The sequence below is a fragment of the Cenococcum geophilum genome (genome assembly GCF_001692895.1).
Source record: "Cenococcum geophilum 1.58 unplaced genomic scaffold K441scaffold_25, whole genome shotgun sequence".
In the NCBI taxonomy this organism is placed as follows: Eukaryota; Fungi; Ascomycota; class Dothideomycetes; order Gloniales; family Gloniaceae; genus Cenococcum; species Cenococcum geophilum.
The window spans coordinates 1,692,287-1,762,789 of NW_027137583.1; the positions used below are offsets into that span (position 1 = coordinate 1,692,287).

The 70,503-nt window shown below is 37.8% G+C and overlaps 10 protein-coding genes across 10 annotated transcripts in view; 4 read left to right on the forward strand and 6 right to left on the reverse strand.

Moving 5' to 3' along the window:
* Positions 1–4,285: 4,285 nt before the first annotated feature.
* K441DRAFT_661227 (high affinity glucose transporter RGT2) lies at positions 4,286–6,899 on the reverse strand. The gene is made up of 5 exons (XM_067648847.1): positions 6,417–6,899; positions 6,191–6,363; positions 5,980–6,135; positions 5,077–5,929; positions 4,286–5,022 (listed from the first exon to the last, which is right to left on the reverse strand). The coding sequence occupies exons 1-5, from the start codon at positions 6,512–6,514 to the stop codon at positions 4,677–4,679; spliced, it is 1,626 nt and encodes a 541-aa protein (XP_067503308.1). The 5' UTR covers positions 6,515–6,899; the 3' UTR covers positions 4,286–4,676.
* A 1,284-nt stretch (positions 6,900–8,183) lies between these two features.
* Positions 8,184–9,105, forward strand: K441DRAFT_678078 (dUTP diphosphatase; the record flags this gene model as incomplete). Its single annotated transcript, XM_067651133.1, has 2 exons — positions 8,184–8,580; positions 8,819–9,105. 2 exons carry the CDS (start codon positions 8,184–8,186, stop codon positions 9,103–9,105), a joined length of 684 nt encoding a protein of 227 aa, XP_067503309.1.
* On the reverse strand, positions 8,899–11,267 carry K441DRAFT_661229 (Ribokinase-like protein). Its single transcript, XM_067648848.1, has 6 exons — positions 10,932–11,267; positions 10,870–10,880; positions 10,739–10,818; positions 10,461–10,673; positions 10,278–10,395; positions 8,899–10,199 (listed from the first exon to the last, which is right to left on the reverse strand). The coding sequence occupies exons 1-6, from the start codon at positions 10,983–10,985 to the stop codon at positions 9,323–9,325; spliced, it is 1,353 nt and encodes a 450-aa protein (XP_067503310.1). The 5' UTR covers positions 10,986–11,267; the 3' UTR covers positions 8,899–9,322.
* A 256-nt stretch (positions 11,268–11,523) lies between these two features.
* Positions 11,524–12,435, reverse strand: K441DRAFT_564689 (proliferating cell nuclear antigen; the record flags this gene model as incomplete). The annotated part of the gene is made up of 3 exons (XM_067643664.1): positions 11,524–11,858; positions 11,913–12,342; positions 12,394–12,435. Coding segments are annotated over 3 exons (807 nt in total), but the record flags the coding sequence as incomplete, so codon positions are not given.
* Positions 12,436–13,041: 606 nt separating this feature from the next.
* K441DRAFT_661232 (uncharacterized protein) lies at positions 13,042–14,097 on the reverse strand. Its single transcript, XM_067648849.1, has 2 exons — positions 13,817–14,097; positions 13,042–13,756 (listed from the first exon to the last, which is right to left on the reverse strand). The coding sequence occupies exons 1-2, from the start codon at positions 13,880–13,882 to the stop codon at positions 13,493–13,495; spliced, it is 330 nt and encodes a 109-aa protein (XP_067503312.1). The 5' UTR covers positions 13,883–14,097; the 3' UTR covers positions 13,042–13,492.
* Positions 14,098–14,315: 218 nt separating this feature from the next.
* On the reverse strand, positions 14,316–15,632 carry K441DRAFT_661233 (uncharacterized protein). The gene is made up of 4 exons (XM_067648850.1): positions 15,062–15,632; positions 14,719–15,014; positions 14,532–14,665; positions 14,316–14,478 (listed from the first exon to the last, which is right to left on the reverse strand). Exons 1-4 carry the CDS (start codon positions 15,354–15,356, stop codon positions 14,433–14,435), a joined length of 771 nt encoding a protein of 256 aa, XP_067503313.1. The 5' UTR covers positions 15,357–15,632; the 3' UTR covers positions 14,316–14,432.
* Positions 15,633–16,623: 991 nt separating this feature from the next.
* Positions 16,624–19,184, forward strand: K441DRAFT_661236 (uncharacterized protein). Its single transcript, XM_067648851.1, has 5 exons — positions 16,624–16,866; positions 16,943–17,124; positions 17,182–17,669; positions 17,730–18,181; positions 18,232–19,184. Exons 1-5 carry the CDS (start codon positions 16,818–16,820, stop codon positions 18,888–18,890), a joined length of 1,830 nt encoding a protein of 609 aa, XP_067503314.1. The 5' UTR covers positions 16,624–16,817; the 3' UTR covers positions 18,891–19,184.
* A 1,083-nt stretch (positions 19,185–20,267) lies between these two features.
* Positions 20,268–20,623, forward strand: K441DRAFT_661237 (uncharacterized protein). The gene is made up of 2 exons (XM_067648852.1): positions 20,268–20,384; positions 20,438–20,623. Exons 1-2 carry the CDS (start codon positions 20,330–20,332, stop codon positions 20,614–20,616), a joined length of 234 nt encoding a protein of 77 aa, XP_067503315.1. The 5' UTR covers positions 20,268–20,329; the 3' UTR covers positions 20,617–20,623.
* Positions 20,624–23,328: 2,705 nt separating this feature from the next.
* Positions 23,329–24,120, forward strand: K441DRAFT_564741 (uncharacterized protein; the record flags this gene model as incomplete). The annotated part of the gene is made up of 2 exons (XM_067643668.1): positions 23,329–23,438; positions 23,511–24,120. Coding segments are annotated over 2 exons (720 nt in total), but the record flags the coding sequence as incomplete, so codon positions are not given.
* A 44,137-nt stretch (positions 24,121–68,257) lies between these two features.
* K441DRAFT_678085 (TPR-like protein) overlaps positions 68,258–70,503 on the reverse strand; it is a gene marked incomplete at both ends in the record, with an annotated part of 4,474 nt that continues 2,228 nt past the window's right edge. The window contains 4 exons of the mRNA XM_067651134.1: positions 68,258–68,543; positions 69,097–69,340; positions 69,479–70,092; positions 70,388–70,503. The exon at positions 70,388–70,503 is cut by the window's right edge and continues 445 nt beyond it. Of these exons, the coding sequence (XP_067503317.1) occupies positions 68,258–68,543; positions 69,097–69,340; positions 69,479–70,092; positions 70,388–70,503 (1,260 nt within the window). The remainder of the gene's footprint in view (positions 68,544–69,096; positions 69,341–69,478; positions 70,093–70,387) is intronic.

A 70,503-nucleotide genomic window follows, 5' to 3' on the forward strand; every position in this document is an offset into this window, starting at 1 on the left:
AATACGGCCTAATAAAAGTCTGTAAAGAAACCTACGGACCTTCCCCTGGTTGATATCTGCTGTATTGGCGCCGTAGGATTCTACCAGAACTTGGTTTAACTTAATACTGTTGCCTTTACTACCAGCTTATATAAAATTAATTAAATAATTAAGGAAAAGGAAAGCGAGCTTAGTGGATAGGAAAGTGAGCTTATGGATGAGGAGCTGGTTAAATAGAAACTGCCTTATTAACACTAGAAATTTAAGGACGTATTCTTTAAGGTAGTATCCGATATGCTTCCGCCTTACTAACTATATGACTATAAGATTAAGATCGAGCTAGATAAGGAGGACACCTTTAGCTATAGCCCCCTTTGTTAGTAGTCTGCTGCCGAATTATAGGCTATAAAGTAGTACCTTATTAATAACCTAGATAAGGGCTTTATTGAGCCTAGCTAAGCCCCTTTTAACTTACCTATTCTCTTTACTAAGAAGCTAAATAGAGGACTTTGTTTCTGTATTAACTACCATAAACTTAATAATATAACCTGTAAGGACCGCTATCTACTGCCTTTACTTAATAAGACTCTAGCCCGAATGAGTAGAGCTAAGATCTTTATAAAGCTTGATATCTGTTAGGCTTTTTACCGGATTAGAATGGACCCTGGATTAGAGAATCTTACTATATTTTAGACCTGTTACGGAATATATAAATATAAAGTACTTCCTTTTAGGCTGACTAACGGACTGGCTATATATTAGCGGTATATAAATGATATACTATTTGACTACCTTAATGACTTCTATATAGCCTACCTAGATAATATTATGATCTACTCTAAGAATAAATTGGAGTATTAGGAGCATATCTATAAAGTCCTATAACGGCTCCGGGAAGCTAGCCTCTAGGCCGATATTAAGAAGTTAGAATTTAGTGTTAAGCGTATAAAGTACTTAGGTTTTATTATTAGTACGGACGGAATTAAGGCCGACCTAAAAAAAACGGCCGTAATTAATTAGTGGACACCCCCACGGACTATAAAAGGGGTATAATTATTTTTAGGTTTCTGTAACTTCTACCGACGCTTTATTAAGAATTATAGCAGGATTGCCTGGCCTCTTAACTACCTTACTAGGAAAGACTAGCCCTTCCACTTTAACGCTATATGTATGTAGGCCTTTACTAAGCTTAAAAAACGACTGGTATCGGCTCCCCTACTTGCCCATTTTAACCTAGAACGGCCCTTGATATTAGAAACTGATGCCTTAGACGGCGTAATAGCTGGTGTTTTTTCCTAGAAGTAACCGGACGGAGAATGGCACCCTATTGTATACTATTTGAAGACTATAATAAATGCCGAACTGAACTACTACATCTATGATAAAGAAATGCTGGCTATTATCTCTAGCTTCTAGCACTGGCGTGTATAGCTAAAAGGGACCCCTAAGTCTATTAAGGTAGTTTCGGATTATAAGGCCCTAGAATACTTTATAATAACTAAGGCCCTTACGGCCCAGTAGGCACGCTAGGCGGATATCCTATTTTAGTTTTACTTCTTGATTATGTATAGACTAGGCGCTATAAACCGTGCGGATGCTCTTATAAGGCGCAAATAAGACCTAGGTAACTAGACGGTTGTGAAGATCTTATTATAGACCTAGACACTACTATAACTAGAGCACTTTAACTCCCAGATATAGGCAGAACTAGGTATAGACTTCTTAGGCGCCGAGATGTATCCTATTAACCCTTTAGGACTTAACTTAATTAATAAATTGCTGTAGATAAACCGTACGGCCCCTTCTCTATAGGAGTACTGTGAAAAGGCAAAGAACGTTATTAGCCTATGGTCCCTTGAAAACGGATTACTTAAGTATTAGGAACGGCTAGTAGTAATAAAGGAATAGAACTTATAGACTTAGCTTATTACTAAAGTACATGCCTAGGTTTCTATAGCCTACCCTAAAAAGAATAAGACCCGTAAAATTATTGGTGACCGATATTACTGGCCTGGAATAGTTATGGATATTAACCGCTATATACGGAACTGTAATAACTGCTGTAGGTTTATAATTCCGCGAGATAAGACCTTAGGACTATTAAAGCCACTCCCGATACTAGAACGCCCCTAGCAGTATATCTCTATGGACTTTTATAAGCTGCCTATAGACCGCGACGGATATAATATAGTTATAATCCTAGTTAACTACTTTGGCAAGCGCCCGTTTTTAATCCCCTGTTATAAGAATATTGACGCTAAAGAGGCGGCCCGACTATATATCTATTACGTCTACCAAATTTATGGACTATTAGACACTATTATATTGGACCGCGGACTGCAGTTTATATTGGCTTTTTAGAACGAGTTTACCCGGATCTTAGGAATTAGGCTAAAGCTTTTTATAGCGTACTACCCCTAGACAGATAGTTAGATGGAGATTGTAAATTAATACTTAGACTAGAGACTTTAGCCCTTTATTAACTACTTTTAAGATAACTAGGGCAAACTGCTACCTCTAATAGACTACGCCTAGGTGACCTTACCCTATAACTCTATAGGATTTGCACCTATCTAACTAGAAATAGGGTATCTACCCCAAACAAGCTTTAACTAGGATAGGCTAGAAGGACTATAGACCGTACGTAAGAAACTGTCTTATGAGGAAGCCTAGTAGTACGCTAAGCGCTTAGAGGAAGCCTGGACGGTAGCCTATATAAACCTAGAAAAGGCCTAAAAATTAATGAAATAGTAGGCAAATAAGTATAGGCGCGAGCCCGACTTTACTATAGGTGATATAGTTTAGGTTATAACAAAGAACTAGAAGACGGAACGGCCTAGCTATAAGCTTAATTATTAGATAGTAGGACCGTATAAGGTCCTTGAGAAAATAGGCAATTTATATAAAGTAGAGCTCCTAGATTTAATTAAGGTTTATCCTATCTTCTTACTGGATAAGCTACGGAAGGCTGTGAACAACCTATTACCTAGATAAAAGAACGAACCCCCCCTGCCGATTTAAGTTAGTGGTGATAATAAATAGGAAATTAAAGAGATACTGGCCTATAAGCTAGTAAGGAAAATGCTAAAGTACCGCGTTAGTTGGAAAGGCTATAACCTAGATCCTACCTGGTACCCTATATGGAACTTTATTAGTAGCCCCTATAAGCTTTAAGAATTTTATAGCCGTTACCCTAATAAACCGGGACTGCTAAAGTACCTAGACGAATGGATGGAATACTGGCATAATGAAGATAATAAGCTACTGGAAGAGCATAAAGATAGGAACGCCCTATAGGTATAATACGGATATATAAAGCCTAAGGGTAGGCTTTTACGGAGGGGGGGGTAATATTACGGCACTGGCAGAACTTGGCAGAACTTAACTGGCAGAACTTGGCAGAACTTTAAGGTTACGTGACTAGAGGACCGTATAAAAGAACCCTACTTTGACTGGCGCTGCTCTTCTTCTCCTTTCCTTTCTCTAGCTTTAGATCCTTGTTTATAGACTACTAATTGTACAGGCTTGCGCGTCTCTCTTGTCGTGCTCGTGCCTCGATTGACTGAGTCGCTAACACTACTGCGACTTGGCGATTTTATTAATATTTCCAAAACAGCAGTATACCCCCTATAGCCCCACCAATATAGCTCTATATTTTATAGCTCTATCCTAGCGCTATAAAATAGGTCTTATTTATTAAATATAGAGCTGTATTAGTAGGGCTATAGGGGGTAGCTGTAAGACTTAAATTGAGGCTCTGCGCTGGCTAAGCCGACCCCTCTATTCCTAGAAATAAGCACCCCCTATAACTTTACCAAAACAGCCCTAAATTATATAAATAAGGGCTTATTTTATAGCCCTATTTTAGCGCTATAAAACAGGCCTTTATTTATAAAATATAGAGCTATATTAGTAGGACTATAAGGGGGTGTATTGTTTTGATGGAGGGGGCGATGCGCGTCGTGCGGCTTGGCGATTTTTACCGATATCTTGACAACGACAGTAGGCGACGCATAACACTACTCGACTCTTAATTAAAAGAGTATCTAGAAATAAGGTGGTAGATCTTAACGATTTAGTGGCTTCGGCTCCCCTATATAGCGTGCGCTCTAACCTAAATTATCACCACTAAGGGCCTATACTAACCCTACTGGTTTAGCTAGTTACCCGGTTAATTAGAGAGCTTTAAGACCAACCAGCTGGAAGCCAATCAAAGCTCCGAACCGGTTGCAATTTTAAAGCTTTCCCAACCAACCAACCAATAAGCGAACTAGACCAGTTACAGCATTGGGTCTACATGCACGCCGTACAATTCATTATATTAACGCTAGCACTTGGCAGGAGGTGACTTTCAGGAACATTTACGATTGGTCACACTCTCTCCTCCTCTTTTTATTTCTTCCCACAGGCCCTTCTTGTGCATAGCTATGCAGCTACCAGAGATACCATAGGTGGAATATTGTTAAACACCAAATTACGCTTTGGAATTTCATAAGATAATGATAGAATTTACATTGGAATGATTGGATTCTCATAGATCACTCTATCGTCAAGGCGAGAATATATACAAAAATATCGTGAACCTCATCTTCTCATCTCAAAAGAGCGTACAGATGCAAATGCTCGTTCCACAGAAAGCCTTGGAACGGCGCAGACGGTACAAATCGTAGCGAAGTGAAAGACTGGACTTTCGTCACTCAATACTTCTCTGCCGTACCTAATGGCTGCTGGCCTTCGTTGTGTGTAACGCTCCTCTTCCTAACGGCCTCGTTCTCGATGTCGGTCAAAGACATCTTTCTTGCATCTATATGCACATCTTGCACATCTTGGAATGAGATCGAGGGTACAAAGCCTGGAGAGCGCCACGCCCTGTTGACTTTGGCGTAAAGTTCGTCAACTTGTTCGAGAGACAAACCCTTCGTCTCGTAAATCATGCCCCAGACGAAAAGAATACAGATGAAGCAGCAGCCACCCCAGATAAAGAAGACTTTGGCGCCAAGGTTGGCGTCACCTGGGTCATTGTTTACAAGGTAAGGGGTAGCACTATTTGATGTTAGAGTGATAAATTGCTATTGAAAGTGATAGGGTTGTACTTACTATGCGATTGCCCAGTTGAGCAGCCAATTGGATGCCGTAGTCATTGATAGAGACTTGGCGCGGACCTTCAATGGGAATATTTCACCAGTAACTACCCAAGCGACTGGTCCCCAGGAACAAGCGAAAAAGAAGATGTAAATACAGACAAACGCAATTAGGGCCTTTTGAGCTGCGAGATTGTCGATTCCTGCAACAGTGCCTGTGATGGCGACAATGAATTGACACACAGCCATGCCAATGGCACCGAAGAGCAACAGATTGCGACGACCCCATTTCTCAACAAGGTAGAGTCCAGGGAAGGTCGAGCCAACATTGACGCATGACGTGATTAAGCTGACAACGAATGGGTTCTTGATTCCGGAATTCTGGAAGAAGGAAGTACCGTAGTAGAAGATGAAGTTCACGCCAGAGAGCTGCTGAAGAGCCTGGAGAAGACAGCCGGTAGCTAGACGTTTTCCCAGATTGCCTTTAAAGCAGTCGATATATGTCGCCTTACCCAATGATAGCTCATATTCATGATTAGCAGTAATTTCCGCAAGCTCTTCCAATAAAGCTGGATGCTCAACGTCTAGCCTCCGGAGCTTAGAAAGAGATTTAGCAGCTCTTTCTGGATTTCCCTTTTTGATGCAATAGCGAGGCGTTTCAGGCAAGAATAGACATCCCGTTACCATAATAATAGCCCATGCAAATTGTACAGCGATTGGAATGCGGTAGGAGCCAGTGTCGTTTCGATTCTTAGTTGCGTTGTCGACAATAGCGGCGAGCAGAAGACCAATGGTGATAGCAAGTTGGTAAGTTCCGACAATGGTACCGCGAATCCACTTCGGCGAAGTTTCGGATTGGTAAAGCGGGACTGTTTTCGTTAGTACGGTTATGATGAAAAATTAGCGAACAACATCATACTGGTAGCGGAAATCATTCCCACACCATAACCAGCAAAGAATCTGCCAGCGACGAACATGGGAATTTGGGTAGCAGCTGTCTGCAAGATGACACCAAGGGTGAAAACGGCGGAGGAAGTGATCAAGCCAAGACGTCTACCAATCGCGTCGGCAACGGCTAAAAACATGTTAAAACTGCTATCCTTTAGAACAGAGAAGAGGAAGGATCATACGGGCAGCAGTAAGAGCGCCAAAGAAGGTACCAGCGGAGAGTATAGACACGATTTCAGATGATTGACTGGACGTCACATCCTTATAGTGGTCCTTTGTATTGATATACCCGGTCGAGAATTCATTTCGCCAGTATTTCATACCTAAGATTCCGCCAATTGTGCCAGTATCATAACTGTAACGTGTCAGACAAAATATCACATTTGTTGTTATTGAAGGTGAATAGACCCAAAGAGGATACCACCAAAGGCTACGAAGAGGCCAACGCAAATGGCGGGCACAGCCGAGCCGGGTGTGCCCTCAGGCTTCTTGAGCATAATACCCATGGTGGGCGTAAAGAGTAACCGGCACTGCGGCGATAATCGTTAAAACTAATGGATGGAGGCACCGTGCAAGGGGCGGGTTGATGCTTGCTGGAATGTGAAGGGGGGGTCTGGTCTGACTTTATGTACGGAGCAGTAGGGCTGATGTTTTGCCTGAGACAAGGGCTATTGAACCCTTCCTAGGCACTGACGGGCTAGATGCAAAGAGTTTTCGCTGGACTGGGGGCGAACTGGTGTAACTCTGGATGGCTGGCCGGATGCGGAACAGATAGGGAAAGCACCATACGCTAGCTGGGGCTCGACCAGGGAGAGTGAGGGGGCTTCACACTCAACACCAACCCTATGCTCTGAATTTTGTTGGATTCCAACTAGCTTCTTGCCACCATGCTTTACTAGAATAGGAAAAGAGATGAGCGAGCAGACAGAAAGGAAAAAGGGAAGGAAGGACACTGGACACTAACTCTTGGCTACAATAATGTGGCCGTGATGTGCGCTGGGGTTTCCTGCGTCCAGATATCGTGCTGGGGATGACACCGGTGGCTAAAGCCCGGCCCATGCTTGGTTGGGCCTTGGCCCGCGGTTCTGCCTCAATCGTGGGGATTTAGTTTCGTTAGGGTGCCACTTACCTCACCTTACCAACCTGTGACATGTGGTCATGATGCTTTGTTCTATCATGGCCTTTCAAGATCGTCCAGAGTTATGTTATTAGCTATAACAGTTGAGAGTGTCTTGATAGCTAGCACCACTCATCACTGATTCTCATCTCATAAACCGACCTAGTAAGAGTGGAAGCCCAAGTGGAAGTTAGTGAGTCCCATAGCCGTGGGCCATACACGCAACCTGATGCCTCAACAGCCGCATGCACAATGATGTGGATCTGTTGAACTACGTGAATCGTTTTTAGGCATAGTCTGTGGAATTGTTCTAGAAGCTTGCCAGAACTTGACTTCGGGATCGGTCTGCGGGACTTCTAGTGCGCCTAGTGGGCGGCTACGTGCCTCGGCATATGAAAGGGCGTATGGCGGGGCCAGCTCCGTTGTGTCCTGACAGGTCCACGCCAGGTGCGGGAAGTTGTAAGCAAAATTCGGCCAGTCAGAATGAGAAAAGAAATGGCGAGAACAGCCCGGGCGGGAATCTAATGCAGCCGTCGAGCTGGAGGCAGTTCCATGGATAGTGATTCGCCAAACATGGGCCTGTTCTGAGATGCATTGATGCCACTCTCTTTTGCGGGAGGCAGCTTGTCGGCTTCCTTTCGGTTTGTCGGTTTTTGACCTGGTGACAGCTGTGCCCCCCGATGTCACAAGACAGTGGGTGGAGCCGATTCAGCATGCTGCTTTGAATGCTGCTTGAGGCCCCGGAGATTTTGGCGGCGTTCAGAGGCTTCACTCCAGATAAGCGTCCATAGCCGGCAATTGGTGAAGGTATAGAGGCATGGCGCAGAGGAGGCGTTGTGTCACAAGCTGCACACAAGACTTAACATTAAACCAGACTCTTCATGTGGTCTTCCCAAGGTTGTAATAGGGACGGAGAAAATGCGCTTTGCTGTCGTATGCCAAGCCGTATTCTCTACGGTAGACTGAAATGACCACTTTCTCCGGCCTGGTCGCGACGCGACTAACTCCCAAGACACGCGACTCCGAAATGGCAATCCTTCTTCGCATCAACTTCCATTATGGACAACACCACCATCGGCACATCAACTCCAGCCGCAGTCGCCCACGATCCTCCCTCACTACCCGCCTCTCCTCTTCCAAAACGGACAAAAGTAATTGATCCAACACTCACAACGGGAACGCTCCCTAGAGGCTCGGATAGCGGTACCGCAACACCCACACCTCTCGCAATGACAGGACCTGCAACGCGTCCTACACACCCTCTACCCTCCCAATCTGCATCCTTAGTTTCGACATTGCAGGTTCAATTCCTCTCCGACAAAGCTAGGGCACCGACGAAAGGCAGTGCTTTCGCAGCCGGCCATGATCTATACAGCGCCCGCGGTGTCGTCATCCCAGCTCGAGGTCGCGCACGCGTAGATACTGATATTGCTATTTCAGTGCCTGCAGGGACATGTATGTTTCCCGAGTCTCCTTCAATTGCTTAATGGGCCCATACCTCTCAATTCCCATCCTGACTCCTCTTGAGCCCAGGTGTATCTCACCAACCGATCATGCACTTAGCTTACCACCTAATCCATCTTCTGGCTTAAGCATTGATCTCCAATTCCCATGGTTTTACCCGAAACTTTACCTTAATTTCATCCCATCTAAACCCATGGAACTCTAACTAACCTTCCTTCCACCCTAACAGATGGCCGCGTCGCCCCCCGCTCGGGCCTCGCCGCCAAACACGGCATCGATACAATGGCCGGCGTCATCGACGCTGACTACCGCGGCCAAGTCGGCGTGATCCTTGCCAATCTCAGCGACACAGACTTCGAGATCAAAGAAGGCGACCGCATCGCGCAGCTGATCATCGAGAAGATCGTGATGCCTGAAGTAGTCGTCGTCGAGAAGCTGGCTGAGAGCGTGCGTGGCGCTGGCGGCTTCGGGAGCACAGGCGGTTTCGGAGCCGGGCCCACGGTGAATGGAGTGTAGGATAGTAGAGATGGTAGAGAGCTGTGTGCATACGGATGCACTGGCTTAGAAACGGGGGCATGGATAGGATATAATTAGGAATCTAGAAAAACTAAGTGAAGATTTCAACATATTTGACACATCCGCCGTGTATGCTACCGCCTTCAAATGCAACATGTCTAAGCCACCTTAAACCAAGCCGATTAAATGCCCATCATACACTCGCCTATTACTTCAATTAGCCCCTCTGCTTACCACCTATAACATTCACTGCGCCATGCCTTAGTCCACCGATCCCTAAATTCACCACGCCCAGCTCATTCAGCTTGGGCTCCCCGGCCGGCCTACTCACGCCTTCCACATCCACCGCTCTAGCCCGAAACCGCTCCACATGCTCCGGACTCACCAAATCCGTAATGTTCCTCGCAACCCTCACCTCGCTCGCCCGCGTCAGCCTCAAATGCCTCCGCATCGCCCTCTCCTCCCCGGCCTCCTCACCAGTCCCATAGCCCTCGCGCGCCTCCTTCGCATCAAACAGGCGCATCTCCTCGTCGCAGTACGCTACCGTCTTCGCCAGCACGGCCTGCATGCTCGCGAGGACCTTCTCCGTCGCCTTCGCCAGCGGCAGCTCCGGCGCCGGGACGTCGTCCGGCGACTTCCACGACGCCGTGTGCTGGAGCTCGGCGGCGAAGACGGCTTCGCGCAGGCGCGCGACCATCAGCGCGGCGAACATGTCGCCCGTGCCTGAGAAGAAGAGCGGGTAGGCGGGGATGTCGATGCGGAAAAGCCGCGGCGTGTGGTCGCTGGTCGCCGTGCTGCCGATGATCGTTATCGTGTCCACCTCCGCCTCCTCGCCCTCTGCCAACTTGTCTCCTAGCCTTGGGCCGGTTCTGGCGCCGCTGCGGTCGGGGGAGGTGGAGGAGGAGGCGGAGGGCGTGGCGCGGGAGGAGGGATTTTTGGAGGAGACGCGGGAGGCGGATTTGGATATCGTGCGGTTTTCGGGGCTGAGGCGGAGGGAGGTGATGATGACGTGCGGAACTAGGTAGGTGCGGTGGAGGACTTTTATTGCGGTTGCGAGGGAGGTGAGGTCGGTTATTTGGGTATCGGAGAGGAGTCTAACGGTGGCGTGTTAGAATGCGAGAAGAAATTGGCTAGGAAGAGTGAGGCGAGATGATAGGGAGAGATGGGCATACTCCGCTTCGAATTGGTTGGGCAGAATGAGGTCGGCTTCCCCTAGCAAATATTTGTACTGCGGCACCTCGTCTTCCGGAATATACAGCTTGCCTTCATCTCCCATTACTGGATCCAGCACTTTGCTCGCTGTCAGCACCATCTTCTCTCAGACCATTACCACGTGTGTAAGAGCAAGCGCTCACCCCAGAAGAACGAGCCTGGTTTCGTTGTAGCATTAAACTTCAAATCCCTCCCTATTCGCCCAACTTCCTGTACATCTTCCGCATTGGGCATATAGCCAGAGAGCAGGACATCGAAGTTGTTAAGGTTGGATTGCTTCAAGCCTTCGTATAGGTCGTGGATTTGCTCGGCAGAGGTCTTGGTACCTTTGACTTGCTTGTACGCAGTATGATTGCCTGTAGCGGAAAGGCTTCAGCTAATTGGATCTGGTACATGAATACAAGAACAATGCGCGGCTCACTGTAGTTCACGGTGTTGATGGCAGAGACATCACAGCCCAAACACTGCATGACGAAAGTCGCCATCTTGTTACCAACGTATCTCGCGTGCCAATCAGCTAATTGCTAGCTTCTGTATAACCACGATACTCACCCATAGACAACCTTCTATAGGTTAGCTAATATATGCAATCTGCAAGCCCGGAACTGTCTTACATGGCTGGCGATGGCGAGCACGCGAGTCTCTGGGACCGACGGCTCAGAGATCATTGCGACAACGATATCAGAACAGTAGGATATTCGCTGAGATGTTGATTTTAAGAGTATTTGAGGTTATTTAGAAGTTGATAGTTTGGTCAGAAGGGATTGGCAAAATTTCAATGGGTTGTCTTGGAAGCTCGTATAGCGGGAGTAATTCCGAAGGTTCGCCGACTGCTGTTTATAACAAAGCGGCACGAGAATAACTGGAAGTTCACGATCACAATGACGGAATGTGTAGGGGAAATGTTGTACCACAAAAGATTCCGCATTTTTTTTCGTTATCTGGGTCGGGAGACGCGCCGAGTGACGTTAGTGGGGCACATCCGAGCCTCGTCTCGACCTGACCGTGTGCAGATCAGAAGCGGCACAAAAAGAAAAACCCATGATTTCACGTCTCCCCTTCGCGTATCGCCGTCAGGCTGCTCCCCTTGCATATCAGAACGTTACGTGCTGCAAATGCCACTGCAGACTTTTCGCAGCTGCCTAAATCCAATCATCTCTGTCGTGTGCTCCACATCACTCCTCGTCCCCAATCTGCCATAATTTGTCAGTTTGTAATCCCGCCATGTGTCTCGGAAGTTGTTCCTCTTACCTTTGGCGCGAGATAGAACCTCAAATAGCTGTTATTAGATAAAGCATACTCAACGAGCAGCGGTACTTCATTGGAAAGGCACAATTTGACCTGGCTTGACAAGCCGCTTGCCTTGCAGAAGTTGACTAGGTATTTTAGCGAGAATGTGAGGGCCACAGGCTCCGTCAGGTCAATCTCTACGTTCATCTCTGGCTTATCCACATTGGTATGACTTCGAAGGGTGACAGACCCTGAGCCAATGTCGCCCTGACAAGCGAACTTCACGCCCTCCTTGGTGCATTCAATCGACACTGTCACAACATGTCAGTGTGTAGCCTTTGTTATTTGAAAAAAGGGTGACAGACCAGATTCTGAAAGTGCCATCAAGTCTCTGCAAATACGCTGAAACTCAGCTGACGGCATCGTAATAACCGCAGCATAGTCTGTCTCCGGAATACCCAGGTGCTCCTGATCAATGTCCATGAGCTTAATATCATACTCGCTCAGCCTATCGCTTTCAGCGCTCTCAAATACTAGGTTAACAACATCTGGTGCGTCTTCAGCCTTGAGCGTTAGGATATCCTCGTTCTGTGCGCATCGCAACACCTTGGTGAGAGAGGTCAGGTTGATGCCCAGTGCAATGTTGCGGTCGCATCGAAAGGGTGAGAAGCTCTCTGACTTGAGCATCATAGATACAAGGGCAACATGGGAATTGTCCATGGCCTGAAGGGCGATGCCCGAGTCATTGCAGTCGAAGTTGCAGTCCTGAACTAGGTCTTTGATTGCATCGACAACCTACAAGCAGGTCAGAACAAGGCTAAAATGAGCCTAGAGAGTATAATTGACCTTCTTCAAAAGATTTGCCTGCTCTAAGCGTGCCTCGAGCACTGGTAATCTAGCGTTAGTATTTGAAGGCTAGGATAATAACAGCCTAGCTTGGACATACTCGTAACGATTTGATAGCAAATTAAGAAGCCGCAAGCTCGGATTACCACTAGGCAGAGTCTTGTCTGTAGGCTATTACTGAGAAATGGGCGAAAGGCTGGTGAGGATCGGATGGTGGAGGTGTTGTATGGTGGAAATGGTGTTTTCAGTGACAGTAGGGTCAGGACGCGAGAGACGCGTTCGCGAGTCGCTGACTAACACAATCAATTAAACGTGCATCGCCCCTTTGAACCAAGTCACGTTTCTACGCCGGGATCATTTAGGTACAGTCGAAACTCTTCAGTACGATATCTGATTACAACGATATACTCTATATTACAATCCGCACCCCTTAATTAAAGCTTTTTTTGGCGTAACACTACGATGTACTGACTTTTGATAATATCGTTAAGTTTGCTCTACCAAAATCGTTATAACCAGAAGAGATTTTGTATATGGGAGGGGCCCTATTTGGCTCGTGAGGCAAATACCCTACGCCCTTTTAGGATTGGTCTCCTATTTCCTGATCATTAACCTGACACGTAACTTTTAGTATAACAGTTACCGTTGGCATTACGATACGCTCAGCCGTACGACCCTTATCGTACTAAAGAGTTATGACTGTAAATGGTTCTACCTGAGTAGGTGATTCCAAATACTATCTACGATTCTAGTCTTACTGTGAAAAGTGCGCCCTGCCTGCTGCCTTCTTAGCTTAGACCAATTCAACATTTCGCCGCCACGCCCCACGCCGGCTCCTTATTCTTCTCTTGGTAATTTCTGACGTTGAGGGCTTTGCCCCTTCAACATATATAACTGGAATCTCAACCTATATATGGTGATGGTCTTGAGTCACAAGTAATACAGCCGTCCAATGCGGACACTGAGATATCTCCTCACCATAGTCCCTCACAAGGACACCGCCTCGAATGACGCCGCAATCGCACATCACCATTTCTTGCGGATGAAACGCGTGCCTGCTTGGCATGTCCCACTTCAACCCCAAGTCTGCAATACATCTTCATGCCCTCACCAGCCCGTAAAATAAGGTCCACGTAAGCACAAAGCTACTCAGCCCACTGAACACATCACCACCCCATAGGTCACTGAGAGGCTGATGGAAGTATGCCGAAGGCTTCCATTCCGCCCGGAAGGCGAAGATGAGGGCCGAGACAAGGAGGGTACCGACCAAATAGAAGATGAAGCCGGGGTATGACTCGAGGCCTAACGTTCCGGCGGCCACGCCGAAAAGCGATGCGGTAAGGTTTCGCATATTCGAGATGGTCTATAGTGGCAAGCGTGAGCACTTATGCAGGGCTGATGTTGACTGAGGGGTGAAGGATACCTGGGCATTGTGCTGCACACTAGCCTGTACTATAGGGTTGACGGCAAGTTCCCTTTCGTCAAGCATGATGGAATGGACTTCTTAAAGTGACTTAGATCACACCGAATGCTTGACGTTAGATTCGTCCGCTCCTAAAACTGGGCGAATGCGCTCGGCCGAAGTGACGATAGGGACAGCGACGAGATGCGGTGTAGAGGATTGACGCGGGTAGAGGCTACAGTAACGGGCAGCTAGGAATGAATGTCGTAATGGCTCAGCTTGCACGTCCGCCACAATGGCTTTGTCGTAATGACTCCCGAACGAGCGGAGATAATTCTTGATATCTTCGAGGTCGGCTCGGCGTTGTTGTGAGTTTTAACTAGTTAGACGGTGCCAAGCTCCTCCGTGCTGCGCCGTAGCTCAGGTCCGTGCACACTTCAACATCACTGACATATTACGCTAGCATCGTTCAAAAATCCTTCGAAATACAGCCTTCACCCTTTCACAAGAGTAATATTTAGCGGAAAGGAAATTAAAAGTCTATTTTTTTCTTTCTAAGAAGCAGCTATCTAAGGCACCAGGCCGCGGGCATACTACACTAATGCAGTAGAAGCAGTCCCCACCAATGCAATTACATTCATTCTTCGTTCAACAAATCGTATGGTCCATAATCGGCAAGGTACCTAATATAGTGTAAATAAACAGTTATTGAATTTGAAGTTTTCTGTAAGCTTACTGCTGCAAATGGGTTGGAAGCGTATAGCCAGGCAAATTCTCAGCAAGTCTTAAATACGCCAGTGCTTGGTGGAAATATCGATCGTTGATCCGCATGGACGACACATTCCCCAAACTCATGTATCCCTCTGCAGCCTGTGATAATTTGGTCAGAATTTGGAAATATAGCCGTGGGAGGGAATGCTAACGGTTGCAAGCAGATGTCCTGTCAATCTTCCCTGAGACTGGGCCACCCCAACTGCTCGAGCTAAGTATTCAACTGCTGGAAGAAGGATACCACTGGCTTCAACATAGTCTGCAGTATGTAGTCGATCTTCTGCTTCTGCAGCTGCTCTAGCAGCCTGGCGTTCTTCTTCACTCCTACTCAAGGAAAAAGCGGATGCGGTTGCTCCATGGCTGCCGCCGCTACTGGACGAGTGGCCATCGAGCAGGTGTATTCTTGCCAAACACGGCTGTGCCCGGAGCAGCCAGTTTTGTCCAACAACTGTCATTTCATTAGCCCGGTTTCCTATTGTGAATGTTTCCACTCACGTCTCAGAAGGTCCACGTCCTCAGGTTGGTGTTGCAGTAGGGTGAGTGCTTGTCGGACACACCAGTTGGCAATGTCCGCAACACCGCCATTGTCTACATCGGAGTATGCCAATCGCTGAAAAACATCAATGTGCCAATTCTGCCGCTGCCTCTCCGTTGGATCAGCGGATGGGGCGAGGGTATGCATTGACGCCATGACATTTCTTGCAAGGGTCACATAATTTCTCCAGTTATCTGGGTTTGTATCCAGCATTGCAGAAATCTGATTCACAGTATTGAAAGTTTGGTAGTCCATTGAATCAGAAGTTGGTCAGGATTCAAACTTTCTATGGTAATACTGAAATGCTAGGGAATATGAAAGACTGATAATAAGGTCAAGACGGCGAATAATTGAAGCTAGGGAATAACAGTCTCGGCTGATTTTAGATGGTGAGGTGCAAACGATATATACGAAATTATCATCAGTGGAAGCTCCTAGTCTTGAAGAGGAAGCAATCCAGCACGACATGAAGGGGTGCCAGTCTAGAGTACGTGATAGGTTCAGAGAAGATGAAGTGAGCTAAGGAGCGGTTGCTGAGAATAGGAAACTGTTAGCCAGCTTGGCCTCCTGAACAAATGCAAAAAGTGAATGATACCCAATAATCAGACACCTTACGCACCCTCGGTATAAGGCAGCCTTGCAATTCGACACAGGGCGGGCATCTGACAGGAGGCGCACACCTTAAGGTTTGTTGCGCCTATTGCCACATGGTAGGCCCAGCCGGATGACAACGAAACATGTGTGCGAAATCTCCGCCGTGCACTGACCCAGCCCGTGGGCACCGTCTTTGTGGCGAACATTCCGCAGTTCGCGATAGAAGCCTTGAGCGTACTAGACCGCGTGAATTGATTGCGTGCATGCTAGTGCAGGACACCTTCCCCTACGAGACGTACTGACTCAAGTTAGAGAGAGTTACGCTAAGCACCAGGCATCGATTGAGCCAGGCTAACCACGCCAATGCAGACAAGAATCGGCGTGGAGGTGAAAGAAGTTAAAAAATGGAATATTGTGGAAGCTCGATGGTCGTTGGATCGAAAGTTAGCGATTTTGTCAGCAAGTATGGTGGAAGCGATCTACGCGGTAACAGGAACACGAGACATCGCGGTCGTTCCTGCAGTCTTCTCTTTCTTTGGAGTTATCTCGGGGCGATGGCGCGATTATGTGATACAAGCTAAAAGAGAGGATCCCGTTCCGCGAGGGAGACTTCGGCACGGTTCCAAGAAAGCCCAGAAAACAAACAACACGGCGTAGGGCTGAAGAACAGATCCTCGGTTTGTGTCAAAATCAGTAATCTCGGAGTAATAAACAAAACTTGCAACCCACATCCCCATCGCTTGGTATTTCTTGGTGCTGTTGCAACTGGAGCAATCGGAAAAATGGAATGTCTAAAGGACGATGCACAACAACGTCAACCTCACCAACAGCGAGCCATGCGTGACATAAGCAGTGATGCAACGGGCGCTTGGAGCATGTCTTGGCTCACCCACAATTCCGCCTCCTGGCGCGCCTCTTAGCACATCTCAGCGAATCCATGCATGCCGATGAGCTTCGCATTCTTGCATTCCTAACACCCTTCAAAGCGCCGTACTTTGGCATACCCTGAAAACGCGGCGGCTACCACTGCGCAATGTCCCCTTGAGACGCAATTTTTCCGCACTACCCCGTAAACAGTCTGCTTGTGTGCAAAGGGCCACGAGACACCAACATGACCCTTTGATGGAGAACATCATCTACGAAGACTCGCCTCTGGCCGAGTTTCTAGAAGGTACGAATAAATATGCATACTTGCTTCTCTCCAAGTGCGAAGCGGGTCTGGCTCAGGAACCTGATGCTTGGTATAGGTGAAGGCAGAGGGCGTGCTTCATCCCAGGATGCCTCCGAACCAGCCTCACCTGTGGAGCAGGGTTTTGCACCTCGGGGGCCATCTATGCTGCATTCAAGGATCAAGGGCAGGCTACCGCAGCCTCTACGGGTGCAGATTACGCATAATACACCCGTTGCGAGGATACACAGCGCCTGCTCAGTAAGTCCCGAATACTGCAATGACCTTTCAGCATTTGCTAATATCGGAACCCCTCAGAAAGCCGTGAACTCCAGACTTGGCCGGGCTGACAACCAACGATTCCTAGAACATTTCCGATACCTCATAGTTGCATCTCAGCTTCTTGGTGAACACACAGGGCAAGGGGCTTTCAGAGCAGCGGCGATTCCCCATTTCGATCCTAGCACACAATCCCAGTCTCCTGGATATAAGGATACTTCCACGAGCCTAACTGGTGCCTTATTGACAGGAGCAGCAGCTTTCCTGCTAGTTTGGTTGCTACACTGGTCTAGGAGCAAGCCGACTGGTCTCAGCAAAGGGCGATTGTTCCTCGTCTTCTTGGCTTTTGTAGTAGTTGCCGTAATATGCTACGCGTACATGAGGCGACAATGGCTTCAATATCTAAGACAGCAAGCTGTTGAGGCGGCTTCTGTTCTTGTTGCCAACCTACAGTCATTTGACACTTGCACGTCATCAGGTCTAGCACTAGTACAAGAAGTCGAACTTGTTTCTAGAGGCTATCGACTGTAAGGCTCCCCTTGTGTGTCTCGGGATTTCCAAGTCTCTCATAGCTGACCATTCAACAGGAGCAGCCCACTCCCACCTATCACGAGACTCGAAGAGAAAGGACAAGCCCGTCGATGTCACCAGCTACGTCGTAGTCTTCGAAGCGCATTTGCTGAGGCTATTCCAATAGTAGTAGAGCAATGTAGGATATTACGGCAACTTATCGAAGAAGACGATTTGGAGAAGTATTTCGACGTTTACGACATAAACAACCCCGATCTTCAAGCAGCGGCGCAAGGATTTTCAGAATCCGAGTTTGAAGACGCAGAGACATTAAAAGCCCTTCGAATTCTCCAATATCGGTTCTCCATTCTTAGACGAGTATTTCTGTGCTCTCTCCTAGCACTTGAAGCGGATGGAGGAAAGCCAGACTTTGCTCGATGGCGCATAGCTGTGAATGTTATGGAGACCACAGCTGTCTCTACAGGCAAATGGGCCGAGAAGATAAATCGAACCTTAGGCGAGGAAGAGCGTACGTATATTCACTGAATTATTCTCGAGCGTGGCTAAATTTAGACGCAGAATTCACAATCCCCTCACCGCAAAAAGTCCAGCCAAATCCTGCACGAGAAAGACTACGCGCTTCGGTCCGCAAACTAAGCTCGCTATCTCAAGGTATTAGAGGGCTTCAGGCTAAAATGCAAATTTTGCGTGAAGAGTCCAATAAAAATCTAGAAGATTCAGAGGATGTGACAGAACTGGGTTCAAGCCTTATGACGCAATACGAGTCAATCGGAGCAGACCTAAAGAGTCTCATTCAAGCTTGGGAAACAGGTAAAGCCGCATTAGCCCTAAATATTGACAGACATGAGCGTCGTGTTTCTCAAGCCTCAAGTGGGATGCGCTCACCAGCCCCGAGTCTGGGAGGCTTGACAGCAGTAGAGGAAGGCAGCCCCTCAGACGCATTACGAGCATTGAACGGGGACACTCCATCACATTCTGGTCCTCCTAGTGTCTCTGGCAGCAACTCCGACGAGGAAATCTTCGAAGCAATTGCAATTCCTCGGCGACGCAAAACTCTCTCCCGTGAAGAGCGAATGATGAAGATACAAGAAGATCGCGCACGTCAGGCCGCTTTTCGGGAGCAAAGGGAGGCCAGCAACAATATGCTCAAGGAACTTGAGTCTGTGATAAACCTCCGGCCTCAGCGTCCTCATTCCGGGCGTGTTACATCGATATAATGAAAACACTGGCAACACTATGATTTTCTTTTATCACGGCAACTAGGCGCACAGGGCGCATATATATTTAGTTCATCAAGGTGAAAGTCGGGCGTAAATTCTAGACATTCGTTCGGATTTAGAGCGGCATTTTTTCTGGTCGATATCTCAACAAGCTGATCTTCAAGATCATCAGATACCCGTCTATACATTTCCAATTATTTTAACATTCTACTCAGGCTCCGTTGATTTGATTCGCTTGTACTAAAACGTTCCGAGAGCAGCCACTTTACAGTCATTTCATTGAATTCATCATAACCAAAAAATTGTGCCTATCAATGCTGCCGGACTAGAGAAACCTACACCAAAAAAAATTCTTGCCATTATTGCTACAAGCATCAAAAATGGAAAAAGATACTTTTCTCCGCAAATCTTCCCCACAAAATCAATACATTTCTCTAATTTAGTCTAGCCTTGCTTCGTGCCGCGCGCCACCCCTGGTCTTCCACACTGCTATCCCACTATGCTTATACATCATCGCTAAACTTACTAAAACATCGCTCTTCTCGACTTTTGCTTCGAAAAACCATTCGAGGAATGTGCTATCCGACAGAACTTTATGTCGAAAGATCCGTCGCAGGAACCCCGGACCACGCGGCCGCTACAGAATGATGTGGTACTGTTGCGGATGAGATAGAGTTAAAATATACGGGGACAGTTACATGGTGCCTGCATCACACCTTCATGAAAGGTGAGAAATGGTGAGAGGCCCTGATTTTTGAGGACACTGAGCTAGTGTTAGGGCGTTTGAAGCAACTCGGTGGCAGCTAGTCGTTCGTCTTTGAATTGAGCAGATCCGAGCCGGAGTTGCGTAGATAACTGGGACGACAGTTACTGATGTTGCATTTAGGACCGATAAGATTCTACATCTCTGAATACGAGGTGGCTCTTACGATGATTTTAATGCCTAATTTCGCAACGAGCGCTTCTAATCAGGCTTGCAGGCAAACGTCGGGGTCCTTTGGCTGACTCTTAGCCACTCCGGTTAACGAACGTATTGGCGGCTCGTGTGGCGAGGTGGTGGGCCATGACGCCGCATGCAGATGGTGTGAAAAGCTGTGGCTTCGTGAAATCTAATTGGGCGACGGCTACACGAATGAAGTGTAATGAGGCACGGTTCTGGGAGCCTACTCATGCCCCAAATTCCTAGCCTCACATAATTAAAGTATAAAACGTAAACCTAACGCCCTCCCTTATATGCAGAACTACCAACCCAGTCCTTCACAATGGGTGTTTCAATTTCCACTTTCTCTGCGAATATTTACGCAACTGTCAAGGCCAGCCTAGCTCAACTCGCCCGCGCCGTGCTTCCTAGTCCGGTAATCCGTTACGTGGTCGCACATCCTATTCGGACATTCTTTCACGCCTTAAGCGGTCTCACGTTGCTGTTTCCAGGCCTGATGACCGTGCCACTGCTTTCAGCATTTGGATGGACAGCTTTAGGCCCAAGAGCTGGTAAACAATGAAAATGGTTCGCCGGTGGCCCCCATTGCTAACACCATTCTTAGCCTCTTTTGCCAGCATGGCTCAATCAGGAATAGGAAGCTTGCAGGCTGGTAGTGCATTGTCGACACTGCAGAGTGCAGCGATGGGTGGATATGGCACTGCTGCTGTATTGGGAGCTACAAGGGCTTTAGTGGTCGTTTCGGAGGGCGTGGTAGCGGTAATAAAGAGACGTTCAGAATGAGAAGAGGGCTGTTCAACGATTTAGTGGGAAAGAGCCCTGACTGTAGTGTAGGCTAACCTAACGCAATGAAGACAAATTGGCTGAATGCTGAAAAGAGCTCACTGAAAGCGCAAAATCGTGGGCTCGAAGCTTAGAGTCAGCAACGAGTTACATATAACATTTTACTCTTCTTATTTACTCTTCTTATCTTCCAATCCAACCAGAACTTCATGAGTGATAACTAGATAAGATGACTTTTATAAAGAAGAAGTTCATGTGGTCTCGGATATAAGTGTTCAATATCCACTGCCTTCTGACCGTAGATTCCAGTGCTAAACTGATAGAGCACTTCCACGATACATACTATGGTACCCGGCCGAAGTTTTGTACATCGTCAATGCGCTTACGAGGGCCAAAGAGGCTTGAAATCTATTCAATTACTAATCAGAATCTAGTAAATCCACCTTGCGCAGCGATTACTACCTATATTGATTGGTGTATTTTTGTCGGGTGGCGCTGGCAGGGCCCCCCGTAAGCGCATTGACAATGTACAAAACTTCGGCCGGGTACCATAGTATGTGTTTCTCCCACAGCTCTCGAAGCCGCCTGTGAGCATCGCAAGAACTCCAAAGAACATAGCAAGCTCGAAGCAAGCCCTGAGATGATTAGGCTGAGTTGTGAGGGGCTATGGCGTTCTTGGCGGCACCGCTCAGTGCGCCTTCAGCTCTGCCCTTGCCGTCTGAGTCGCTTACTGAGATAAGGATACGCAGCTGTCTCGGTATCCGTTATGTAATCCATGTTTTATATAAGCAATATTAATGCAGCTATTCATTAATAAAATTGATATCGTTGACAACTGCGCTTCGCATAACTAACTAATCATATTAGTTGCATTCCGTTCATTTTTACGAAAAACTCATGATAACATCATGAGTTCGGACACGGTAGTAGATATACAATCATCTGCGTATACTGTGTCATAGTGCAAAGCCGGCACGTGCGTGGCGGCCATCGAACTTTCGCCTTAAATGTGAGTCACTAATCAATGGTGCGATCATGAATTGATGCCTCCCCATCGGACAACGCTGAAAATTAGAGGAAGCTCTCCTTGGCATTCTTATCCTGCACTGACTGTATTGATTCGATAAGCATATGTTCCTTGAAAATGGTGGTGGCGTTGCAAGGATGGAGAACACATGAGCGAAATTTCGCCTTAATTTCGCCTGGTTCGCCTTGTGGAGTGATCAGGCAATCATCTTTGACGTCTACCTTGCGCACTCGTCGACGATGCAGCTGGTTGGTATATAGCTAGCCATCGTTGCCGCTGGGGATATCTTGCATTGTTTCCATTTCAACACATCAAGAACAACGCTAGTGAGACCATATTCCTTCTTCGTGGCATTGCCGCTCATCTCTTGTCCGTAGCGCCTTCTGCTCTAAAAGTCATGTATACGCCAACTACTTCCGGTGATCCTTTCGAGTCTACTAAAAGGACTTGGGATGAGGACTGGCTGCCTCTCCCAGCATTTATCACTACTCACTTTCTCTCGGATATGACCCCTGCTTTTGGTCTCAGCTGCCAGCCCCTTAAGAGCATTCCAGACCAAAATGGGTTGCAATCCAACACGAGCCTCGTCAGCAAGGATTCATCTGCTGTCAGTAGCCCTCCGTGCGGGGCTTCATCCAATCAAATACAAGCCGGACTAGTTGATGCCCACACTGAATCCTTCAAGAGCTCATTGGGCTCACCAGCACCTTTGCGAACGAGGAGCCGGCCTGTTCCCAATGAATCAATTAACCCCTACTTCTTTAGTAGATTTAGTAGACATAGCAATGTCTTTAGGGAATGTTTCTTTAGTCTTAGTCTTACGGAAGTGATGGAGCGACGACGTGAGCGACGACGTCAACGACAACAGCGAGAAGAGGAGCGACGACGACAGCGAGAGAGCATCCGTCTTGGAACGAAATCGAAGGAGCTCAAGGCTCTATGGGAATTCCTGATGATAGTTTGGGGACTATTGGATCAAATTATCGAGCTTATGCAGACCATTCGTCTCTACATAGCTCTTATTTTGAATGAAGTCTATTCCAGATTCTCCGAATTTCCGGGCGGTATACGACCACCGTGTACAACTATGCCCTGGACTATCTGGCCAGCTTTGGTGGTATTATGGGGTGTCTGCTGGATGTTCTATACCCCTCTCAGCCCCGTCGATGAGCACCAGTTGCATCTTTTGTTGGAGGATGAGGACTGGAGGCTCTTCCCAGGTTCTGGTAAGTGAGAACAGATGCAAATTTTACAGCCAATACCACTGACAATTTATTCCAGAGGCTTTGTTTAATCCACCGGCTGCACCATTATTGCAATACCAAGACATCTCAGAACAATCAGCATTGCAAGATTTGCCTTCTTCCCCTAACTCCCTAGAGTGGTTGAACGAGATAGACTTTGCCGACTTTTCGGTTTCCGATGGAAACATAGCTTTTGACACTCTTTTCGAACAAGTTGCTTCACCTAACTCACTCGACAAGGAGATCTCATCAGATTTTCCACCATTAGTGGAAACCTTTGAAGCCGGTAGCTCAACCCAGCAGCACTCAGATGTTGCTCATGCGGATGACCACATCGCCGCACCTTTGCCTACTCAAGACTTATTGACGGTATACATTGCAGGAGCCGGCACTCAGGTTGAGCAAACCGCTCTACCTCCCCAGGCGTCGACAACCGCGACGAGCTCTACGCAGCTCGAACAGGCTCCTAGAAACTCAGACGGTGATATTATCTGTGACCACGTCGATTGCAGGAACAAGACCCTCGTCTTCGCCAATATCCGCAATTGGTCGTAAGTCCCCCATATCTTTTCTCCTAATCCATTCATATCTATTCCTCCAACTGAGCTAAACGCACCAAACAGGAAACATAAAAACAAGCATGAGCGCCCTTACAGATGTACAATCCCCGGCTGTATCCGGACCCAAGGCTTTGCCGCCAAAGGTGACCAGATACGGCATGAGCGTACTGTTCACAAAACACCCAACAGCGGGGGCAGCAAGCAAGACAGCACCAACACCTTATTTTTCTGCAGTGAGCCGAACTGCCCACGTGGACCTGGAAGTGGGAATGGATTCAGTCGCAAAGACAATTTAATGCACCACGTGAAGCAGAGACATCAGCGGGTTCTGGCTTCGTCTCGACATGTGAGCGCTTCAACTCAGCTTGACATACAAACACCAGTATTGCCGCTACCTGATGACCGGCAAATGGCTTCGCTGGAAGTAGCGCCAAGGAAGCGGAGACATGCATCAGTGAGCCTGACACCAAATGCTGTCGACGTCGAGGACACGAATATGAGGAAGAAGTCGAAGCAAGAGGACCGTGATGGGAATGATCATACGGAACCGGCCCCTAGGGAGCGAGCATTAATGAGGGAAGTTGAGAAGCTGCGCAAAGAGCTCGAGAAAGTGCAAAGAGAGAAAGATATTTTGATGGAGGTTGTTCATCGCTTGAATCAGGGGCCAAGATGATATAGCGGGGATGAGGATGAAGGTGAGGGTGGAGTTGGCGTTCTTCTGATTTTCTGATTAGAGATATATTTCCTTCTCTTATGCATCCTTATTTCTCCTTTTTTATTCTATCTTCTCTAGAAATAAAAGCTCTTAAAATTCGGATTATTCGTTGAATACAATTACGGATAAACATACTCAAGACACCTCAAGCCGCAATCTGCCACATAGCATTCTTATCTCCTCCTTCCTCCAAGTCGCGAACTACCTCAGTGCCGTGCAGACCTGTAGCATCGGTTCCTGCTTCCATCGCTGGAATCTTGATCCAATGGACCAGCCGCTTCAAATGACTTGCGCGTTCCTTTGACGATCTTAGGTGTTGGTCTTATGATCAAGTTCCGTAAGCCTAGTAAGAACGTTTGCTTCATTGTCATATGCCAGATCTTCATTCCTTTGCAGGTGGAACCCTGGTCATCTGCGAACAGATCGCCGTGGCAGCAGCATCCCATCAATACGTCGCAGTCCTGCCTATGAAAGGAATGTTCTATTAACTAGGTAAATAATTTTTTAATTTAAAATAGCTAATTATCTATATTATACTAAGGGGCCTAGTATCGCTATTTTAATTAAAGATTTAGATTGCTATTCTTTTATAATTATATATATAAGGGAATAAATCCTTATAAGTTCTATTTAAGTACCTAATTAATAAGTAAGGCCTCCTATATAGGAGTTAATTGCTATTTATATTGGTGTATAAATTACCTGGTAGCGTGCCACTCGATTAATATAAGTGTACATATATTAGATCCCGCGAGCACTGTCTGTATTTTTGGCCTTATGGCGACGTGGAGCGGGACGCGTTACAATTAATCGCTTAAAATTAACAAAGGGACACCGTATATAAGTACAGCTTTTCGTACAGACTTATAAACACTAGATTTAAAATCTACGATAGCCACTTGTAAGTTCTACTTATTTTAGTCTATATTAATCGATTCGTTATAGAGAAAATAGGTTAATAAATCGGTGGTTTAATTTTGGTTCGGTGGCCGACTTTAGGGGGTAGGTGAGCTTAGATAATTTATAGCGTTTATAATCTTAGAAGCTATTCGGCGGCCCTTTATAGGTAAATATATAAAAGAGCTATAGTATATAAGACTGTATAAGACTGCTTTTAGGACTTTCTAAATTTAGTAAAGCTATATTTAGAGGTTTTAGTAATATTACTATTAAGATAAGAGAACTATTTTAAGTCTCTTATCTATAAATAGGTGTCGAGGGGCCAAACCTAGCCTCTTAAGTAAAAGGACGGCTGGAAACTACCCGGCTAAAGAAACCTTACGAGGTTAAGAAAATAGTTAAACATTTTTCCTAATTAGTACTACTTTTGCCGATTCTCTAATTGTATTTACTCTTATTATATACCTATTCTTTAGCTATATAGGTTCTTTAGCTATCTAGTTTATTTAGCCGCTTAATTTATCCTAAATATTTAACTTATTAAAGAAAGCTAAGGAGTTATTTGGTTATAATATAGAGGCCTTATTATTACGGACGCTTTAAGTACGATATTACGACTACTTAGAGAAGAGTCGGAAGAAGCTAGTTAGTTAATACAAGCACGGTCCAGAATGGAACCCGTGGAACTATATAACGAGGAATAGTAACCAAAGTCACATAACATGCTACGTATTAAATAAGAGGAACAAGAGGAACTTACGTACCTTACGTATAACACGTACATTATGTACAAGAAGGATTTTATAGGAGTACGGTTATATATTTAAGGACCCTTAATCCCTACCTAGATAGTTCCTTCCTTACAGTAATTCTTAGAATATAATTAAAGTTAATCTATTAGGCAACCACTCCACCAGTTATTATTACTTATTAACTATTATTTAATACCTATATACCTAGCCTATTAATAAGTCTACTGTAGTATCTACTATAAGGCTTTATTATATAATTACTACCACGGTTACGGTTTTAATAAGGAGTTAATAATATGCCACTAAAAGTAGCGACTATAACGCTATTAACAGCAGCAAGGACCTTAGAGTTAGGTAATAATACTAGTATAGCAGATACTAACTTATAACTAGTTATAGTTAGACAGTTATAGAAAATAGTTAATTAGTTAATAAGTAATAATATTATACTTAAAAATAGACTTAATAGAATTGGAGTAGCTAAAGTTAAGTTACTATCTATTAAACGGTTTATAGGAGAAAGGTTAAAACTTAAAGGATTCCTAACATAGATATACTTTAAGGTTATATAAAAGGGAGTAAAGTTAATAATACCTATAGACTAAATAGTATATATAGGATTGTTCTTATTAGGAAGGGCACTTAAGTAGTTTAAACCTTATCTTATAGAAATATAGAAATACAGAATAACAACCATAAACTAGAAAGTATGGTTTATATTTTTTAGCTAATAAGGATTTATAGAACACTTAACGTAAATATTTAGAGACCTAAAAGCATCTACTATAGTAAAGAGAAAGCTTTAAAATATAATATAGCGGACCTTAGCAATTAAGTATATAATATAATTTTAGATACTTATTATATAGGTTAAATAGAATAATAAGGCGCTTATAGTATAGTATAAATAGGGACTTAAGGCTAAAGTTTAGGACGTAATTATTTTAATAGAAGATGTAGATACCCTAAGAGAATTAATAGATTAAGTAATAAAGATTAATAATAGGATCTTCTAAAGGGAATAGACTAAAAAAGGTTAGGATAGAGTTCTACAGTTATATAAGGCGCAGAGTACGTAATAATAAAAGCTAAATTAAAAACTATGGTATAGCGCAGAGCTAATAGACCTAAGTAGTACTAAAGAAAACTATAAGAGATGGAATAAGAAACTATAAAAACCTAAAGGTTAAGAATTAAGTAATTATAGGACTAGGGAGTATAGGCTAAACTAAGGATTTTAGTAGCAGAAGACATTTAAGCGGGCTTTATAATAATAGTAATAGTTTAAAAATAAAGCTTATATAAATTGCGGGAAATAAGGTTACTTTACTAGAGATTATAAAGATAGTTAGAGACGCTATATAATAAAGGGAACTAAACTAATAGTATATAATATATACGTATAGAGGGTTAATAGTATACTATAAGGAACAAAAGAATATTTAATTAAAAGTTTTACGTTTTATTATAATAACGTATATTAAATTTATAAGGACGCTAAGTATAGCGTAAGCTATTAGCTATAAGAGCTAGAGTTAAGAAGACTTAAAGGAACTAAAAAGTTAAATAAAGAATAAGATTAACTCTATAAGCTAGATTAAAATATTATAGTAACGTACGGATAAAGATTAGTAACAATAATAATAGAGTTAGAGTACTTATTAATTAATAGCAATAAGAAAAAAAAAAGGAACTAACTAGGGGTATTTAAACCTTAATAACGTAATAGAAGTAGAGATTAAGACCGCTATAAAGTAAGGTTTAATAACAGGCATTATAATACTATTAGATATAGAATCTATTGCTTTATAAGACGGCAGAAGAAATATTAAAGAATAATTAAGTAAGTAGACAACTGCTAGTGCTAGCTTACTACTTAATAAAGGTAAAAGGCTAAAGGCTTAAAAATCTTAAGAAGAGATAAGAGATAACTAAGATTCTTAAGACAAGATAAGGCACGCTTAAAGACCTATAACGGACAATAACTAATAAAGTAGAGCAATAGCTTAGTTTAGTAATATATAAATAAGCTTAGGACGAAGTTTCTTAAAGGTATAAGACTCTTAAGATAAAATAAGTGAGATTTAAAAGCCTAGTTAAACTAAGGCTAGAGTATAGCTTAAGAAAGAAGTAAGCTTAAGATTAAGGATCTTAAGGAGCTAAGATTTTAAAGAACAAATAAGAACACCTATAAGAAAGAAGTAAGAGACTTTATAAATTAGAGATTCTGCAATATAAATAATAATTAGACTAGAAGACAGGTATATAAACCTAAAGGACTTATTAGGTAAATAAAGTATTTAGCCTAAAGATTAAAAAGTTAATACTAAGATTAAGAAGTAAGATAACTTTAAGGATCTAATAGCTAGACGTAAGCTAGGAGAAAGCGCATAAGAATTTAGAGAAAGAATCTTTATATAGTAAAGATAAGACTATAAGCTAAGAGGGCTAGGTTATCTAAGGGATAGGAGACCTATAAGAAAAATCACTAATAGGCTAAGAGTAGGCACGCTAAGGGCTAAGTGGCTTACTAAACTAGAGCAAGAAGAAGATTTTAGAATCTTAACTAGGTTTAAAAAACGGCATATAAAGGGTTATAACAAAGCAGCAATAAAAAGATATTTCCTTATAAATAAATTGTATACGCTTATAAAACTATATTAGAAGTGGTATAGGCAGTATAAGAATAATAATTAGGAAAGTTTCTACTTATAGCTAGATAAGAAAGTTATATTAGATTAAACTATATCAGAAAAACAGATAAGCTATATAAAAGGAGTACTAATTATAATATTAAAGAACTTAAAAAAATAGGCTATAGACTAAAGAGATATAATATAAATATCGGTACTAGCAAATAATAAGCTAATAATTAGGTTAAGTAAATAAAGGTTTAAGCTTATAAAAATAAATAAACTAAGAGTTAACCTATAACACTAAATATATTATTGTCGGTATACTCGCTTTATCAACGTGCACGAATATCACTTGTAGTGGTACGTATGCGGTGTTAAAGTTAGTAGTTAATTGTTTTTCTAGAAGTAAGGGGTTACTCCAAGGTCAGGTTAGCTAACCTCGCTACGTGGTCCCGTAACTACGTCACATAATTAACGTTCCAACACTAGAGCAACTCTAAAAAGAAGACTAATTTATACTTTAAAGTTAAGTCTACTTCTAGGCTATTCGTAGTATATACGCAATAGCGACTTTCTGCTAAATTCTGCTATATTACCAAATTCTGCCAAATTCTGACATATTACTAAATTCTGCCGAATTCTGCTATAATACCGAATTCTGCCAAATTTTGCCAAATTCTGCTAAACCTAACTTCTGCCAACCAATTAGGATTTTCTATCCCCGGGATAGAAAATTACTATTAGCTCGCTTAGTACTAGCGCCGACACTAAACTAAAGTTAAATCCGTTCGCTTAACCCACCCTACGGCCCGTAATTTAACTTAATTCATGTTAATAAGCTATAATAGTGCCGTATAGGGCTTACCCTTTATTATAGCGTCCGCAGGGTTAGTATCTCTATTAATCTACTTAACTTTAGTAATCTGTCTTCGTTTATAAGCTTAGTAAAGGCATATTATATTAATTATTAAGCGTTTCTCTTACGTAGTTCCTAGTTGGATAAAACAGTTATATAAAGACTTTAAATCAGTATAGAGAACAAGTGGTAAGTTGACCTATAAGACCTTGTCTAGCGTGGATTTAATTACAGCGCCTATATTAAAACTATACGCTATGCCGTATAACTCTAAGGCTAATATACTCCTAGTGACTCTTTTACACTTAATTAAGGACCAGTAGACAATATTTGCCTTATTTAAGGCGTCTGCTAGTATAAGTATATAGCTAATTTACGAAGATAAGTCCTTATTATTAGTAAAGGAAGCGTCTATAAATACCAGAAGTTATAAGGTATTAACGTCTAGCTTAATAAACTTTAGGCCTCTATTTACGTTCTTAATCTACCAGCTTAATTACTTATTAAGACTCTTTATATTATCTTTAACTAGGTTAATTACCTAGGTAGCAAAGGATAGGTTAAATAAGGCCTTTAGCTAACAGACTAAGGTAATATAGGCTCCTTTAGCGCGTTAAGCGATATACTAGTTCTTTAGCGTAAGCAGGCCACGCGTAACTCCTTTAGAGCTAGTGCTGTCTACTAGCGTAGTATTAACTACACTAAGGTTCTTACACTGGCGCTTTTACGTTAGCGTAATACTCCCGTCTTATATTAATTAAATAAGTCCTCCGTTAAACTTAATTGGTATATTAGCGGTTAATTGCTCTCGCTCCTTAGCTATAAATTTAGCCTTATATAGTTCGCTTTATTTAGCCTCTATAAAGGTATTATTTGCGAGGAATAGTGTATCGTTAGTCTATAGGCCAACGATTTTAAAAGGCTTATTGCTATAGAGCAAGCAAGGGTTATACGTAGACTGGTCCATTCGCAGCTAATTAACATAGTATAAATAGTAGGTCTTAAACCAGTGGTTTCCAGCTTTAGGTACTCTATAAAGTGGCTTTATAACCTTTAGAACGGAGTCCGTATTAATTCCCAATTATTTATTTAGCTTGTGTGGTGGTTGTATATAGAACTCGCGGTTTAGGTTTATAGTGGACTGGACGTAGGCTTATAAGATGTCTCGGAGGTAGAGTTATATCTACGGTAGTATAGTAGCGATATAGAGAATCAGCCGCTAGCTAACCCGTTAAATTATTGGTGACTAAGTAAGGACTAGCTCTTTCTCTAAATTATTATAGGCCTATATAACAAGTTATAATTTCTTAAAGGCTCTATCGGTTCCCTTATTCTTAATCTTATTAATAAACCGTGAGTTAAAAAGTCTAACCCCCTTTGGCATATCGCGTAGCTTAATAATCTTAAAGACACCTTTCTTAAGTAGGCCTGTAACCTCCTTTTGTTATAAAGCGCTAAATTAGGTATTATTATCGTTCTATAAGTAAATAGCGATATCAGCGATATCTGCAATATTACCTATAAAAGCACCTATATCTATTGTAGCGTCTATAGTAGCTATATCTGCGATGGCCGTAAGTAATAGGTATTTACAGGGGCGACCTCTGCCTTGCTTTGGCGGTAGCTATAGTTCGGCTTTAGGTAACGATTAAGGTTTAGCTAGTGAAGGTACTAGTTTAGCTAATTTAATAGGCTCTTGTGGTTCGACTGGGTCTTATAGGTCTAGTAGGTAAGGTTTTACAACTATAGAGCAGAAGGTTATAAGCCTATTCAGTAGCTTTACGGTATAGGTCTTACCGTTAACGGCAAGTAGCGTATATGGCCTATCCCAATAACTACTCTGGCCAGTATTGCCTTTTCTTTAGACTAAGACAGGCAAACTAGGTGGGAGGCTATAAATGGCATTAGTTTGTGGTCCGTTTTGCATATTAAGAGCGTTAGTAATCTATTGTTTAGCTTATAGCTTCTAGATTTCTACCATTGCTTTCTTAATAGCCGCAGCTCGCTATATAACTAAAGGTAATGGCGCGTCCAATTTAACTATTTAGGGGTAGGCTCCGAAGACTAGGAGTATAGGGACTAGGCCTTCTGGGCCAGCTATGTTATTAATAGCTTTAAAGGCCATTTATAGGGCTATCTCCTTACTAATTTTAGGGATTTTAGTTATAATAATTTAATAGGCTTGTTATAGCAGACCGTGGTAGCGCTTTACCATTCTAATAGAATTATGTGATTTGACTAGAACTAACTTTATAGTTACTCCTATAGTGGCAGCGTAGTACTTAAACTCCTTATTAATAAAGTTCTTCCTAGCGTTTGTGGTAATTAGGTTTAGTAGTTCTAAGTAGCTATTAATCTAGTATATCCGTAGAATATCCTAAGTGTACTTAGCGCTAATATCTCGTAGCTATCTGCTAGCTTAAAATTAAGTTGCTTTATTAACTACGTGTAGTAGGGGGGAGCCGCTAATATACATAATGTTAACGATAATATTGTAATTAAAATTGATGTTATCTTATAGGGTAAAGCGAAATCTACCTAGAGATCTGCTATACTTCTAGCAATAGTGGCAGAGTTTAGTTAGCTCTTTAATAGCGGATCTATTAGTATTATAGCCATAGCTAGCCTTATTAAGAAGCTTTTATAGTTTATTAACTAACGGGTAACTAAATTAATAATATAAACGTCGTAGTTCTACGTTAGTTAAGTAGTAAGGGTTTATATTAAAAGACTTAACTAAATAAGACTGTAAGGAGAAGCTCTATAAGAGAAATAGGTGGCCAAATTATCTAACTACTGGCACCCTTTTAGTGCGAGTAATAATAACGTCCTTTAGGTTATCGTATTTAATATAGAGTCTATCTATATTTGCTAAGTAAAGTAGGAAGGGAGTATCTACTTTAATGATATGGAATTATATCTTGCCTATAGGGCTGTTAACGTCTATGGTTTTAATAGATATAGAGGCTCCAATCCCAAATTAGACAGTTACTTAGCCCTTAGTTAATGTGTTAAGACTTATAGACTTATCTACGGCCTATAGAGCTTAGAATTGACTGTAGCCAGCTATAGACTTACGTAAAGCACCTGTATCGATTATAATTCCTATAAAGACCGTTAAGGTGTATCGTAACGCTGTGGCTGTAGCTATACTGTAGGTAAATAGGTCGGTCTCCGTATAAGGTTCTATAGTAGACTCCGTAGTGAGTTCTAAAGCCATAAGCAGGTGTATATAAGCCTTATTGGCTAGTTCTACGCTTATAAAGGTTGCTTTCTCTATAATAAGTGTTCTAAAGGTAGTAATATAGGTAGAACTATCGTTAGGTTCTCCGGCATTGCTTTTAGAGTCGTTAGCGTTATATATATAGGCTTTAAAGTCTAAGTTATCCTCTTTATCTCTTTTATAGACGGCGACATATTATTTAAAGTGGTTATTAAAGTTGCCCTTATTACGGCCCTTAATATTAGTAAAATGTCTCTTATAGTTATCTCTAGACCAATTACGCTCCTCCTCTATATGTTTCTATAAACGGCAGTCCTCCTTCTTACAGATATAGCACTTAGCCTTTAGTCTACCGTTGGTTCTATAGGGGCGATTACTGCCGTAGCAATTAGTGTTTCGGTCTTAATTCTGGTTATTTTAGTAATAGCGTTAATCCGTAAAGAAGGCTTAATAAGATAATCTTATTAAGGCCTATAGGGGGTGTTCTTTTTCCTACGCAATAATAGAGGATTGTAGCTTGCTAATTAACTAAGAGAGGTCTTCTAAAGGGTTGGAGACAGTAATATAGCATGCTGGTACTCCCTGGCAAGTAGTAACTAGCTTATTTATAAAAATGCGGTTCGTACGGAAGTCTAGGTATAGTCTATAGCGTTGCTTTAGCAGCTTATCTATAAGTAGTTAGAAGTTCTAATAGATTAACTTATTAGGGTTCTTATCCATAACTCTTTAGAGGGTTATACTGTTCCACTTTATAAGATTCTTGCGGTAGTATTCTGGCCCTTTAAAGAACTGTTATATATAGTTGTAGGCTTTAGTAAAAGGTCTTAACTTAAGGTTGCTGTTATAGTAGTGGTCCTAAGCAAGCCCTTTTAGCATACTAGGGAATGCCACTATGTAGCCTTCTAGTGGTAAGCCAGATCTCTTATAGATGTTATAAAAGATAGTCAGCTTAAAGTTAAAGCTATCGTTAACTCTATTATACTTTTAGTCGTCTATATAGATCTTTGCAATTATAGCCACCTCCTTACTATATTTAGATCCTTGCTTAGGTCCTTACTCCACGCTAGGCACAGCTGGTTCAGGTAGTATATATATATATAGCTGCTGCGGTTGCTATAGCTGCTATAGTTACTACTCTCTTAGCTATAGCAGTTGGTTAATAAGAGCGTGGATTTAGTTATAATTAAAGGATTAAGGACCAGGAGGGGTAGCGAGGTTAGTAGGGGTAGCGATTAGAGTAGCTGGCGGTGCAGCAATTGGAGTAGATCTGGGGGGGGTAGTAGGGGTAGCGGGGGCAGCGACTAGGGTAGCTGGCGGTGCTATAATTGGGGTAGCTGGCGGTGCAGCAACCGGAGTAGCTAGTAGTACAGCGGCTGGAATAGCTAGTGGAGTTAGTGGAGTACCTAGTAGTAGGGCTGGAGGTATAGCAAGCTTATCTAAGGTCGAATTAAGTCAGTCTTACAAAGTTATTATAATTATTGGCTTTACCTTTATAAGGGCCGCAATAAGCTCCTCGTCCGTCTATTTATAAAACTCTTCTTTATAGGCGACGTCCGTCAGCACCTTACTAAGGGTGTGCCTCTTATCTTACTTAACAATGTATATTCCTCTCTTAACTAGGTAGTTACGGATTCCCACTCTAGTTTTAGATCGTACTTGTTTAAAGAGCTCTAGTATAAAGTCTTTAAAGTCTTCCTAATACACTATCTATAGTGAAAAGTCTATAAGGTTGTGCCGTATATATAGGTGCATCTTAGTCTCTATATACTCCGCTAGATTATTATCCGTAGCCGTCTCCAAGTTAATTCCGTAGCCGTATTTGGCAATTCTTTCCTTCTAGTTAATTTCTATATTATCATGTCTTTGTGTATAAGGGTAGTCATTGTTTAGAAGTTAAGGTTAAAGTTAAGGTTGAGGTTAAGGTTAAGGTCGAGGTTAAGGTCAAGGTTAAGGTCGGGGGTGTAAAGGTAAGGGTATAAGGGTATATGCGTGTCCCCTTAACAAATCTACAGTTTTTAAAGACTAAAGACTAAAGACGATTCTTAGTAAAGATATGGTCCTCTAGGCGATCTTACGCGTTAGCAGTTAAGTTAATACGTAGTCTTAAGCTTTAAGGTCCTCTAGGCGATCTAATGCGTTAATAGTTAAGTTAATGCGTGGTCTTAAGCTTTAAGGGGTAACGTAGCTCTCTCTAAGTAAAGATACGATTCTCTAGGCGATCTTACGCGTCAGTAAGCTGATACGTGGTCTCAAGCTTTAAGGGTAACGTAGCTTTCTCCTTTAACTGAAATAGGGCGATAGCTCTGCAATCTAACGCGTTAGCAGTTAAGCTAATACGTAGTTTTAAGCTTTGCTATTGCGTATTTCCTAATCTATACGTCTACTAATTAGTGTCGGTATACTCGCTTTATTAACGTGCACGAATATCACTTGTAGTGGTACGTATGCGGTGTTGAAGTTGGTAGTTAATTATTTTTCTAGAAGTAAGGGGTTGCTCCAAGGTCAGGTTAGCTAACCTCGCTACGTGGTCCCGTGACCACGTTATATAATTAACGTTCCGACAATTATATATTAGCATAGATCGCATATATAGATAATACGTGCAATATATATAGGATACTAAAAAATAAGCACCGGAAGTACCCTATAAGGATATTTTAGGTATTAGATAAAAGAAAGTATAGAGATACTAAGTATATATATAGCTAGCATTTAGTAGAAGTTTAGAAGTTAGGTAACTTAATACTTTAACTAAAAAGATTCCTTATAGAAGAATGCCTAGACAGATAATAGTAGTGGGAATATCCTAAAAATACGTATCTATAGTATATTAAGGACAAAAAGCAAACTAAGTATAAATAGGATCTAGTAGCTAATAGTTAGGAAAAGTAGAGGCCTATAAAACCAGAGGGAGCTAGTAGGAAAGCCTTAGACCCTTAAAGGAATTTAAGAACAATACCTAAATTTATAAGTTAAATAGTAAGATTAATAGTTTAAAGCATTAATAGATAGTAGAGTAGTAAGGAACTATATCTTACTAGCAGCAGTTAAAAGGATAGGGCTACTACACAGGTAAAAAGAGCACCCTTATCTATTAGTTACAATTTTAAGAGATTTAATAGCCTATAGAGGAGGCATTATTAACCTTAAAATAGGACCTATTTAATTAACTATTAAAGGGAGATAAGTTAAAATGTCTTTTAATATCCTACTATTAGGGAAGGGCGAGGCGATACTAGGAATGCCTTAGTTACAGGAATATAATCTAAAGATTAATTAGGTTATAGGTTAAGTTAATATTAAAAATACTTAACGCTATAAAATATAATAATAAACTAAGATAGTATAGTACTAACTTAGAGTAATATATAAAGAGACTAACCTAGGATTAAGTTACGTACTAAAAAGATACTATAAGTATAGTAAGAAACTATAGTTACCGGAAAGTAAAAAACTATTAGAGTATATAGCATAGAACTATTAAATAGAGTTAAAACTAGAAATAAGTCTACGGTTCTTTTTAACCTATAAGCTTACTAAAGAAGAAGGGAGAGCACTAAAGGAGTTTATCTAGGAAAATCTTTAAAAGGGATATATTAGACTATCGCAGTTATTAGCAGAATATCTAGTACTATTTATACTAAAGAAGAATAGAAAACTTAAACTATATATTAACTATAAATAGTTAAACAGTATTACTAAAAAGGATAGGTATTCTTTACCCTTAATTAGTAAAATCTAAAATAGGATTAGTAATACGTAAATCTTTACAAAGATAGATCTAAGATAGGTATACTATTAGATTAGAATTAAAGAAGGCAATAAATAAAAGGCAGCCTTTAAATTAAAAGAAGGACTATATAAGCTATTAGTTATATAATTTAGGCTTATAAACGTATTAGCAATGTTCTAAAAGCATATTAATAATATATTAAGAGAATACTTAGATAAATTTATTATAGTATATCTTAATAATATTATTATCTACTTTATAAGCGAGGAGAAGTACGGAGAATATATTAAATAGGTTTTAAAGAAACTATATAAAAAACAAATACTAATAATAATTAAAAAATGCGAATTCTTTACCAGAAAGATAAATTTAATTAAATTTATTATTAAACTAGGCTAACTTAGTATAGATCTAAAGAAGATTAAGGCTATAGTAAATTAGTAAAAACTAGAGAATATTATATAGTTAAGATTGTTTCTAGGGTTTTATAATTACTATAAAAGGTTTATAGCTTAATAGTTAAAGGATATTAAGCTATTTATAAGGTTAATAAAAAAAGAAAAACCTTAAATATGGGGAGAAAAACAAAGGAAGTTATTTAAGGAGGTTAAGGAGTTATTTACTTAGGACCTAATCCTTAAAATCTACCAACTAAAGTTAAAGATAGTAGTTAAGATAAATATATTAGACTTTATACTAGGAGCGTACTTTTTATAAAAATATAAAAATAGATGGCACTTAGTAGCATACTATAATTAAAAGATAATACTACTAGAACTAAACTATAATATCTATAATAAGGAGTTATTAGGTATAGTTATAGCACTTTAAAAATAAAAAGCATTCTTATAAGGTATATGTCTGTATAAGTAGAGGTTATAAATAGTGTTACCCGTAGAGCGTATGCGGCAGGGGCCGCATAGCGTAGCGTAGGTCACCTGACCACCTACGGCCCGATAGATAGTCCGACCTCAGCCCCCCCTATTTAGGCACCGCGATCCTTACGATCCTCTACGCGAGAAAAGAAGAAATCAATTGAGACCAAAAACCCCCCCTACCGTGATCCAAACACTAATCAGTGCCGTACAGATCAGCAACGGTATAACGAAGAGAGGCACTGTCTGATTCTCTAGACCTCTCGTCAAAGGCTAAGAATTAAGGTATTGCTTGCTAAGCCTAAAGGCCAGTTTATAAGGTTACTCGCGCTTCTAACCTGCGTCTATTACGCCTTCAGAACAATTAGTTTATAGGTTTCCACGCTTCTAGTCCGACTATCAAATCAAATTAACTGCGGAACCAAAAGATAGCTACCTCCGCGATAGATACTACAAAATGGAAGACCGGAATTAACGCGACCGCAACCAATATCAAGGAAGTCGAAGCATTCGTTAATTGGCGATTATCGATATACAAGGAGAATGGATGGAAGGGATTCAACTTATAGGAGAGCTTTGTCGACGATTTTAAGTCGTTTACGAGGGATATACTTAATAACCTTGGCAAGGATCGATTAAAGAAGATCAGGGATTACCTCCGTAAAAATAGGGTATACGTACGGAAGGAGGCAAGGAAGTCAATTACAAACGGCCTCTTAGGAACTATTCACGAACCAACTCCCTCAAAATGGCCTACCGACGACCCTACTGACGGCCCTACCAACGACCCTATCAACGGCCCTACCGACAGCCCTACCGACGGCCCTACCGATGGCCCTACCGACGACCCTACCGATAACCCTACCCCAGCTCTACCATCACTATCGACTGCCCCCGTTCAAATTATTCAGCCAACCCCAGCAACTACCCCCCCAACCTTACAAGGAAGCTTCGGAAGAGAGATTACCAACTTAGCTAAGCTCTACACGGACGAAGTCAAATACTCTAGCAAACAAGATAACTTCGATTTTAAGTTTAAGATCTTCCAAAACTACTGCCTCCGAGCCGGCGTCCCTAAGCAGGCCTATACCATTGCTATTCCAACTATGCTCCGCGGCCTTGCTCTTAAATACTACTTCACCCACCTCAAAGATCTTAACCTTCTCGAGAATATATGCATAGGCCTTAAATTATACTTCAAAGGCGACGAATACAAACGCGACATCCTATCAAAGTGGAATGCAATTACGCTTAAACAAGTTACTGCTCAAAAAGGACTTAATACAGGCCAAGCATTTCAGATATTAATTGACGAGATGTGGCAGCTACAACGTGGGTTAGCAAAGGACCTTCAAAATAACACAACATTCTATAATAAGCTCCTTACTGCGTGCCAAGACGTACCAGCTTATAAACCAGCTTGCTTTCAACCCGCTACTACCCTTACCGGCCTTATTAGCGACATCAAATCCTCAATCACAACGTACGGTAAACAAGAACCAGAGATTAAATCATTCTATACCGACCGACGATACCGCTCCTCTAACCAACGACATTACCCCCCTAATCGTCAATACCGCAAGGGCAAAAAGTGCTTTGTATGCAGCAAATCTAGGTATTGGTCTACGAACCATATAAAGGAAGAAAGGGACCAAAGAATACGTCAATATATCTCCGATTTTGAGGGCAGCAACGGCGATACTAATAACGACGACGACGATAACCAAGGGGATACCTTTGGAGCTTCTAACTTCTACCTCGATATAGAACCCTATCCTAGCTATTACGGCGACCCTAAGGCGGAGGCGTTTTGGACTAAGTTTGTAAAGGGAGAGGGATAGAGATTATAGACACCTCAGTAACACCTTATACGCGCCTACCTGTTTCCACCGCAATATCCGAATATTTACGACATCCGCAATATTCACAATACCCGAAACATCCGCGATTACTGCCTTAAGCACCTGTTAACGTATATACTTCTCCTTTATACTTTTTTACCTTCTTTCCTTTTTGTAAATGTTGCCAGTGTCTGTATAAGTAGAGGTTATAAATAGTGTTACCCGTAGAGCGTATGCGGCAGGGGCCGCATAGCGTAGCGTAGGTCACCTGACCACCTACGGCCCGATAGATAGTCCGACCTCAGCCCCCCCTATTTAGGCACCGCGATCCTTACGATCCTCTGCGCGAGAAAAGAAGAAATCAATTAAGACCAAAAACCCCCCCTACCGTGATCCGAACAGTATAGAAAAACCATTTATAGTTAAGATAAATTATAAAAACCTAATAGGGTTTCTAATAATAAAAGAACTTAATTAAAGATAAGTTAAATAGGTAGAAATACTTATAGAATACTATTTTAAGATTTAGTATACTAAGGGTATAAATAACGCATAAGCAGATACTCTAAGTAGAAAGGCTAAACTATAAAATAATAAAAAGCCATTAGGGGCTTTACTGCGAAAAGATATAAACGGATTAATTAGATATAACTATCCAAAAATTATAATAACTTAAAAGAGTAAGTTAAAAAAAGTCTATAAGATACTAGAAAGCTTTTAGGTATAAAGAATTCTAAAGGCATAGTTAGAAGATCTATAAATGGATATATATAAAAACTAAGAAGTAAAGTATATCCTAAAAAGTATAGCAGAAGAATTTATTAAGTTATTCTATAGGGGATTAACTTAAGGACATAACGGAGCTATAGGCTTAGTATTAAGACTTTAAAAGGAGTATATTATTAATGGAATTTAGGGACTAGTAAGGAAAATTATAAAAGAATATTTAAATTGCTAAAGAAATAAACTAATAAGGTATAAGCTATATAGAGGGCTATAACCTATTAAAATACTAGAGAGACTATAGGAGGTTATATTATAGGACTTTATTATTAAGTTACTAAAGTTAAGAAATTCTATTACTAGATAAGATTATAACGTAATCTTAGTAATAGTGGATAAGCTTATAAAGTAGGGATACTTTATAGGATATATAAAAGAAATCTTAGTAGAAGATATTACTAGAATCTATATTAAAGAAGTATTTATAAAATATAGAGTATTAAGTAAAATTATATTAGATAGAGATCTAAGATTTATAGTAGTATTTTAGGAGGTATTCTTAGCGGAATAAGGGGTTTAAGTAGTAACTTTTACCGCATATTATCTATAGACAGACAGTTAAATAGAAAAATTAAATTAGATACTAGAATAGTATTTAAGGTATTATATTAATTATGTATAGAATAATTAAGTATTACTATTACTAGTTATATAATTTATATATAATATAATACCTTAAAAAGAAATAGGTATATTACTATTTAAGGTAAATTATAAATATAAGTTAAGAATATTGTTATTACTATATTAAGTAAAGAAGATAAGTAGTATAGCTAAGTAAAGAATAGAGAATTTAATAAATCTTTATATAAACCTTATAGAAATAGTAAAGATAGTATAGTAAAGGATAAAAAGGTATTATAACGCTAAGAGATCTAAGGAACTATATCTTAAGGAGGGGGATAAAGTATAGCTACTATATAAAAATTTTAAAAGTTAATAACTAAGTAAAAAGTTAAATTATATTAAACTAGGACCTTTTAAAATTAAAAAGAGGATTTTACTAGTTATATTTAAGCTAAACCTACTAGCTAAAATAAAGATCTACCCTATATAGTATATCGTGATACTAGAGCTAATATATAGGAATATTAAGCTACTAGTTTATAAAGCAGACACATATAAAGGATAAGAAAAAGATAAATAGTAAGTTTTAAAGATTATTAGTTATAAGGACGTTAATAATAAAATATAGTATAAGGTTAAGTAGATAGGCTATAATAAGACTACCTAGAAACCACTAAAAAACCTAAAAAACGCTATAGGAAAGGTATAGAAGTATTAAAAGAAAGTAGGTTAGGCAGTATTAATAAAAAAGGATTAACGTGTTTCACCATCGAGCCGGTCACCCCATCGAGCCGGCCAGTCCATTTCCCCACCAAAAATCGTAAAAATTACAATATAATATCTCAACAACCACTTAATAATAAATTCTAATAATTTAGATTTAGACTTTTATATACACTCTNCAGCTTCTATTAAAGTTGCATAGTATATAGTTTAGTAGTTTTTAAGATATAATATTTTGGCCTTATTTTAGCCTTATTTTAGCCCCTAAATATTATATCTTAAAAACTACTAAACTATATACTATGCAACTTTAATAGAAGCTGNAGAGTGTATATAAAAGTCTAAATCTAAATTATTAGAATTTATTATTAAGTGGTTGTTGAGATATTATATTGTAATTTTTACGATTTTTGGTGGGGAAATGGACTGGCCGGCTCGATGGGGTGACCGGCTTGATGGTGAAACACGTTACTAAAAAATAAGTTATTTAAGGGGGACCTAAGAAGAGCAATTACTAAACTACTTAGAGTTGTTTCCCTTTCTATTAAAGAAGAATTTATTCTTTTATTACTAAGTTCCTAAAGGCCCTATTTTATAAGTTTTTACTCTTTAAAATAAACCTTCTTATAAACCTTCTTAAGATAAAGTAATTAAGTAAACGCAGTAATATAAGTATCTAAGGCCTTTTACTCCGCGTTATAAAAGCGCTTAAGCTTAACAAGAGCCTACGCTAGGTTACTATTAAGCTTTATAGTAGTAAGTTAAACATAAAACCCTATAATAAATTACTTAAGGAACTTAAAGACTATTAAGAATAATAGGACGCGTATACTTAATATTAAAAGTAGAGCAAATGTTATAGAACGATTAAACATTTACTTTAGTATACTTTAAGTAAAAAGAGGGTTACTAAAATAAAGGACTTACTAATATAACGTAAACTAACCCTTCTTTTATATAATAAGAATATAGAAATAGTATAATTTTACTAAGTAATAGTATATCAGTAATAGTATGGGTATAATATTACGTGTATAAAGAAGAAGATGCTTTAGGTATAATAAGTAAGAATATTAACTAAATTAATTAGATAAATATTATACCTCTAGTAAACAACCTAGAGATACTAGGTATCTTTAAAAATAAAGATAAAAAGGAGGGAGATAGTGTTACGGACGCTTTAAGTATAATATTATAACTACTTAAAAAAGAGTTAGAAGAAGCTAGTTAGTTAATATAAGTATAATCTAAGATAGAACCCGTAGAACTATATAATAAGGAATAGTAACTAAGGTTATATAATATACTATATATTAAATAAGAGAAATAAGAGGAACTTATATACCTTATATATAACATATATATTATATATAAGAAGGATTTTATAGAAGTACGGTTGTATATTTAAGGACCCTTAATCCCTACCTAAATAGTTTCTTCCTTATAGTAATTCTTAGAATATAATTAGAGTTAATCTATTAGGCAACCACTCCACTAGTTATTATTACTTGTTAACTATTATTTGATACCTATATACCCAGCCCATTAATAAGTCTACCGTAGTATCTACTACAAGGCTTCATTACATTTATCTTTAGTTTATAACCTATTAATTTAGAGTAATTTTATCTATATAGTCTTAAATTTTAATACTCCTCTTATTACTTATAAAACGCTAAAATAGTAGGCTAAAATATTAGTAACTTTACTATATATTACGGCACTGACCTAACGCATACTGTTTTATACTATCTTATACTATTTCCTACTGTTAGCTAGCCTACCACTAGTACCTTAGCGGCCGGTCCTACTATTTATATATAATACCCCCTTTTCCACCTTCTTCTCCTCTTTATACCATAACGTAGTTATTTAGTCTACTTTATTAAAGCACTATAACAGTTTATAGTATCTCTAATTGCGCCCTATCGCGATCTTTATTTTTCCCAGTCTACTATCTCCGTTTTCCTAGTGTAATCGCGACCTAGCGCGACCGACAATACCATACTATAGTCCCAGACAATCTTAGTATAGTCTTAGTATAGCCTTAGTACAGTCTTAGCAATCTTAGTATTATAGTTAGCCTTATAGATTCCAATTGCCTTACCTAGATCTCCTAGAATGGGCGACCATAATATAGACAACGTCCCGCTAACGAACCCTTACGAAGCGCTCGCCCGCCTTCTTAATACCTCCTATACTAATATCGCCTAGGCGATTAAGAACGGTCCTAAATACCTAAAGGACCTTAATATGGCAGGAACCTTTTAGCAACTCTCTATATATGCAGCCTTCTTAACTAGTATTAAAAGCGGCCTTTAAGCTATCTATAGTAAAGGCTAAGCTGTAAAGTCCTAACTTAAAAAAGCTTAATACAGAATCAACTCCCTTAAGATACTTAAACTATATATTAAACAATATAAATAGTAAGCCCTTATATATACCGAGACTATATAAAATCTAAGCTTTTAGATTACTACACTTACTAAGACTATTACCGATAAGAACCCTACTACTAGCTCCTTTCTTTTAACTAAGCCTTATAGAAAAAAGCGTAAAGCAAAAAATCTAACCCCGTTTAACGGTAAGGGATCACTAATTAAAAAGTAAGAAAAATTTAAAATATAGGAAATAAAGATCTAAGGGTTTTTTTTAAAGGGATGTAAAGTGCTTTAAGACCCTAATAGACGAAATCCTCTATATATTAGATATACTAACGGATAAGGCTTATAATTATATTAAATATAGCCTTAATATACTACGCATATACCTAAATAACTAGGAGTCTATGTTTATATATATAAGAGGATACCATAAGACTATAGATATAATCTAAGCGGCTAAAAATAAGTTAGATACCTTAAGCTAAGGTAAGTATAACTACTAGTTCTAAAAAGCAGAGCTTAATAAGTTAATAATTAAAGCAAACAAGACCGAGGAATAAAAAGTGGATTTACTTAAAAAGAATATTTCCTCTAAAATAAAGGACCTAGCCGTTACCCTTAGCCGTAAAATTGCCAATGCTAACTATAAAGGCTAGAGTAAGTAGATAGATATATTCGCTTATAACCTATAGAACTACACCCACTATACTAAGCTAAATACCGCTAAACTAAGTGCCGCTATCGGCTATTAACCTGTATTACTATAGAATAACCTAATAAACCTAGACGCCGTTAAGTTCGGCAGCGGTAGTAATAGCCTCCCCGATAATGTTTAAAGACATTATATAAATAACAGATTCTATATAGCGTGTGGTTAACCTAGCTACTAAAAAGATACTTATAACCCCTAGCAAAACCTAAATCCCCTTCTAATGCTACTATACTAACCCCCCCCCTAGCCACGGCGGATTCTTTAATAGAGGGAATAGTAATTAAGGCGGTAACTATAGATAAGGACGTAGGTTTAGATACAGAAACCTACCCCTATGGTTTCTTTCCCCAACCTAGCCCTAGTTAATAGTCCCGTACGTAAACTATAGATAAGTACTCTATATTACTACTAACCGCAAGACCAGCCATATTATTGGCGAAGTACCCCCTAGCATATATATACCGTTAGAGACCAATATATTAGAACATACTAGCTAAGACTATAGCTACTAGCTAAGCCCTATAACGCAGCCATTAAAAGGCTAACCCTTAGACTAAGTCGCCTCTAAGGGTTAAAACTATATGGGGAAAAGGATAAAAGGATTAGATCTATACTATTAGATTAGTTAAACCTTATTCTAAGCTAGCTACTATTTAATCTTAAAATAGTAAACAACAATAGAAATTCCATCCTTATTTAGACTTACCTCTCTTTACTACATAACCTACTCCTAAAAGCTTTTATTAAAATAGTAAGCCTTACTAATAGTAGTAGTATAGTACTAGTATTTATAGACAAAGACTTGCTTATAAAGAAGCATAATATTATAATAAAAAGACTCCTAGTCCTAAAACCACTTTACCTTGCTAACGGACTCCGATCCAGCTTTATTACCCATTACTTTACAGTAAAATAATAATTAGCCACTATACAGAATCTATGCTTTTCTACGTTATAAAGTTATTACCCTTAACACTAGTAATCCTTAGAATGTTCTAGCTTAAAAAGTATAACCTAAATATAAACTTCCCCGTTTTAAGGCTTAAGTTTAACTCTAATTACTATACCTATAACTGTCTCCTATAGCATATCCCTAATTATAACTAAGTAGTACTATACGGACGTATTACACAGCTAATGCTTAGATACCGTTAGCTAATAGTAAAAGAGGTACCTAATATTAGTAAGCTAATATATACAGTAAACAAAATAGAGATTCTAGAAAACTAGACCACCGCCCTACCCCTAAAAAATACCGCCCCGCCCCTAAGAATATAAACACTACCAAAACTATAAGTCCCCTATATATACCCGCTTAACCTAGGCTAGCTAATAAAATACCTAACTTTAAGTTATTTGCTATATATATACGCGACTATATATATAACAGCTAAAGGCGTTATAGCTAAGACCAAAACTAGAGCAATTAAGACCTCCCCCCCGTAACGCCTAACTTTATATCTATCTCCCACGTATACCGTATAGGGCCGCTACTATATTTCCGCCCCCTAGGGCCAATTAAGCCGCGTTAGTCTAGCCGTAGCACTAAAGAACTAAACACGCCCTAAACTAGACAACATTAAATATACTTATACCGTTAATTTCACCTAGTTCTATAAATAAAAAGGCATAAAGGTAATAAGGATCTATATAGCGGAGCTAGTAGAACTAGTTAAATAAGAAGAACACTAATAGCTGCTTAAAGAGCTGCCTATAGACCTAATAGAAGTACTAAACCTATTAGAAATGTCTTTCCGCTAGCTAGTAGAAGGCGACTATATAATAGAAAAAGCCCGTAAAGCGCTACCCCCCTATTTTTATAATTTCCTTAAGATAAACCTAAAAACTAAGCCTAAGCCTCTACGCCGGAAGATAGTTAATACTAATATTAAAAAAATTCTAAAAGGCAAACTAGGATTAACCTATAAAGATATTTTATAATGCTTACTAAAGGAGTTCCGCAAATATATTAAGCACTTTCTCCCTAAGAACGTAGATAAGCTACCCCCTTACTAACTATAGGACTATAAAATTAAGATTATCCCTAGAAACTAGGCCCTATACTATAAAAATAGACCATTCTTACCTGCTAAACTTAGGTATATAAAAAGTGGATTAATAAGATACTAGATAAGGGTTTTATCCATAAATTAACCTTACTAGCTGCTGCACTACTCCTCCTTGCTACTAAGCCTGGTAGCGGTGTATAAATCTACTATAATTACTAAGGCCTAAATATAGTTACTATTAAGAATTGGTACCCACTGCCACTAATCTATAAGATATTTAATGCACTTTATAGTGCTAAGTACTTTACTAAACTTAATATAATTACTGTGTTTAACTAGATCTGGATTATAAAGGGCTATAAGTAGCTTATAGCATTTATTACCCAGTTCGGACTCTATAAGATACTAGTTACATTATTTAGCCTCTATAACACACCCGCCACGTTCTAAAACTATATTAATTATATCTTATATAATGCCCTTAACGACTACTGCACTGCCTACCTTAATAATATCCTTATCTTTTCTAAAACACGTACTAAGCATACTAAGTATATAAATAAAGTTATCCGAAGACTTGGTAATACTAGACTTTAGATTAATATTAATAAGTTTAAGTTCTACTCTACTAAAACAAAATACCTCGGCTTAATTATCTTAACTAATAGTATAACTATAGACCCTAAAAAGGTATAGGCCTTATAGAAATAGAAGGACCCGACATTAATTAAAGAACTATAACAATTTCTTAGCTTCGCGAACTTCTACCAACGATTTATCTAAGGCTACTCTACTATCGCCATACCTATAATAAAACTCCTAAAGAAGGATATTAGATGGCTATGGGGACTAGAATAAGCTAAATTATTTAAGGCCCTTAAGGGAGCCTTTACCTTAGCACCAGTACTAGCATACTATAACTATATAAAGAAAACAGTGGTAGAGATAGGCGTATTAAATTAGGCTTTTGGCAGAGTCCTTTCCTAATATAATAACGACAGTAAATTAAAACCGGTCGCATTCTTCTCTATAAAGCACTCTACGCTAGAATATAACTATAAGATCTATAATAAAAAACTCTTAGCTATTATTAAGGCTTTAGAGGAATAGCGTCCTAAGCTATAAGGGACTAAGGAGCCGTTTAAAATTATTACCAACCATAAAAACCTATAGATGTTTATAACTACTAAGCAACTAAATTAGCGCCAAATCCGGTAGGTAGAGTTCCTTTTATAGTTTAACTTTATAATTATATATAGACCTAGCAGCAAAGCTACGCTCCCTAACGCCCTAAGCTGGCTACTAGGAATAAGGCCTAAGAACGCTAATAACAAACACCTCTACCACTAAGCCTAAGTCGTTATACCGCCCTAGAAAATTAACCCTATAATCTTAGAAGAATTGCTATATAAGTCCCGTAACTCTAATAATATAATGTTTATAGCCGCTCTAAACCCTAAAATAGCCGAAAAGCCATTAGATAAGTTAATCTAGTTAAAATACTAGGATAATAAACTCGTAAGAGATATAGTAACGGCCCTATGTAATTAGAAAGCTCACTATTAGCTAAAGAAGATTAGGAAATTACTCCGTTGCAATAAGTTAAAATATACTATTGTTAACAGATAGATCTACTTCTACTAATATCTCTTCGTCCCTAACGCCCTAAACCTCTACTTAGAAGTTATCCATCACACTTATAGCAGCAGCCCTATTAGTTACCCTAGCTAGATTAAGACCCTTAACCTTTTAAACTAAATATATTAGTAGCTAGAAATCTCCTAATTTACGGCTACCTTTATTAAAGACTATACCCTATACTTTTGCACTAAAAACCCCTATTCTACCCCGCCTGGTTTTCTAAAGCCACTAAAACTACCTACTTACCTATAGACCGATATTTTAATTAACTATATTATAACGCTACCGGTATACTAATGCTACAGTAAGGTATATAAATATATCCTTATTATTATAGACCGCTTAACTAAAATATAACACCTTATTTTAGTAACAGGACTCTTAATAAAGGAGCTAGTTAATAGCTTTATTAATAATATATATAAGCTCTATAGTGCACCAAGCATAATTATCTCTAATTATAGCATATAATTTATTAGCGACTTTTAGCAATAACTAAGTAAACGCCTTAAGATAACCTTAAGACTAAGCTTAGCCTAGTACCTAGAAACAGACAGCCAAACTAAAATTATTAACGCTGCCGTAAATAAGTACCTCTATACTTTTATTAGCTTTATATAAAATAACTAGGTTAATTACCTACCGCTTACTAAGTTTCCTATAAATAACTAAGTTAATAAGAGCATAGGCATCTCCCCATTTTTTATAAACTATAGCTTTAACCCTCGCCTTAGAATTGAGCCTACTAGCCCCTACCTACTAATACTATTAGCATAAGTAAAGAAGGAGTTCTTCCGCGCAGACTCTATAGCTAACCACTTTAAGCGGATATTAATATAGCTTAAGGCCCTAGCCCGGATTTTATAGTAACGCTATAAAGATAATACTAATACCTATAGGGAGGAGAGCGTGTTATTCTACGAAGGCGATATAGTTATAGTTAGCTTAGAAAATATAAAGATAAACAGACTTAAGAAGAAATAGTACGATAAATAGGACGGCCTGTACCCCGTACTTACAGTATACTAAAGGGTAGTTATAGTAGACCTCCTGGACTACATCTAAGTAAATAAATCCTTCTATATATTTAAGGTCCGCCTTTAGGCTATTAAAAAGATCCCTAGCTAAGCAAATATTAATACTATAGAGCGCTGTAATATATAAGGACGAGTAGTAGAGAGAGATAATAATGGTAATATAAAAGACAAATAGGAGTTTAAGAAAATCCTTAATATATATAACGAAGACCCCTAAGGCCTAACTTATAAGATTAAATAGAAATATTATAAGGATATAACCTAGCAGCTAGAAGAAGACCTAAAGGGTTGCAAATAGGCTGTATAGCGCTTTTATAAATAATACCCTAAAAAGCTAGAACCCCTAAACTAGGTATAAGATAAGGAAAAATCACGCTAAGGTTATAGCCGACCACCATATTAAAATTTATAGTGGTTAAGATATTATAAAACTTTAACCAGCGGTTAAAGTTGTTTAATTAGCCAGATTCTTGCCAAGAAACGCTATATAGATTAATTTGGGTAGTAGTATAGAGTTCTACCAACCTTACTTACTAAACTAACTAATTAGGATTTTCTATACCCGGTATAGAAAATCGCTATTAGCTCGGCTAAGGGCGGTAAGTGGAACTAATATCCTTACGGTGAAAAATAGGCGACCCCAAATACTGCCTATTTTAGAATTATCTATTTAGTTTAGGGACTAAACCATTTAGGGGAGAGAAGTACTGTTATGGCACTAACCTAACGCATACTGTTTTATACTATCTCGTACTATTTCCTATTATTAGCTAGCCCACTACTAGTACCTTAGCGGCCGGTCCTACTATTTATATACAATACCCCCTTTTCCACCTTCTTCTCCTCTTTATACCACAACGTAGTTATTTAGTCTACTTTATTACAGCACTGTGACACTATATACGGCTTCTAAAATAGAGCTTTTAGCGTTATTTTTATTACGGCACTGTAACAGATCTAGTTAGGGGGCTTACTTAAGCCTTAGCATATATATATAGACGTATTCTTTTCCACCTTTTACTCCTTATCTTAATATCTAGGTCTATAGACTACCAATTATACAAGCTTACATACGTTCTTTACGGCGCTCGTGCCTCGATTAACTAAGTCGCTATAATAATTTTAATATAGAGCTTAAAGCTTCTTATTTAGATCTAAAGACTTTAGATTATATATATCCGTGCAACCTATAGAGCTATAAACGCGTATTAAATTAGGGAGAAACGCGTCCTTTTTACTAGACTTTTAGTTTATATTTAATTTAATAGTTTTATAACTAAATCGACCTTAGAGCTTTATAATTATTATATTACTAAGTAATACTAAAAGTAAAGAGATTAAACACCTTTTATTTAAAATAGGCCTATATTATTTAGAGCTCATTTAATTATAAAACTTTAGATTAGATCTAGGTCGCCACTATTTATACACCCCCTAATTGATACGCATACACCCCCTACCTTATTTAGTTTAGATACTTCCTTATTAAGTTAGAATATTATATACGTTTAATTTGTTTGCGCCTACATCACGAAAATTAAAGTGCAAGTCTATAGTATTTCGCTCAAATGCTAAGGGCTCTCTATAAATTAATCTATTAATGCGATTAGCAATTATAGAGCTAATTATAGAGTTAATTGGCCGACCGCAGCGACGCTCTATAATTGCAGGCTCTTAAATGCGAAGTAGAGGTGTTAATTTAGGTCCCACTAGGCGTAGGCGCGGGCGCGGGCGTGGGCGCAGGCGTGGGCGCGAAGCAGAGGTAGCAGCACCCAAATTAGTTTGCGTGACGCCTTATAAAGCACTACGCAATTAATTAATTAACTTAGGCGCGATCCAAATTTAGACTCTACTACTTATACTATAACTAAAATTAAGACTTAATCGTAAGGTTGCAGTTATAAAACTTACATAGCGCGCACTTTAATTTTCGCAATACAGGCGCAAACAAGTTAAACGCACGTAATATTCTAACTTAATAAGGAAGCGTCTAAACCAAATGAGGTAGGGGGTGTATGCGTATCAATTGGGGGGTGTACGTGTATCATTTAGGGGGTATATAAATAGTGGCGACCTAGATCTATAGTCCCTTATTAAAAGTCTCCGTGCAAGCGCATTTTTAAGACAACCTACCTTGCTAAATTACTATAGGAGTCCATGCCACCTTGCGCACGGTGCCACCTCTCGTATACCAAAACACTAAAATATCAAAATCTTCAAATTACCACAACTCAACCAAAATGGGGTTAATTGAGGAGGCGATTGCAGATTTAAAGTCGCAAGAACATCCAAATATCACAGCGACTGCAAAAAAGCATGGGTGTAACCGAACCACGCTCTTAAAACGCTATAACGGGATTTAGGGCTCTAAGCAGGCTGGGTACAATTCGCAACGCCTACTTACCCCAGTATAATTAAAAGCTCTTATTAAATATATCAATTAACTTACCAAATGTGGCCTTCCTCCTATAACATTAATAGTACGGAATTTTATAGTAGAGATTGCAGGAAGAGAGCCCGGGCCTTACTAAGTTTCGCGATAGCTAAGACCAACTAAAACAACTTAAAAACTGGCTACCTTACTCCTATTAACGGTGTATATAAAAAGGCCAAGTCTGCCTTCTACTATAGCTTATATTTTAAGCTTTTAGAAAGGAAGATTAATAAATATTATATTTTACTAGAAAATTAATATAATATAGACGAAAAAGTATTCCTAATTGGCGTACTTATCCCATGCGCGGCTAAGGCGCAATAAGAAGGCCCGTGCACAGACTTGAAATTCAACCTTGTATTAATAAATTAAAGCCCAATATTAACCCTATCGTGGCTTAATTCGATTGAGGTACTTCTACCGGCCGGGCCCATGTTTGCAGAGCGGTATTTTACAAAGAGGATAGCCATACTAATCCTTAGAAGCCGTCGTTGTCTTACCCACTCCCTGCAATCGCGAGACTTTTGGTGTTCGCGCACGGGCCACTTTTTATTGCGCCTTTCTCGGCCGCGTATGGGATAAAAGCTAGAAGAATCTTCTCTTAGAGGGCTTTTAAAGCTAGTAGAGTTAATTATATAGTATAGGACGGCAGTAGAGAGCGGATTACCCTTATAGCCACTATTTGCGCTAATAGATTATATCTTTTACCTAGTTTAATCTATCTTACTATCTTTAGGAACCTTTAAAATTCCTAGCTTTAAGACTTTAAGCCTAATAAGTACCCCTGCTTTTTTACCTTATTACTAACTGGCTAGATAAATAACGAGCTTAGATCTATATAGCTTACTAAAATATTTAATTATAAGACTAAGTAAAAGGCCTACTAAAGAAGGGAGTGGAGGCTTCTTATTATTAATAAATATAGCTCTTACGTTAATATAAAGTTTCTTAACTATTGTTAGCTTTACTAAATCCTTATTATAGTATACCCACCTTATCCTACTTATAGATTACAGCCTCTTAATATCTCTATCTTCTTACCCCTAGCTATATACTATAGCTAGGAGCTTAATAACTTCCTTAATAATTGCTAAGGAATTACATGCTTTAGTAAAAGAGACTTCTTCTACCTCTTTTAGCCAGCCTTTATAAAAGCCTTTTTACTAAAAAATATATAAAGTGGATAGAAAAAGATAGGACTATACCCATTTAAGCTAAAGGTCGTTTTAGCTTAATATAAGGTAAAAAAAGTCCTATATAGAGGAGCAGTCTTCTTCTAACAAGTCTACTTACTTAGCTCTCTTAACTAGTAATTAGAGGAAGATAAAGAGGCTCCTTAAAGAGGTGGTTACTAATATATTTAATAAGCGCGCTTATAAGCTTAATAACACTATACAGGACCTTATAACCTTAAATATTATATTATAACACTAGGTCGTTAGCTATAAACGGGCTCTTAAGAATAAGAAGAAGAAGCGTAAGCGTATAAAGTCTCTATTTCGTAAGCTTGCCCTTATTAAGGATGGTAGTGCTATATTATTTAGCCCTATAAGATTTAACAAGCTTATAACCTCTAGGAGGAAGTAGAGGAAGCTAAGGATTATAAATAAGCTCTTAAAGCTAATAAAAGGCTTTAACGTTAACTATAAAAGGATAAGAAGAGGCGTTAAATTAATTAATAAAAGGAACAACGAGTATAGGATAAGATAACCCGAGATAGAGAAGCTAAGGCTAGGAAGCTCGCTATGTAAAAAGCTAAATAAGCTAAATAAGCTAAGAGGCAATTGTAACGCGATATAATCCTTACTTAGAGGTTAAAGAAGGCTTAAATAAATACTATATTGGCTTTAAAAAGGGTAGATTTAACGGCTGTAGATAGAAAAGAATTTTAGGTGGTTAATTTAGCTAGTAATCGCCCTTGGCGGCAGATAAAGCTTCTACTTAGATTCTAAGATCACGATATATAGCTAGCTACATTTACCAACTCCCAAAGGCTATTACACTAAGAATTTAGTAGATTTAACTAAATACCAAGCCCTCTGCGGCCTTATTTAAACAATTAATTTTAGTATTAAAGACCGTACGCGAGGTAGTGTAATAAAGCCTTATAGTAGATACTACGGTGGACTTATTAATAGGCCGGGTATATGTCACAGCGACTCAGTCAATCGAGGCACGAGCGCCGTTTAGAACGTATGCAAGCCTATACAATTGGAATGTCTATGGACCCGGATATTAAGATGAGGAGCAGAAGGTGGAAAAGGACACGTCTATATACATATGCCAAGGCTTAAGCGAGAGCCCCCTGACTAGATCCGTTACGGTGCCGTAACAGTATATAGGTATTAAATAATAATCAACAAGTAATAATAACTAGTGGAGTAGTTGCCTAATAGATTAACTTTAATTATATTCTAAGAATTACTATAAAGAAGAAACTATTTAGGTAGAAACTAAGGGTTCTTAAATATATAACCGTACTCCTATAAAATCCTTCTTATATATAAGGTACGTAAGTTCCTCTTATTCCTCTTATTTAATATATAGCACGTTATATAACCTTAGTTACTATTCCTTATTATATAGTTCTATAGGTTCTATTCTAAACCGTACTTATATTAACTAACTAGCTTCTTTTAACTCTTCTCTAAGTAGTTATAATATTGTACTTAAAGCGTCTATAATACTATCTCCCTTCTTTTTATCTTTATCCTTAAAGATATCTAATATCTCTAGGTTATTTACTAGAGGTATAATATCCGTCTAATTAATTTAGTTAATATTCTTACTTATTATACCTAAAGCATCTTCTTCTTTATACGCGTAACGTTATACCCATACTATTACTACTATACTATTACTTAGTAAAATTATACTATCTCTATATTCTTATTATATAAAAGAAGGGTTAGTTTATATTATATTAGTAAGTCCTTTATCTTAGTAACCCTTTTTTTACTTAAAGTGTACTAAAGCAAATATTTAATTATCCTATAACGTTCGCTCTACTTTTAATACTAAGTATACGCATCCTATTATTCTTAATAGTCTTTAAGTTCCTTAAGTAATTTATTATAGGGTCTTATATTTAACTTACTGCTATAAAGCTTAATAGTAACCTAGTGTAGGCTCTTACTAAGCTTAAGCGCTCTTATAACGTAGAGCAAAAGGCCTTAAATACTTATATTACTACGTCTACTTAACTACTTTATTTTAAGAAGGTTTATAAAAAGGTTTATTTTAAAAAGTAGAAACTTATAGAATAGGGCCTTTAAAAACTTAGTAATAAAAAAACAAATTCTCCTCTAATAGAAAGAGAAATAACTTTAAGTAGTTTAGCAATTGCTCTTCTTAGGTCCCCCTTAAGTAACTTATTTTTTAGTAATTTTTCTTTATTAATACTATCTAACCTACTTTCTTTTAATACTCCTATACCTTTCCTATAGCGTTTTTTAAGTTCTCTAGTAGTTTTTAAGTAGTCTTATTATAGCCTATCCACTTAACCTTATACTATATTTTATTATTAACGTCCTTATAACTAATAATCTTTAAAACTTACTATTTATCTTCTTCTTATTCTCTATATATATCTACTTTGTAATCTAATAGCTTAATATTCCTATATACTGGCTCTAGCATTATAATATACTATATAGGGTAGATCTTTATTTTAGCTAATAGGTTTAACTTAAATATAATTAGTAAAATCCTCTTTTTAATTTTAAAAGGTCCTAGTCTAATATAGTTTAACTTTTTACTTAATTGTTAACTTTTAAAATTTTTGTATAGTAGCTATACTTTATCCCCCTCCTTAAGATCTAGTCCCTTAGATCTCTTAACGTTATAGTACCTTTTTATTCTTTACTATACTACCTTTACTATTTCTATAAGGTTTATATAAAGATTTATTAAATTCTCCATTTTTTACTTAGCTGTGTTATTTATCTTCTTTACTTAATATAGTGATAATAATATTCTTAGCTCGTATCCATAATTCGCCTTAAATAGTAATATACCTATTCCTTCTTAAGGTGTTGTATTATATATAAATTATATAACTAATAACAGTAATACCTAATTATTCTATACGTAATTAATATAATACCTTAGATACTATTCTAGTGTCTAATTTAATCTTTTTATTTAACCGTCCGTCTGCGGATAATATATAGTAAAAGTTACTGCTTAAACCCCTTATTCCGCTAAAAAAAATACCTCCTAAAATACTACTATAAATATTAAATCTCTATCTAATATAATTTTACTTAGTGCTCTATATCTTATAAATACTTCCTTAATATAGATTCTAGCAATATCTTCCGCTAAGATTTCTTCTATATATACTATAAAGTATCCCCACTTTATAAGTTTATCTACTATTACTAAGATTATATTATAATCTTATCCGGTAATAGAATCTCTTAGCTTTAATAACTTAATAATAAAGTCCTATAATATAACCTCCCATAGTCTCTCTAATATTTTAATAGGTTATAGCCCTCTATATAGCTTATACCTTATTAGTTTATTTCTTTAGCAATCTAAATATTCTTTTAAAACTTTCCTTATTAGTTTCTAGATTCCATTAATAATATACTCCTCTTAGAGTCTTAACACTAAGCCTATAGCTCCGTTATATTTTTAAGTTAGTCCCCTATAAAATAACTTAATAAATTCTTCTACTATACTTCTTAATTTTCGTATATATTTATCTATAGATCTTCTAGCTATACCTCTAGAATTCTTTATACCTAAAAGCTTTCTAGTATCTTATAGACTTTTTTAACTTATTATAATTTTTGGATAATTATATCTAATTAATCCATCTATATCTTTTCGCAGTAAAGCCCCTAATCACTTTTTATTATTTTATAGTTTAGCTTTTCTACTTAGAGTATCTACTCGTGCGTTATCTATACCCTTAGTATACTAAATCTTAAAATAGTATTTTATAAGCATTTCTGCCTATCTAAATTATCTTTAATTAAGTTCTTTTATTATTAGGAACCCTATTAGGTTCTTATAATCCGTCTTAACTATAAATAGTTTTTCTATACTTTATAAGAATGCTCTCTATTTTTAAAGTACTATAACTATATTTAACAACTCCTTATTATAGATGTTATAGTTTAGTTCTAGTAGTATTATCTTTTAACTATAGTATGCCACTAGGTGCTATCTATTTTTATATTTTTATAAAAAGCACGCTCCTAATATAAAGTCTAATATATTTATCTTAACCACTATCTCTAACTTTAGTTAGTAGATTTTAAGAATTAGGTTCTAAGTAAATAACTTTTTAACCTCCTTAAATAACTTTCTTTATTCTTCTCCCTATATCTAAGGTTCTTCTTTCTTTATTAACCTTATAAATAGCTTAATATTCTTTAACTATTAAGCTATAAACCTTTTATAGTAATTATAAAACCCTAAAAATAATCTTAACTATATAATATTCTCTAGTTCTTACTAATTTCCTATAGCCTTAATCTTCTTTAAATCTATACTAAGTTGGCCTAGTTTAATAATAAATCTAATAAAATCTATCTTTTTAGTAAAGAATTTATATTTCTTAATTACTACTAGCATTTATTCTTTATATAGTCTCTTTAAAACCTATTTAATATATTCTCTATACTCCTCCTTACTTATAAAGTAGATAATAATATTATTAAGGTATACTATAATAAATTTATCTAAGTGTTCTCTTAATATATTATTAATACGCTTCTAAAATATTACTAGTGCGTTTATAGGCCTAAATTATATAACTAATAGCTTATATAGTCCTTCCTTTAATTTAAAGGCTACCTTTTATTTATTGCCTTCCTTAATTCTAATCTAATAGTATACCTATCTTAGATCTATCTTTATAAAGATTTATATATTACTAATCCTATCTTAAATTTTACTAATTAAGGGTAAAGAATACCTATCCTTTTTAGTAATGCTATTTAACTATCTATAGTTAATATATAGTTTAAGTTTTCTATTCTTCTTTAGTATAAATAGTACTAAATATCCTACTAATAACTGCGATAGTCTAATATATCCCTTTTAAAGATTTTCCTAGATAAACTCCTTTAGTGCTCTCCCTTCTTCTTTAATAAGCTTATAGGTTAGAAAGAACTATAGACTTATTTCTAGTTTTAACTCTATTTTATAGTCCTATACTATATACTCTAATAGTTTTTTACTTTCCGGTAACTATAGTTTCTTATTATACTTATAGTATCTTTTTAATATATAACTTAATCCTTAATTAGTCTCTTTATATATTGCTCTAACTTAGTACTATACCATCTTAGTTTATTATTATATTTTACGGCGTTAAGTATCTCTAATATTAACTTAACCTATAACCTAATTAATCTTTAAATTATATTCCTATAACTAAGGCATCCCTAGCATCGCCTTATCCTTCCCCAATAATAGGATATTAAAAGACATTTCAACTTGTCTCCCTTTAATAGTTAATTAAATAGGTCCTATTTTAAGGTTAATAATGCCTCCTCTATCCCTTAACCCGTTAAAATGGGTCGTACGGTTATCGATAAGGGCTAGCTAATTGGATTAATTGGATTAAGGCTTCGCGCTAAATAATACGTAATGTTCGTGCACGGACCTTCCTTACTTCGGTCCTGACGGGTTAAGGGATAGGCTATTAAATCTCCTAAAAATTATAACTAATAGATAAGGGTACTCTTTTTGCCTATATGGTAGCCCTATTCTTTTAACTACTATTAGTAAAATATAGTTCCTTATTACTCCACTATCTATTAATACTTTAAACTATTAATCTTACTATTTAACTTATAAATTTAGATATTGTCCTTAAATTCCTTTAAGGGTCTAAGGCTCTACTACTAGCTCCCTCTAGTCCTATAGGCCTTTACTTTTCCTAACTATTAGCTACTAGATCCTATTTATACTTAGTCCACCTTTAGCTAATACTTAGTTTACTTTTTATCCTTAATATACCACAGATACGTATTCTTAGGATATTTCTACTACTATTATCTGTCTAGGCATTCTTCCGTAAGGAATCTTTTTAGTTAAAGTATTAAGTTGCCTAACTCCTAAACTTCTACTAAATGCCAGCTATATATATACTTAGTATCTTTATACTTTCTTTTATCTAGTGCCTAAAATATCCTTATAGGGTACTTCCAGTGCTTATCTTTTGGTATCCTATATATATTATATATATTATCTATATATGTGATCTATACCAATATATAATATACTTAGTGTTATAGGTTAACTCTTAGTTTATCCATTTCTATAAACTTAAACCTCTATTTACTTAACCTAATTATTAGCTTATTATTTACTAGTACTAATATTTATATTATATCTCTCTAGTCTATAGCCTATTCTTCTAAGTTCTTTAATATTATAATTAGTGCTCCTTTAATATAGCTTATCTATCTTTTTAATATAGTTTAATCTAGTATAACTTTCTTATCTAGTTATAAGTAGAAACTTTCCCAATTGTTATTCTTATGCTGCCTATACTACTTCTAATATAGTTCCGTAAGCGTATATGATTTATTTATAAGAAAATATCTTTTTATTACTACTTCGTTATAACCCTTTATATACTATTTCTTAAACCTAATTAAGATCCTAAAATCTTCTTCTTACTCTAGTTCGGTAAGCCACTTAGCCCTTAGCGTGCCTACTCTTAGCCTATTAGTAATTTTTCTTATAGGTTTCCTATCCCTTAAATAACCTAGCCCTTTTAGTTTATAGTCTTATCTTTACTATATAAAGATTCTTTCTCTAAATTCTTATGCGCTTTCTTTTAGCTTATATCTAGCTATTAAATCCTTAAAGTTATCTTACTTCTTAATCTTAGCATTAACTTTTTAATCTTTAGGCAAAATCCTTTATTTACCTAATAAGTTCTCTAGGTCTATATACCTGTCTCCTAGTTTAATTACTATTTATATTATAGATTTTCTAATCTATAAAGTCTCTTACTTCTTTCTTATAGGTGTTCTTATTTGTTTTTTAAAATCTTAGCTTCCTAAAATCCTTAATTCTAAGCTCGCTTCTTTCTTAAGCTATACTCTAGCCTTAGTCTAATTAGGCTTTTAAGGTGTTCTTATCTTATCTTAAAAGTCTTAAATCTTATTTATCTTATCTTAAGAGTCTTATATCTTTAGGAAACTTCGTCCTAAGCTTATTTATATATTGCTAAACTAAGCTATTACTCTACTCTATTAGTTATCGTCTGTTATAGGTCTTTAAGCGTACCTTATCTTATTTTAAGAATCTTAGTTATCTCTTATCTCTTCTTAAGATTCTTAAAACTTTAGCCTTTTACCTTTATTAAGTAATAAGTTAGCACTAGCAGTTATCTGCTTACTTAATTATTCTTTAATATTACTCCTACCGTTTTATAAAGTAATAGATTCCGTATCTAACAGTGTTATAATACCTATTACTAAACCTTACTCTATAGTGGTTTTAGTCTCTACTTTTATTACGTTATTAAGGTTTAAATACCCCTAGTTAGTTCCTTTTTTTTTCTTACTATTATTAATTAATAAGTACTCTAACTCTATTGTTATTATTACTAATCTTTATCTATATATTGCTATAATATCTTAATCTAGCTTATAGAGTTAATCTTATTCTTTATCTAACTCTTTAGTTCCTTTAAGTCCTTTTAACTCTAGCTTTTATAGCTAATAGCTTATGCTATACTTAGCGTCCTTATAAATTCAGTATACATTATTATAATAAAACGCAAAACTTTTAATTAAATATTCTTTTGTTCCTTATAGCATACTATTATCCCTCTATATGTATATATTATATACTACTAATCTAGTTCCCTTTATTATATAGCGTCTTTAACTATCTTTATAATCTCTAGTAAAGTAACCCTATTTCCTATAATTTATATAAGCTCTATTTTTAAACCATTACTATTGTTATAGAGTCCGCTTAAATATCTTCTACTACTAAGATCCTTAGTTTAGCCTATACTCCCTAGTCCTATAATTACTTAATCCTTAACCTCTAGGTTTTTATAGTTTCTTATTTTATCTCTTATAGTTTTCTTTAATACTACTTAGGTCTATTAGCTCTGCGCCATACCATAGTTTTTAATTTAGCTTTTATTATTATATACTCTGCGCCTTATATAACTATAGAACTCTATCCTAACCTCTCTTAGTCTATTCCCTTTAAAAGATCCTATTATTAATCTTTATTACTTAATCTATTAATTGCTTTAGGGTATCTGCATCTTTTATTAGAATAATTATATCCTAGACTTTAGCCTTAAGTCCCTATTTATACTATACTATAAGCGCCTTATTGTTCTATTTAACCTATATAGTAAGTATCTAAAATTATATTATATACTTAATTACTAAGGTCCGCTGCATTATATTCTAAAGCTTTCTCTCTACTATAGTAGATGCTTTTAGGTCTTTAAATATTTATATTAGGCGTTTCACAAATCCTTACTAGCTAAAAAATATAAACTATACTTTTTAGTTTATAGTTATTATTCCGTGTTTCTATATTTCCGTAAAATAAGGTTTAAACCACTTAAGTACCCTTCCTAATAAGAATAATCCTATATATACTATTTGGTCTATAGGTATTATTAACTTTACTCCCCTTTATATAACCTTAAAGTGCATCTATATTAGAAATCCTTTAAGTTTTAACCTTTTTCCTATAAATTGTTTAATAGATAGTAACTTAACCTTATCTGCTCTAATTCTATTAAGTCTGTTTTTAAGTATAATATTATTACTTACTAACTAATTAACTATTTTTTATAACTATCTAACTGTAACTAGTTATAAGTTAGTATTTACTATACTAGTATTATTACCTAACTCTAAGGTCCTTACTGCCGTTAATAGCGTTATAGTTGCTACTTTTAGTAGTATATTATTAACTCCTTATTAAAACCGTAACTATAGTAGTAATTATATAACGAAGCCTTATAGTAGATACTATGGTAAACTTATTAATAGGCCGGGTATATAGGTATTAAATAATAGTTAATAAGTAATAATAACTAGTAGAGTAGTTGCCTAATAGATTAACTCCAATTATATTCTAAGAATTATTATAAGGAAGGAACTATCTAGGTAGGGATTAAGGGTCCTTAAATACACAACCGTACTCCTATAAAATCCTTTTTATATATAATATATATATTATATATAAGGTACGTAAGTTCCTCTTATTCCTCTTATTTAATACGTAGTATATTATATAACCTTAGTTACTATTCCTCGTCATATAGTTTTACGGGTTCCATCCTAGACTGTACTTATATTAACTAACTAACTTCTTCCGACTCTTCTTTAAGTAGTTATAACATCGTACTTAAAGCGTCTGTAATAGGTGGCACTGTGCGCGAGGTGGTATGGACTCCTATAATAACTATATAATTAATTTTAAGGGAAGTTTCTTATAGGAGCTCTTGCTGCACCCAGCCCAAAAAGACCAAAACCAACCAAAAGAACCCTAAAAAACACCTAGAGAATCCCCCTAAGATGCATGCATCGCAGGGGAGGCACACGTTAAATGACGGTAGTTCGTACCTGCGCGCGTCCGCTAGACCTACGCCCAACAATAGCCCTCTATAATAAGAACGGGCGAATACCATACTATAAAGCGGGAAGACCTTTATTAAGAAGGCATCTAATAAAATATAAAGCCTATTAGACGCGTCTAGTATCTATAACTATAGGGGAGTAACCGTTAGCTATAATAAACTAATATAGCTAGTAAAATGGCTCCGCTAGCCTAGCGAACTTTAGGCGCCCCTTTAGCAAACTCTTAATTAAATCCTCTAACGGCTAAATAAAATTAAAAATAAATAAAATCCCTTTTTACCGGCGAGCTATACCTGGGCCGCTATAGTTATACTTTTATAGCATAGGGAACCTACCCCCCTTAAGATAATAACTAGGTATATAATTATAATATAACTAAATATAAGAAAAGTAGAGGGGCTTAAAGAATAATAAAAAATAGAAGTCCTTATAGAGATTTATAAAGAGGTTTATAACGCTATTATAGTTTAATACCTTAGGAGCGGAGATATTAGAGTTACCCTAAAAGACTAATAGGTAAAGGAATAAGCTATAAGGGTAGAGGATAGGCTAGGAGAACGTATTAGCATAAAAGTGCTCTATAAAGATTACTTAGTTAAAATCCTAGTGGTCCCCCTAAGCCTTAGGGTAGAAAAGGGACGCTAGGCGGATAATACAGTAACTATATATAAGATAGTAAAATAAACGGAACGCCTTATACTAGGACTTAAGGTTACCTAAATCTAATAGCTTTAATAGGAAAATATAAATAAAGTATATACTAAGAATAATAAAAGGATATAAGGGTCGCTAGAGACTTACTAGGGAATCGCTAGCCAAACATATAGCTCCCTTATTATTAGCACATATATACTAGAAATGCAAAAACTCCTTATCTTAAAAGGTATTATTATAAATAGCCTTATATATAATATAAGGCTCTATAACTATAGACTCTACCTAGAATAATGTTATTGCTATATATAATAGGGATACACCTAATCCATATACGCAGTATAGGTATGCTGCGGCTACTATATAGGCCCCTATAATATAAGACACTGCTTAAATTAAGACTAAATAAAATATATAAACTGCTACTAAAATATATATAAGGCGTGGGAGAGAGAAGACTGCATTAAATATAGGAGATAGAAGGTAAGGGCTTAACAGCTACGGGAATAACTATACGCTAGGTTATATAAATGGAAATAATAGGTAATAAGCTAAGGGGATATAGGTACCTTCCCAGCATTTCCTACCTTTAATATTAGGGGGCTAGGCTAGCTATCCTAAGCCTTAACTAGCTAGAAGCGACGCCGCGTAATATTACTAGACTAAATAGGGACATAAGGGTTATAGGAGATATAAGGGAGAGGACGCCCTATAGAAAGACCCCTATGGACAGTAATAGCAAGCTTAAGACTAGGATAATTAAGAATTAGACTTAACGCGGTAAATATAACATTTATAGCTAACCTATAAAGAGTATATAGCTAATAAGTAAGAATAGGGGAAGAACTAAAGATAATAATAGATTTAGATATAGAAGCGCTAGTAAAAATATAAGATATAAGAACAAAAAGCTCTATATAAAATAAGTAGCAACTAGGGTATAGATATAAAAGACAGAAGTTCTAAATATCTTAGAGAAAGTAGAAATAAAAGAAGTAAGGAGTAGGGGAGAGATAAAGGACCCTCGCTAAGGGTCCGCTACCTATCCATTATATAGTATAACTGCGGCAATGTAAACTACCGTCTTATAAGGCCCCTACTAGACAGTTTAGACCTAGAGAAACACTATATCCTTGCTATATAGGAGCTGTATTATAATACCTATATACAATTAACATACTGCCCCTAAGGATTTTAGCTCCTATATAAACTAAAAGTAGCTATATATATGCTTTATAATTAATAAGGCTATTAGCCTATCCTTATAGTTATAGCAAGTAGTTAACCTAAATATTATAGTAATAATAATTTAAACGTATAGGGGACCGGTATAAATTATTAATATATATAACCCTAGGGTTAAAGGGGTCCTATAAATAGCAAATATTATATTAGTAATAAGCTTACTAGAAACTAAAGGTATAGAGTTTATCCTATTAAAAGATATAAACCTCTACTATCCGCGGTAGGGGGGCATCTATATTACTGCTAAATGATAGGTAGAGTGCCTACTAAAAGTTATAGATATCTGGGGCCTTAAGCTAGCTACCCCCCTAGGAGCAATTATATGGTAATAAGGTACCACTAAAAGTATAATTAACCTTACACTTATAGACGAAGGCCTATACTAGAGACTTAAAAAATATAACCCTAAAGAAGAATAGGCACTCGCCTTAGACTATATCCCCATTTAGATATAGCTAGATCTAGATATTAAGGCGCAACTAAGTAGTAAAAAATAAGCAATAAGGAAGCTTAAGATAAGCAGTTTCCTTAATATAGTTAAATAATAACTTTAAGACTTAGAAGAAATTCACCTAATACTAAACAAGTAAGGCTTATTAGCTACCCCTAAGGAAATTAACCGCAGACTAGCAAGGATTTAGGTAGTAATTAAAAATAGGCTAAAAGAGCACTGCCTAGTTTTAAAAGTAGGCCCCTATACGCGATACGTATAATCTATATAATATACAGTTCTTATTGCTAGCTAATAATAAGTAAGAAGGAAATATATAAGTAGCTATAACCCTAAAGACGAGAGATAATATAAAGATATAAGAAACTAGTTAAAGAATACCCTAAAAAAAGAAGTAAGGAATAACTAGAGACGGTTTATAAATAAGAATACTTTTAACTTAAGCCTCCCCTATAATAAGGGCCTCTAGGCTATAGCAAAATAGGTATAAAAAAAAGGTAGGGCGCCTAGTAGAAGATTTATACCTACCGCCCCTATAAAGAGCGGGGGAATTATAGGCTACTAATAACAATAACAAGAAGGCAAAGATCCTTATAAAAAGGCTCTTCCCCTAACCGGCCCTAGTACACCTTAGCGATATTATAGGTAAAACACTAGTAACCTGCCTATGGGTTAACAGCAATATAATAATAGAGGAAATGGCTAGAACTATTAGCCGCCTTTTAAATAATATAGTACTAGGACTAGATAGGATTCTAAATAAGGCCTTAAAGACCTATGGACTACTTATAGCACCTTAGCTTATAGATATAGCCAAAGTATACTTTATTATAGGCTACTACCTATAACTCGGAAGATCTATAATAACGGTTGTTTTACAAAAAAAGGGTAAAGTAGATTACTTAACCCTAAGAAGCTACCGCTCTATTGCCTTAGAAAATACCCTTAGCAAGATCTTAGAAAGGGTAATAGTAGACTATATAGTAGATATAGTTAAGAAACACGCCCTATTACTATAAAGCTAAATAGGGGCAAGAAAGAACCGCTTAACATTATTAGCACTTACGCTACTTACTGCCACTATTAAATCTATATGGGCGATGCGAAGGGACTTTATAGTATTAATACTTAGCCTAGATATTAGTGGTGCCTATAACAACGTACCCTATAAGCGCCTCCTATATATCCTTAGGGTAAAGGGCTTCCTAGAATAGATTATATAATTTATTTAAGGGTTTATAGGCCAGAAAGAAATATTATTGGTCTTTAGCAAGTATTAGAGCCCCCCTATTATAGTTATAACAGGAATACTATAAGGATTACCCCTCTCGCCTATACTCTTTCTTTTCTTTATAAGCAACCTACTTAACTCCTTTAAGGAAGGGGCGACCTAGGGAATAGGCTTTATTAATAACATAAACCTAATTATATATAGGCTAATAGCCGTAAAGAATTATAGAACACTAGAGAAAGCCTATAATACCTATATAGAATAGGTGAGACAATATAGAGTCCAATTCTCTTTAGAGAAATACTAGCTAATCTATTTTATAAGAAAACGTAACTAATCTATAGATCTCTAGTATATAATTTATATTTAAGGCTTTAGGGGTTAACTAGTTTAAGGCCTAAGGGTATTAGGAGTATAGGTAGATAGTAAGCTCTAGTAGAGCGTATATATATTATAAGCGGCCCGTAAGGGCTAAGCTTAGTATATTATAATATCTAGAATTGTTAATTCTATATAGGGCCTATGCTTTTAGAGGTTACGCCTACTATATATAGTAGTTATCTGGCTAACTATAACATACGGATCCAGTATTTAGGCAATAGGAGAATCTAAAAAAGGCCCCCGTAAATCGCTCCTTAAACCACTTTAAAAGGTCTAAATAGCCTGCCTTTAGAGTATAATAGGCGGGTATAAGCGAACGGCTATAGTACTGCTTAAGAAGGAAGCTAATATCCCTCCCCTATAATTATATATTAAAGCCTCTATAATATAAAGGGATAAAAGAAGCGTAACTTTAATATTATAAAGTATATTAAGATACGCCTAAATAAACTATAGAGTGACCCTAGGGTGCCCTATAGAAGAGGAAACTAAATACCCTAAAGTAGGGAAGATATATTAGAGAAATAGGTAAAGAAAGTAGAAGAAAAATAGTACTATATTAGGGCCTAGGCCTATATAGAGGAGGAAGAGAGACGCGTAAGAGGTAAGTAAAGGCAATAGTAAGAGAGAGAAAGGAGCTAAAGTAGAGTATAAAAGAGTATTAGGAAACTATCTACCGTAATATAATACTAGTTAGACTAACACTAAAGAGGTATATAGGAGTTAAAGGTATAAAGGCTAACCTAGGCAAGAGCAACTTAAGCTATAGTATAGTTAACGTTATAGGAGGTAAATACTTAGGGGCTCTAAAAAGGCCTAACAAAGGCAGAAAATATAATGGTAATACTCTTAAGAATAGGAATAATAGGACTAAAAGATTAGCTCTACTAGGTAGGTATCCTAGTAGGTAGCCTAAGATATAAATATAGCTAGCTAAAATAGACACTAAAATATATAATACTATTATACCCCCTACGCACTAACTAAGAAGTAATACTCTTAGTAGCTAGTATAGAGAACTATAATACACTGCTCTTAATATAAAAAGGTCTTAAGGCGGTTACCTAGTAGCTTATTAGCTAAAATATACTAGACTAGTTCCGGGTTATAAAGGAAATAGTAATAAAAGGTAAAGGGGCGAGTAATAGGCGTCCCCTAATAACTCTATAGTAGTAAAGTAAAGATTGCGATACTAGCGCGTCCGTAGGCTTATTACGGCAGTAGTAGTTCCTAAAAAGGTTAAAAAGTAAGGTAGTAAAGCACCACTAGTAACTTATAGGCGCTAAGTAGGCGAGTTTTAAAAGGCAGGGAGATGGATTACAGGGTTTTCTCAAGTTAAGTTTTTCTTAAGTTGAGTTTTCTCCCTATATATAAATAAGGAGTAGTCCACGTAGGCCTAATAGGGATCTAAATCGGACGTTAAGCAATAAATTATTATTATTATTTAATTAATTCTAAGGCTATAAAAAATATTTAAAGTTTATATTATATATATAATCTAGCTCTTATACCATTTTTTAAAAACCTATTGATTCTTTTCTAAAATCTAAAATCTATAATATATATTTTCTACTACTAAATAATAATTTTATTTTTTAAAAATTTAATATCTTATAGAAATTTACTTTTACTAAAACTTTTTTTATTTAAAAATTTATTTAAAAAGTGTGAGAGTTTATTATAACCCTTTTGACTATCCTTTTTTTTTAAAAAAAATTTATATAAGAAATTGCATTTTCCCCCTATTTTTTAACTTTATAATAAAAATTTATTCTTTTTAAATAAAATTTTAAGTAGAGAGAGTTTTAGTAAAAGTAAATTTCTATAAAATACTAAATTTTTAAGAAATATTTTTAATGTCTAGTAATAGAAAATATATACTAAATATAGTAAAATTTAGTAGGAAGTTAGTAAAACCTAGAGACTTTTACAAAGGACTATAGATTTTAAACATTAAAAAACATCGCGATTACTAGATTATATATCTATAAGTAGCTTTAGATGTTTTTTAATGCTCTAGAATTAATTATGTGACTTTTATATAACATTTTGGCAAAAAGGGTCATTTTTGGTATAACCTCTGCACGGACGCTTTTGATAAGGTACTGTAAACTAGAAAAGGACGCGTTCCTTATTAATTTAGTACACACTTATAGCTTTATAAAAGCATAGGCGTATATAATTTACAGGTTTTAGAATTAAATAAGGAGCTTAGGGCCCCTTTTTAAACTAACGCTAAGACCTTTAGTTTAGAAGCCTTATATAGTAAAGTTACTAACTTTTTAGCATATAATTCCGGCGTTTTACGGGTGGTAAGAGGAAAATTAAAACTTCGAGGCTGTGCAGCTAAAATAACTCCGAATTAACGTATTCGGAACTGAATCTGGGGCCTTCAGGTCGGAACCGAACGACCCCTTAATATTAACTAGTTACAACCCCGAGCTCTTCTCATTCTCATCCCCCTCATCCTCATTATCATCCTCTTCACCCTCATCATCATGCTCCCCATCCCTATCTTCCTCATCCAGCGCCTTTTCAGTTTCGCTGATGTGGCTGCTTAACTCCTCCGCCTCCATTGGTTTGCCTTGCTTGCGTAGCGCTACCGCTAGCTTTTCCATGCTCTTCATTGTGTCAGGATGCCGCTCCCCAAGCCCTTTTCCTGAGAGATGCAGCACTTCTCGGTGCACTCTCTCGGCCTTACCGTAATCGGCCTTGCTATCAAACAGGCAGGCCATATTGTACATACAAACCGATGTATCCGGGTGCTCCTTCCCTAGTCCTTTCTCGCTTAACGTGTTCCACCACTCACTGGCGAACACCAGTCACTGGCGAACCCCAAAAACCACCAAAAATCGGAAAAACTGCACCTTGATATCTTGACAACGGCTCAATAATAAATTCCGAAATTTTATAATTAGCCTTTTATACCTATTTTAAACGTCTTATTAAATTTAAAAGGTAATCTATTAAGTAGCTTTAGAGATATTACAATTTAGCTCAAAAGTGGGGGCCAAAACCTAATATCTCAATAATGGCCAGGCTCATTACGCTAGAATTTTATTAAAAGTCTTAAGGTAGGCACAAAAGGCTAATTATAAAATTTTAGAATTTATCACTAAGCCGTTGTTAAGATATCAAGGTGCAGTTTTTCCGATTTTTGGTGGTTTTTGGGGTTCGCCAGTGACTGGTGTTCGCCAGTGAGTGGTGGAACACGTTAGCTGCAGCGCTTCCTTTTGCAGCTTCGTCATATCTTTGCTGGGATTCTAACACACGCCCAAAATTCGTCATGGTCGTCACGGCATAAGGGTGCTCTCGCCCTAGTGTTGTCAGATACGACGTCCACACCTGGCGATACTTCTTCTCCGCTTCATCCCAGTTTTTCTGGGCCCGGAACACTCCCGCCAGGTGTCTATGCAGGATAGTGTCCGAATGCTCCTTGCCCAAAACCGTTTCATACAGACGTAGCACCTTGTCGTACGTTTCTTCAGCCTCCTGGTACTTTCCTTGGCACTCTAGCGTCCCCGCCAAGCTCTCCATACTTGCCAATGTGAGTGGGTTATTCGGCCCCAATACAGTATCCCTCCCCTCTAAGGCTCGTCGGAGCAATTTCTCTGCTGCGTCGTACTTTCCCTGGTCCATTAGGATCACACCAAGCTCATCCATGCTCATTAGCGCATCCGTATCTTCCTTGCCCAGCACCCTTTTCGTGTCCTTTAGAGTGCAACGTTGCATCTTTTCGGCATCATCGTAACGCCCCAAGCGCCTCAAGATCCTCCCAAGATCGTTCATACTCTTCAGCGTGGCGCGGTGGTCTTTTCCCAGAGTCTTCTTCCTCGCATCCAGTACTTGCTGGCAAAGTTTCTCAGCCTCATTGAACTCGCCCTGGTCCATCAGAACGACCGCCAGCATTGACAAGCTAGTTAGAGTTTCGGTGTCATCTTTGCCGAGCAGCTTTTCATGTATATCGAAGGTGTGCTTGCAGTACACATGAGCAGTGGTGTATCGGCCCTGCTCCCATTCGCACCAGGCGGCTTTGTATAGCAGAGCAGCGTGAAGCAATTGCGACTCGCGAGACTCGAAGCCGTATGCGGATACAATGCGTACGTGCGGAGAGAGTGACTGACACTCGCCCCAAGAGCCAAACTCAGGGTTTGGAAATGCCTTCGAGAGCAGCTTAACCGCTTGTCCTTGGTACTCTCCACTTTTGCCTTGGGTCTCTAGCCAATCCCGGGTGGCTAGTTGGACGAGACGGTGCATTGTAAAGCTTTTTCGTCGTTGCTTCTAGTAATAAGTGAGAAAGCCTCCAGAAAGCATGTAGTGATTTAGACTCAATCGGTCCAAGAAGCAAAAATTTCGGGATGTCGCTGCGGTCCAAGACAGCCATCAAGGAAAGCAGCTCCGCTCCCTGCGGCTTCTGCTCCCGGATCCGCGTGAAGGAAAGCTGCCATGTTCGAATGGGGGATCCAGAAGGGCTGAGGCCTCTTCGAAGGTCGGCAACGAGCTCGAGTTCCAAAAAGCCGGTTACCTCGGAATCGCCTTTCCGGAGCATTCTGACGTACCCCGCTAGAGTTGTATTGCATTCAGAAATGTGCGCAGCAGCATGAGTGATTGCCAGCGGGAGATTCTCTAGCGTCGTCAGGAGCTCTTTCGTGTCTCCGTCTCGGGTCGCGGAATT

Coding starts and splice junctions, on each gene's coding strand:
- K441DRAFT_661232 (XM_067648849.1), bottom strand. CDS start 13,882: ATGCTTGACGAAAGGGAACTTGCCGTCAACCCTATAGTACAGGCTAGT. Junction 13,757..13,816: donor GTGTGCAGCACAATGCCCAG/GTATCCTTCACC, acceptor TTGCCACTATAG/ACCATCTCGAATATGCGAAA.
- K441DRAFT_661237 (XM_067648852.1), top strand. CDS start 20,330: ATGACCGTGCCACTGCTTTCAGCATTTGGATGGACAGCTTTAGGCCCA. Junction 20,385..20,437: donor AGCTTTAGGCCCAAGAGCTG/GTAAACAATGAA, acceptor CACCATTCTTAG/CCTCTTTTGCCAGCATGGCT.
- K441DRAFT_661233 (XM_067648850.1), bottom strand. CDS start 15,356: ATGGACTACCAAACTTTCAATACTGTGAATCAGATTTCTGCAATGCTG. Junction 15,015..15,061: donor GGACGTGGACCTTCTGAGAC/GTGAGTGGAAAC, acceptor ATGAAATGACAG/TTGTTGGACAAAACTGGCTG. Junction 14,479..14,531: donor CTTCCAACCCATTTGCAGCA/GTAAGCTTACAG, acceptor ACACTATATTAG/GTACCTTGCCGATTATGGAC.
- K441DRAFT_661227 (XM_067648847.1), bottom strand. CDS start 6,514: ATGGGTATTATGCTCAAGAAGCCTGAGGGCACACCCGGCTCGGCTGTG. Junction 6,364..6,416: donor TTTGGTGGTATCCTCTTTGG/GTCTATTCACCT, acceptor GACACGTTACAG/TTATGATACTGGCACAATTG. Junction 6,136..6,190: donor TGGCGCTCTTACTGCTGCCC/GTATGATCCTTC, acceptor ACATGTTTTTAG/CCGTTGCCGACGCGATTGGT.
- K441DRAFT_661229 (XM_067648848.1), bottom strand. CDS start 10,985: ATGATCTCTGAGCCGTCGGTCCCAGAGACTCGCGTGCTCGCCATCGCC. Junction 10,674..10,738: donor CATCAACACCGTGAACTACA/GTGAGCCGCGCA, acceptor TTTCCGCTACAG/GCAATCATACTGCGTACAAG. Junction 10,396..10,460: donor ACCAGGCTCGTTCTTCTGGG/GTGAGCGCTTGC, acceptor CAGCGAGCAAAG/TGCTGGATCCAGTAATGGGA.
- K441DRAFT_661236 (XM_067648851.1), top strand. CDS start 16,818: ATGGAGAACATCATCTACGAAGACTCGCCTCTGGCCGAGTTTCTAGAA. Junction 17,125..17,181: donor GGATACACAGCGCCTGCTCA/GTAAGTCCCGAA, acceptor GGAACCCCTCAG/AAAGCCGTGAACTCCAGACT. Junction 18,182..18,231: donor AACCTTAGGCGAGGAAGAGC/GTACGTATATTC, acceptor ATTTAGACGCAG/AATTCACAATCCCCTCACCG.